This window comes from Heptranchias perlo, unplaced genomic scaffold, assembly GCF_035084215.1.
Source record: "Heptranchias perlo isolate sHepPer1 unplaced genomic scaffold, sHepPer1.hap1 HAP1_SCAFFOLD_59, whole genome shotgun sequence".
NCBI classification, from domain to species: Eukaryota; Metazoa; Chordata; class Chondrichthyes; order Hexanchiformes; family Hexanchidae; genus Heptranchias; species Heptranchias perlo.
The window spans coordinates 5,174,018-5,246,106 of record NW_027139612.1 but is presented as its reverse complement, the minus strand read 5'-3'; the positions used below and the strand labels follow the sequence as shown (position 1 = coordinate 5,246,106).

At 44.4% G+C, this 72,089-nt stretch overlaps 1 protein-coding gene and 1 long non-coding RNA gene across 2 annotated transcripts; both read left to right on the top strand.

The window, feature by feature from the left end:
• The first annotated feature begins 45,202 nt into the window (after positions 1–45,202).
• LOC137316367 (uncharacterized) lies at positions 45,203–52,431 on the top strand. The gene is made up of 3 exons (XR_010961539.1): positions 45,203–45,274; positions 47,105–47,275; positions 52,342–52,431. It is a non-coding gene; the product is annotated as an uncharacterized lncRNA (long non-coding RNA).
• A 4,212-nt stretch (positions 52,432–56,643) lies between these two features.
• Positions 56,644–69,218, top strand: LOC137316366 (NACHT, LRR and PYD domains-containing protein 3-like; the record flags this gene model as incomplete). The annotated part of the gene is made up of 9 exons (XM_067980437.1): positions 56,644–56,802; positions 57,119–57,290; positions 57,396–57,461; positions 62,634–64,371; positions 65,927–66,013; positions 66,178–66,348; positions 66,509–66,679; positions 66,825–66,992; positions 67,164–69,218. Coding segments are annotated over 9 exons (2,820 nt in total), but the record flags the coding sequence as incomplete, so codon positions are not given.
• Between the last annotated feature and the right edge of the window lie 2,871 nt (positions 69,219–72,089).

Sequence of the window (72,089 nt, the reverse complement as noted above, 5' to 3'; positions counted from 1 at the left end):
ACTGTGAATCACTGGGTCACTGTTGATTAATGGGGCACGAACACTGGGTGCACTCGATGATCACTTGTTCACAGCGGGAACACTGTGGGATATTTACTTACCCAGTTGGGCCGAAAGGCACCTTTTTCCCTGCAGTTCATTCGATGTAATTCTATGCATATAAAAATAGATATAATGCCGTTGTTGTTGTAGTAAAACAGGGAATCCCGGAGAGAATTCTTTACCCAGATGGGCCGAATGACCTCATTCTGTGCCGTGCTGTATTCTACGCAGTATATGTCTAAACATAAATATATTATATATAAAAGAAGATGTTGTAAAATCGAAATAGCTGTTGGGCCGAATGGCCTCTGTGATATATGCGCTGTACTGTACATTCAAAGTAAAAGATATAAATATATTATATTATAAAACATATTCAAGACTTTGTTGTTGTTGTCAAATGAGGAATTCAAGGGAAAATCTTTACCCAGATGGGCCGAGTGGCCTGTTTCTGTGACGTGGTGCATTCTATGTAATATTTATGTAAAGATATATTACATTGTATTATACATACAAGAAGTAGTTGTTGTAAAATAGAAATAGCAGTCGGGTCGAATGGCCTCTCTACTGTGCTGTGCATTCGATGTTAAATATATATAAATATATTATTAGATTATATATTGTATCATATCTTCCACTCCAGAAGTTGTTGTTGACAAATAAGAAATTCAGAGGAATTTCTTTACCCAGATGGGCTGAATGGCCTGTTTCTGTGCCGTGCTGTATTCTATGTAAAATATATATAAAGATATGCACGGGGTTAAATTCGATAACGCCCGAATCCGGGGGCGGGAACGATTAGCCCCCACGTGATTAACCTGCACCCGGTCGTTGAGATGCGGACAGTCCATGAGATTGGTGCTGCCTGGTGATTGATCTGATTCCTGCGAGCAGTCAGGCCTGGCTGCGCTGTTGAGCGGCTTCTCACCAGCAGGGGGTCCCCGATATTGCGTGAGTGGTTTGCAACTCTGAAAGGCAGGCTGGTCCTCTTAAAGGCAGGCTGCAATTCACAAAGTCAAACATTTGATTCAGATACAAACCTCCGGGGTCATTTCTTCTCGTACACTTTTGATTGGCAGCTTCTTTTGAATTAAACAGGCCGTTGCTTAAAATGACTGGCTCCCAGTCACTGTTTTGAAGGCATTTATCAACCTGTCTTTTTCAAACTGGTGAGTCTGTTTGGAATCTCTGAGAATGTTAATCAAGTCGACAGCTTCCATAGTTTGTGAGAAAAAGACAACAAAGAACCAGGATGTTCGAAAGTTCGGTCACAGTTTCGTATAGTATTTGTGAATTATTTATTATTTTCTTTTCCAATAAGGATCTGGTTGAGCTTTACAGTAAAACTGTTGTCTTACTGCTACTATTCTGTTTGTTCTCTTACTGTTTCATCAATTTGTTGGGCAGTTAAAGTCTAAAACAAGGTCTAGTGTAGTGTGAATTTGTCACCCTCTGAAGAGCAGGCACTATTAGGCACTGGATAGAACGAGTGGGCTGAGATAATCTGAAGGGGTTTCACTGTTCATTACCTGGAGCCCTTCAAATGTTACATTGATATCAGGACAATCGGAAACACTGAGACATTGGGAGTGAAGCCTCACCTAACAGAGGAGCTGCTTTTTCAAGCTTAGAAATACAGCTGATTTTAAATCAGCAAAATTTCACTTCATTAAATTTGGCAAAAAAGCAACTATCTCTGAACTGTCGCCACTATATGAAAAACACAGACATTTTACTGATCGGGGAATAATGATCTTGTTCAAAAAGTACAAAATGAAAATCAGTTGTAATCTTTTTAAAATAACGATCTGATATAAAGCATTCTCCAACCAAACAAAAGCACCAAGCATTCACAGGACATTGAGAGATTATGTGAGTGGGTAAAACTGTGGCAAATGGAGTTCAATGTGGGGAAATGTGAGGTCATCCACTTCGGATCTAAGAAAGACAGATCAGAGAGATTTCTAAATGGTGAGGAGCTCGGAACTGTGGAGGAGCAGAGAGATTTAGAGTCCAAGTACATAAATCACTAAAAGCTAGTGGACAGTTACAAAAATAATTAAAAAGTCTAATAGAATGTCGGCCTTTATTTCAAGAGGGCTGGAACATAAAGGGGTGTGACTTATGTTCCAGCTGTACAGAGCTCTGGTTAGAGCCCAACTGGAGGACTGCATTCAGTTCTGGGCACTGCACCTCAGGAAGGATATATTGCCCTTGGAGGGGGTGCAGCGCAGATTCACCAGAATTATAGCGGGGCTAAAAAGTTTATATTATGAGGACAGGCCGCATAGACAAGGCTTGTATTCCCCTGAAAATGGAAGAATAAGGATGATCTAATTGAGGTGTTTAAGATGATTGAAGGAGTTGATAGGGTGGATAGAGAGAAACTACTTCCTCTTGTGGGGGAGTCCAGAACATGGGGGCATAACCTTAAAATTAGAGCTGGACCGTTCAGGGTTGATGTCAGGAAGCACTTCTTCACACAATGGATAGTGGAAATCTGGAACTCTCTCCCAAAAGTCTGTTGAGGTTTTAAAATATGAAATTTTAAAACGGAGATTGATAGATTTTTGTTAGGCAAGGGTATTAAGGATTCTGGAACCAAGGCGGTAGATGAAAGTAAGACACAGATCAGCTATGATCTAATTCAATGGCGGAACAGGCTCAAGGAGCTGAATGGTCCACTCCTGTTCTTATATAACAGGCTCGTGGGGCTGAATGACCTCCTCCTGTTCGTGTGTAACATGCCCGAGGGGCTAAATGGCCTCGTCCTGTCTCAGTGTCATCGGCTTGAGGGACTGCATGACCTCCAGTTCCTGTATAACAGGCTCCAAGGGCTAAAAAGCCTCATCCTGTTCTTATCTAACAGGCTCGAGGGGTTGATTGACCTCCTCCTGTTACTGTATAACAGGTTCAAAGGGCTCAATGGCCTCCTGCTGTTCCTGTCGAATAGTCTTGAGGTGCTTGCTGCCATTTTGTCCGAGATGGCTGCCGTACTTGCCGCAATGCTGGCCGTGTCTAATACTCTCGAATCACTTTGGGTTGACTTGGTTTACTCTGGGATCCCCGGGTGCACTCTGGTATCACTCTAGGGTGACTGGGTGCATTCTGGGATCACTGGGTGCTCTCTGGAATCACTCTGTGGGGAGACGAGGTGCACCCTACGATCCCTGCGTGCACTCTGAGATCTCTCTGAGGTGACTGGCTGCACTCTGGGATCTCTGTGTGCACTCTGGGATCACTGGGTGCGACTTTGCTTTAACTCTGGGGTCACATGGATATTGTGAGGTCACTGTGGGCTAACTGGGGACACTCCGTGCCGTACTCGCCTCCATTTTGTCCAATATGGCCTCCACACATGCCGCCATTTTGTCCAAGATGGCAGCTCCACTTGCCGCCATTTTGTCTGAGATGGCCGCCGTACTTGCCGCCACGCTGGCCGTGTGTAAATACTCTGGGAAAACAATGGGGTGACTGGGTGCACTCTCGGATCAGTGGGTGAACTCTGGGATCCCAGTGTGCACTCAGGAATCACTCTTGTAATTGTCGTCGCTTTATCCAAGATGGCCGAACTACTTGCCGCCATCTTGTCGAAGATGTTCACCGTACTTGCTGGCCCTCGTGTAAATACACATATACATATCATATATTATATATATATATTATAAATACAAATTGTTTTTGTTGTACAATAGTTGTTGTGATGATTTAAATATAAAGACAGCCACTTGGGATCTCTCTGGTGTGAGTGGATGCACTCCGGTATTAATTTGGGGTCACTGGTACATTCTGGGGTCACTGTGGGATCACTGGGGAAACTTTGCACGGTACTTGCTGGCATTTGGTCCAAGATGGCCGCCGTACTTGTGGCCATTTTGACCAAGATGCCCACCATTTTGTCCAAGATGCCGCCGTGCTGGCCGTGTGTAAATATATATGTATATAGTATATATATGTATTATAAATACAAATTGTTGTTGTTGCAGTAGTAGTAGTGGTGTTGGGCTAAATATAAAGACTGCCACTCTGGGATCGCTGGGTGCATTCAGGGATCACTCTGGGGTGACTGGGTGCACTTCGGGATCCATGGGTGCTCATTGGCATCACTCTTGGGTGACTGGGTGCACTCCGAGATCACTGGATGCACTCTGGGATTAATTTTTGTTGACTTGGTGCACCCTGGTTTCACTCGTTTCACTCAGGAATCACTCTGGTGTTACTGGGTGCACTCTGGGGTCACTGTGTGATCACTCAGCAATCTCTGCGCAGTACTTGCCTCTGTTTTGTTCAAGATGGCCGTCGTACTTGTCGCCATTTTGTCCAAAATGCCAACATGCTGGCCGTTTGCAAATAGACATATACAGTATATATATTATAAATACAAGTTGTTGTTGTAGTAGTAGTTGTTGTGGTGGTGGTCTAAATATAAAGACTGCCACTCTGCGATCACTCTGAGGTGACTGCATGCAATCTGGGGTCACTGTGAGGTCACTGGGATATTCTGGGGTCACTGTGGTATCACTGGGGACACGCTGTGCGGTACTTTCCGCCATTTCGTCCAAGATGGCTGCTGTACTTGCCACCATTTTGTCCAATATGGCCGCCGAACTTACCGCCATTTGTCCCAGATGTCGCCTTGCTGGACGTCTGCAGTAGTTGTTCTGGTCGTGTACTAAATATAAAAGCTGCCACTCTGTGATCACATTGGCGTGCCCATTGCCTCCTCCGGCAAAGGGAACTGACCGAGTCCTCCTCCAAAGGCTGCACCCAAACAGGGCCCAGGTGAGTTCAGTCTGTTTGTTGCCCTGGGGTTTAATTTCCTCTCTGGGCCCTGGTTTTGGGGCCTCGGTTTAACATGTTCCTCTTCGATTGTGACCGTTGTGATTTAACCAGGTTAAATCCTGGGGTTAAAGTAGCCCGGCCTGCAATGTTATACAAACACGTTAACCCAATGTGAGACAAACAGGGGCCGAGAGGAGATTAACGTCTGAAACGTAAACCCCTGTACGGGCTTCGAGAGTTTGTTATAATTTCAAAATGATGCTTGTGTTTCGGGGAGATGGGACAACTTTGAGGGGACAGAGGGGCCATTTGAGGGGTTTTGATGGAGTAAATAAGCAGAAATTGTTTCCAGTGACAGGGGGTCGGTAATCAGAGGACACAGATTCAAAATAATTGTCAAAAGAGCCAGAGGTGACATGAGGAAGGATTATATTTTATGCAGCGAGTTGTAATGATCTGCAATTCACTGCCTGAAAGGGAGGTGGAAGCAGATTCAATAGTAACTTTCAAAAGGGAATTAGATAATTCCTGGAAAAGGAAAAATGTGTTGGCCACGGGGAAAGATCAGGGTAATGGGATTATCTGGTTAGCTTTTTCTTTAAAGAACCGACACCGGCACGATGGGCCGAATGGATTCCTTTTGTGATGTATCATTTTGTGATTTTGCTGCGGGTTCACGTCGGCCATTTTGCGGCAGGTGCATGGCGGCCATTTTGTGGGGTCTTTTGCTCACAGTCCGACTCACCATTTTGTGTAAACTTCATATCGAGTCTCCCAAGTAAGGCTCCTCCCCGCTCCACGCACCCACCCACACACGCAGGGTTCACTAGACCAAACAGTCACGTCTGCGGTGCCGTTTGGAGGAGGAGGGATGTAATTTCAAGGATCCTTTAGTCAATATTTTAAAACACTCACACCATTTAAAATAATAACGAGCCCAGGCCTGAGCTGAAGTAAGCGGTGGAGTTTTATTGACACAGCACACAGACAACAACTTACATTTATATTGCACCTTTATTGTAGTAAAACGTCACAGGGCGCTTCACAGAAGCGAATCATGTGACACCGAGCAACACAAGGAGGTAATCGGACAAGTGACCAAAAGCTTGGGGAAAGAGGTAGTTTTTAACAAGCGTCTTAAAGGCGGAGAGGTTCAGGGAGGGAATTCCAGAGATTGGGGCCTAGACAGCTAAAGGCACGGCCACCAATGATGGAGCAATGGCAATGGGGGATGTGCAAGAGGCCAGCATTGGAGGAACGCAGAGATTTTGGAGGGTTGCAGGGACACTTGTTACAGATACCGACTCCTCACTGGGAGCGATACACACTGTACAGAGGGACAGTTTTTACCCTGGGCATTTCCTGTCTGTACATTGACCCAGTGTCCCACTGCAGCCCAGACTGAGCCCCACCCTGGGCCCTTCCTGTCTGTACATTGACCCAGTGTCCCACTGCAGCTCAGACTGAGCGCCACCCTGGGCCCTTCCTGTCTGGACAGTGACCCAGTGTCCCACTGCAGCCCAGACTGAGCCCCACCCTGGGCCCTTCCTGTCTGTACATTGACCCAGTGTCCCACTGCAGCCCAGACTGAGTCCCACCCTGGGCCCTTCCTGTCTGTACATTGACCCAGTGTCCCACTGCAGCCCAGACTGAGCCCCACCCTGGGCCCTTCCTGTCTGTACATTGACCCAGTGTCCCACTGCAGCCCAGACTGAGCTCCACTCTGGGCCCTTCCTGTCTGTACATTGACCCAGTGTCCCACTGCAGCCCAGACTGAGCCCCACCCTGGGCCCTTCCTGTCTGTACATTGACCCAGTGCCCCATTGGGGACCATCCAGCCCCGGATATCCTGCAGAATCAGCGCTGTGGGACCGGGTGACTGAGTCTCGTGACCCTGTCGCTGGGCCTCTGACGTCACAATGGGAGACGACGCTCGCTCAGCTCGAGCTGGAAACCGTTAAAGGGCCGTTAGGATTTAAACCTGGAGCGCGGCCAGTTAAAGGAGAGGGACAGAGAATCGGCCAAAAATGTTCACATAATGAGACCAGGAATGGTTATGAATTGAAATGTTCATATCATGAGACCAGGAATGGTTATAAATTGAAATGTTCATATAATGAGACCAGGAATGGTTATGAATTGAAATGTTCATATAATGAGACCAGGAATGGTTATAAATTGAAATGTTCATATCATGAGACCAGGAATGGTCATAAATTGAAATGTTCTTTAATGAGACCAGGAATGGTTATAAATTGAAATGTTCATATAATGAGACCAGGAATGGTTATGAATTGAAATGTTCATATCCTGAGACCAGGAATGGTTATAAATTGAAATGTTCATATAATGAGACCAGGAATGGTTATAAATTGAAATGTTCATATAATGAGACCAGGAATGGTTATAAATTGAAATGTTCATATAATGAGACCAGGAATGGTTATAAATTGAAATGTTCATATAATGAGACCAGGAATGGTTATAAATTGAAATGTTCATATCATGAGACCAGGAATGGTCATAAATTGAAATGTTCACACTCCCACACTCAGTCCGGGTCTGGATTGCCGCAGTGACTCCAGGTGTCTCTTTCGGTTTGAACTGAACTGATTCTCCCACAGCCTGAAACAGATTAAAGATTAAACAGGAAAAAAACAGATTGAACAACAGTGTAAATAACAGGGAGACTGGGGTTAATATTTCAATAATAATTACAGACAAATATTACCAATAAAAGGGACTGAATCCCATTGATATTTTATTTATTACATTAAACATTAACACAAACACTCACCCGATCCGCTCCAGACTCCTGCGGGTCAGTATGAGGGAGCGTGAGAGCGGGGACAGATCGGTCTGTGAAGGAGTTTGATCCCAGGGACAGATCCGTCAGTGAGCGGTTTGGACTGAGAGCGGAGACGAGATCCTCAGCACAAGAATCTGTGAGACCGACACCATCCAGACTGGGGATCAGAGAGACAGAAATAACAGGAATCAGAGTAAATCCCCAGTGTTTATTAATAACACTATTACTGATACTAATAATAATGTACAGTGTTTATTAATAACACTATTACTGATACTAATAATAATGTACAATGTTTATTAATATCCCCACCATCACGGAAGCCAGTTTTCGGCCAATTCGATTCACTCCACGTGATATCAAGAAACAGCTGAGTGCACTGGATACAGCAAAGGCTGTGGGCCCCGACAACATCCCAGCTGTCGTGCTGAAGACTTGTGCTCCAGAACCAGCTGCGCCTCTAGCCAAGCTGTTCCAGTGCAGCGACAACACTGGCATCCACCCGACAATGTGGAAAATTGCCCAGGTATGTCCTGTCCACAAAAGCAGGACAAATCCAATCCGCCCCATCAGTCTACTCTCAATCATCAGCAAAGTGATGGAAGGTGTCGTCGACAGTGCTATCAAGCGGCACTTACTCACCAATAACCTGCTCACCGATGCTCAGTTTGGGTTCCGCCAGGACCACTCGGCTCCAGAGCTCATTACAGCCTTGGTCCAAACATGGACAAAAGAGCTGAATTCCAGAAGTGAGGTGAGAGTGACTGCCCTTTACATCAAGGCAGCATTTGACCGAGTGTGGCACCAAGGAGCCCTAGTAAAATTGAAGTCAATGGGAATCAGGGGGAAAACTCTCCAGTGGCTGGAGTCATACCTGGCACAAAGGAAGATGGTAGTGGTTGTTGGAGGCCAATCATCTCAGCCCCAGGGCATTGCTGCAGTAGTTCCTCAGGGCAGTGTCCTTGGCCCAACCATCTTCAGCTGCTTCATCAATGACCTTCCCTCCATCACAAGGTCAGAAATGGGGATGTTCGCTGATGACTGCACAGTGTTCAGTTCCATTCGCAACCCCTCAGATAATGAAGCATTCCGAGCCTGCATGCAGCAAGACCTGGACAACATCCAGGCTTGGGCTCAGAAGTGGTAAGTAACATTCGCGCCAGATAAGTGCCAGGCAATGACCATCTCCAACAAGAGAGAGTCGAACCACCTCCCCTTGACATTCAACGGCATTACCATCGCCGAATCCACCACCATCAACATCCTGGGGGTCACCATTGACCAGAAACATAACTGGACCAGCCACATAAATACTGTGGCTACGAGAGCAGGTCAGAGGCTGGGTATTCTGCGGCGAGTGACTCACCTCCTGACTCCCCAAAGCCTTTCCACTATCGACAAGGCACAAGTCAGGAGTGTGATGGAATACTCTCCACTTGCCTGGATGAGTGCAGCTCCAACAACACTCAAGAAGCTCGACACCATCCAAGATAAAGCAGCCCGCTTGATTGGCACCCCATCCACCACCCTAAACATTCACTCCCTTCACCACCGGCGCACTGTGGCTGCAGTGTGCACCATCCACAGGATGCACTGCAGCAACTCGCCAAGGCTTCTTCGACAGCACCTCCCAAATCCGCGACCTCTACCACCTGGAAGGACAAGGGCAGCAGGCGCATGGGAACAACACCACCTGCACGTTCCCCTCCAAGTCACACACCATCCCGACTTGGAAATATATCGCCGTTCCTTCATTGTCGCTGGGTCAAAATCCTGAAGCTCCCTTCCTAACAGCATTGTGGGAGAACCGTCACCACACGGACTGCAGCGGTTCAAGAAGGCGGCTCACCACCACCTTCTCGAGGGCAATTAGGGATGGGCAATAAATGCCGGCCTTGCCAGCGACGCCCACATCCCGTGAACGAATTTTAAAAAATACTAATAATAATGTACAGTGTTTAATAATAACACTTTTAATGATACTAATAATGTACACTGTTTTTAATAACACTTATTGATACTAATAATAATGTATACTGTTTTTAATAACACTAATTGATACTAATAATAATATACAGTGTTTAATAATAACACTATTTATGATATTAATAATAATGTACAGTGTTTATTAATAACACTATTACTGATACTAATAATAATGTACAGTGCGTATTAATAACACTAGTACCCATATTTATAATAAAGTACACTGTTTATTAAGAACACTGTTACTGATGCTAATAAAAATGTACAATGTTTATTAATAACACTATTACTGATACTGATAATAATGTACAGTGTTTAATAATAACACTATTACTGATACTAATAATGTACACTGTTTTTTAAAAACACTTATTGATGCTAACAATAATGAACAGTGTATATTAAGAACACTATTACTGATATTAATTATAATATACAGTCTTTATTAATAACGCTATTATTGACAATATTAATAATGTCGATTATTAGTAGCACTATTAGTGATACTGATATTAATGCACAGAGTTCATTGATAACACTCTTACTGATACTAATAATAATGTACACCGTTTAATCAGACTATTACTGATACTAATAATTATATTCACTGTTTATTAATAACACTATTACTGATATTAATAATAATGTACAGTGTTTATTACTGACACTATAACTGATACTAATAATAATGTCGATTATTAGTAGCACGATTACTGATCCTAATAATTATGTACAGTGTTTATTAATAACACTGTTACGGATACTAACAATAACGTAGTTTATTAGTAGCACTATTACTGATACTAGTAATAATGAATATAATTTGTTAATAACACCATTACTGATACTAATAATAATGTACAGTGCTTATTAATTACACTATTACTGATACTAATAAGAATGTGCAATGCTTATTCATAACGCTATTACTGATACTAATAATAATGTACACTGTTTAATATCACTATTTCTGATCTAATAACAATATACAGTGTTTATTAATAACACTATTACTGATATTAATAATAATGTACAGTGTTTATTAATAACACTATTACTGATATTAATAATAATGTACACTGTTTATTAATAACACTGTTACTGATATTAATAATAATATACAGTGTCAGATATCCAGTTATTATAAACACAATCTCAAACAGTCTGATACTTACCCCAGTTTCTGTACTTTACAATCCGGGTTCCTCAGAGCCGCGGACAATAGTTTCACTCCTGAATCTCCCGGTTTATTAATACCGAGGTTCAGATCCGTCAGTGACCGGTTTGTACTGAGAGTGGAGGAGAGATCCTTGGCGCAAGAATCTGTAAGACCGACATCCCATTTGTTGGGGATCAGAGAAAGCGAAATAGCAGGAATCAATGTAAATCCCCAGTGTTTATTAATAACACTATCACTGATACTAATCATAATGTACAGTGTTTATTAATAACACTATTACTGATATTAATAATAATGTACAGTGTTTATTAATAACACCATTACGGATGCTAATAATAATGTACAGTGCTTATTAATTACACTATTACTGATACTAATAATAGTGAACAGAATTTATTAATAACACTATTACTGATACTGATAATAATGTGCAATGCTTATTAATAACACTCTTACTGATACTAATAATAATGTACTGTGTTCGTCATCCCTTTATTACAAACACAATCTCACACAGTCTGACACTTACTGCAGATTCTGTATTTTACAGTTCGGGTTCCTCAGAGTCGCAGACAATAGTTTCACTCCTGAATCTCCCAGTTTATTAATACCCAGGTTCAGATCCGTCAGTGACCGGTTTGTACTGAAAGCGGAGGAGAGATCCTTGGTGCAAGAATCTGTAAGACGGACATCCCATTTGTTGGGGATCAGAGAGAGCGGAATAACAGGAATCAATGTAAATCCCCAGTGTTTATTAATAACACTATTACTGATACCATTAATAATGTAGAGTGCTTATCAATAACACTATTACTGATACTAATAATAATGTACAGTGTTTATTAATAACACTATTACTGACACTTTTATCCCCATCACCCTGAAAACTAATTCTCTTCCAATGCATGTCCCATTACCTTTTGAAAGTTCCTTTCAGCAAGCGCGTTCCAGATCTTCAAAAATATCTGTGTGAAAGGATTTCTCCTCATTTCCCCTCCAGTTCGTTTGAAATTATTTTAAATCGATGACCTCTGGTCACTGACCAAGTTGCCAAAGGAAACAGTTTCTCACTATTTGCTCTGTCAACACCCCTCGTAATTTTGAACACCTCAATTAGATCTGCCCATAACCTTCTCTGCTCGAAAGAGAACAATCCCAGCTTCTCCAAACTCGCCACATAACTGAAGTCCACCACCCCTGATATCATCCTGGTAAATCTCCTCTGCACCCTCTTCAAGGCCTTGACATCCTTCCTCAAGTGTGGTGCCCAGAATTGTACACAATACTCCAGCTGGGGCCGAACCAATGATTTGTAAAGGTTTAGCATGGCTTCCTTGTCTTTGTATTCAATGTCCCTATTTACGAAGCCAATTATCCCAGGCGCTTTCTTAACCGCATTACCAACTTGCCCTGTCACCTTCAAAGATTTGTGAATATGCGCCCCCAGGTCCCTCTGTTCTTCCACCTCCCTCAAAATACCATTTGGATTATACTGTCTCTCCATGTTGTTCCACCCAAAGTGCATCACTTCATACTTATCCGTGTAAAATTGCATCTGTCTTGTGTCTGCCCATTTCAACAATCTGTCTATGTCCTCCTGAAGTCTGCTTCTGACGTGTAACACGCTCGAGGGTTTGAATGACCTCGTCTTATTTAAAATCATTTCCTCGAGGGGCTGAATTGCCTCCTCCTGTTCCGACGTAACAGGCTCCAGAGGCAGAATGGCCTCCTCCTGTTTCTGTGCAACAGGTTCCAGGGGAGGAATGGCCTCCAACTGTTACCATGTAACAGGCACGTGGGGCTGAATGGCCTCCTCCTGTTCCTGTGTAACAGACTCCAGGGGCTGAATGACCTCCTCCTGTTCCTGTGTAACAGACTCCAGGGGCTGAATGGTCTCCTCCTGTTCCTGTGTAACAGACTCCAGGGGATGAATGGCCTCCTCCTGTTCCTAAGTAAAACTTTCCAGGGGCTGACTGGCCTCCTCCTGTTCCTGTATAACAGACTCGAGGGGCCGAATGATCTCCTTATGTTCCTATGTAACAGGCTCGAGGGGCTGAATGGCCTCCTCCTGTTCCAATGTCACAGTCTCCAGGGGATGAATGGCCTCCTCCTGTTCCTATGTAACAGACTCCAGGGGATGAATGATGAGCTTCTGTTCTTGAGTTAAAGGTTCAAGATACTGAATGGTCCCCTGCTGTTACAGTGTGACAGGCTCGACGCACTGAATGGCCTTTTTCTGTTCCTGTGTTACAGGCCCGATGGTCTTAATGGCCTCCTCCTGTTTCTACAAATCATAATACAGTCGCTGAATGGCCTTCTCCTCTTCCTGTATAACATGCTCGAGGGGCTGAAAGGCCACTTCCTGTTCTGTGTCAGCAGCTCGAGGGGCTGAATGGCCTCCTCCTACTCCTCTGTAACATACTCGAGGGGCTGAATGGCCTCCTCCTGTTCCTGTGTAACAGACTCGATGGACTAAATGGCCTCCTCCTGTTCCTGTGTAACAGGCTCGAGGGGTTGAACGGCTACTCCTGCTCCTGTGTAATGGGCTTGAGGGGCTGAATGGTCTCCTGCTGTTACTGCGTAACATGTTCGAGAGGCTGAACGGCCTCCTCCTGTTCCTCTGTAAACAACCTCCTTGTTTTTATACTCTCTGCCTCTATAATTTTAAACCGGTTTCTCAACCTGTTCTGCAACCTTCACAGATTTGTGTACATACACCCCCAGGTCTACCTGTTCCTGCACCCCCTTTAGAATTGTACCATTTAGTTTACATTGCCCCTCCTCATTCTTCCTGCCAAAATGTATCACTTCTCTGCGTTAAATTTCATGTTCCATGTGTCCGCCCATTTCACCAGCCTGTCTATGTCCTCTTGAAGTCTATTACTATCCTCCTCACTGTTTACTATACTTGTAAGCTTTGTGTGATCTGCAAATTTGGAAATTATTCCCCATTATAATTTCTCCCGTCTCAGCCTCTAAGGGACCAACGTTTACCTTCGCTAATCTCTTCCTTTCTCCAGTCTTGCAGAAGCTTTTACAATCTGTTTTTTATATTTCCTGCAAGTTTACTTGCATATTCAATTTTCTCCCTCGTTATCAATTTCTTGGTCATACTTTGCTGATTTCCAAATCTCTCCCAATCCACAGGCTTACTACTCTTTTTGGCAACATTGTATGTCTCTTCTTTAAACTGTACTTCTCCAGTTAGCCAAGGTTGAATATTTTTTTCCCATCTAGTTGTTATTCTTCAAGGGAATGTATATTCATTGGGAATTATGAATTATTTCTTGTAATGTTGGCCATTGATTATCTACTGTCATATCTTTTAATCTAATTTCCCCATCTACCTTAGCCAACTCGCCCCTCGTAACAAAGTAATTGGGTTTGATTAAATTTGAGACCCAAGTTTTGGATATAACTACATCACTCTCAAACTCAATATGAAATCCCATCATATTATGATCACTGTGTCCCAGAGGATCCTTAACTCTGAGATTACTAATTAACCCTGACATTACACAATATTAGATCGAAAATAACCTGTTCCCTAGTCGGTTCCTCGACATATTGTTCTAAAGAACTATCTCGAATGCATTCCATGAAATCGTCCTCCAAACTACTTTTGACAATTTGGTTTGCCCATTCCATATGAAGATTAAATTGCCTCACGATTACTGCATTGCCTTTGTTACATTCCCCTCGAATTTCCTGATTTAAACTTTCAAATCCGACAACAACTGTTAGGAGCACTATAAACTACTCCCACCGCACGGGTATGATGCAGAGTAAATCTCTCTCTACACCATCCCATCAAGGCAGGTACAGTACGTGTGAGATACAGAATAAAGCTCCCTCTGCACTGGCCCATCAAACACTCCCAGGGCAGGTACAGTGCGTCTGAGATACAGAATAAAGTTCCCTCTATACTGTCCCATCAAACACTCCCAGGGCAGGTGCAACATGGGTTACATGCAGAGAAAAGCTCCCAATACAACTGTCCCGTCAAACACTCCAAGGGCAGATACAGCACGGGTTAGATACAGACTAAAGCTCCCTCTACATTGTCCCATCAAACACACCCAGGGCAGATACAGCATGGGTTAAATGCAGAGTAAAGCTCCCTCCACATTGTCCCATCAAACACTTCCTGGGCAGGTGCATAAGAACGTAAGTGATAGGGGCAGGAGTAGGCCATACGGTCCCTCGAGCCTGTTCCCCATTCAATAAGATCAGGGCTGAACTTCTACCTCTGCTCCACTTTCCCGCCCGATCCCCATATCCCTTGATTCCCTCAGTGGCCAAAAATCTATCAATCTCAGCCTTGAATATGTTCGACGACTGAGCATTTCAATTAACCAGTAAACACTATCATTTCACGATATTAGATCTAAAATAATCAGTTCCCTTTTCGGTTCCTCGACAAATTGTTCGAGAAAACTGTCTCGAATGTATTCCATGAACTCGTCCTCCAAACTACTTTTGCCAATTTGGTTTGCCCATTCTATATGAAGATTAAAGTCCCCCCCACGATTATTGCATTACCCTTATTGCATGCTCCTCAAATTTCCTGATTTATACTCTGTCCAACACGATAACAACTGTTAAGGGCACGATAAACTATTCCTACAACATAGGTTAGATGCAGAGTAAAGCTCCCTCGACACTGTCCTGTCAAACACTCCCAGGGCAGTTACAGCACGGGTTAGATACAGAGTAAAGCTTCCTCCACACTGTCTTGTCAAACAGTCCCAGACCAGTTACAGCACGGGTTAGATACAGAGTAAAGGTCCCTCTACACTGTCCTGTCAAACACACCGAGGGCAGTTACAGCACCGGTTCGATACAAACTAAAGCTCGTACATGAAACACAGAAAGTTGGCATGCAAGCAATTAGGAAGGCAAATGCAATGTTGGCCTTTATTGCAAGACGGTTGGAGTATAAGACTAAAGAAGTATTTCTGAAATTATACAGGGCTTTGGTGAGAACTCACCTGGAGTACTGCGTACACTTTTGTCCCCCTTATCTAAGGAAGGATGTACTTGCCTTGGAGGCACTGCACCGAAGGTTAACTGGATCAATTCCTGGGATGAGAGGGTTGTCCATTCTAAACAGAGAGCGATAGATTTCTGGATATTAAAGGCAACAAGGGATTTGGGAATAATGCATAAAATGGCGTTGAGGTGGAAGATCAGTGGAATTCAGTTGAATGATGGAGCAGGCTCGGGGTGCCGGATGGCCGACTCCTGCTCCTATGTCTTATGTTCTCATGTCCTATGAGGAGTGATTGAGTAGAATGGGCCTATACTCTCTGGAGTTTAGAAGAATGAGAGGTGATCTCATTGAAACATACAAGATTCTGAGGGGGCTTGACAGGGTAAATGTTGAGAGGCTGTTTCCCCCTGGCTGGATAGTCGAGAACAAGGGGGCATAGTCTCAGGATACGGGGTCGGCAATTTAGGCCTGAGATGAGGAGGAATTTCTTCACTAAGAGGGTCGAGAATATTTGGAATTATCTACCTCATTGGGCTGTGGATGCTGAGTCATTGACTATATTCAAGGCTGAGATCGATAGATTTTTGCACTCGAGGGGAATCAAGGGAAATGGGGATTGGGCGGGTAAGTGGAGTTGAGATTGAAGATCAGCCATGATCATATTGAATGGCGGAGCAGGCTTGAGGGCCAACTGCTGCTGCAATTTCTTATGCACTTATGAGCAGAAGCCGGCCATTAATCCCCTCGAGCTTTTGACATCGGAACAGGAGGAGGTCATTCAACTCTCGAACTTGTTACACAGGAAAAGAAGGCCATTCAGCCCTTGGAGCCTATTACACAGGTACAGGAGGATGCCATTAGCCCATCGAGGCTGTTACGCAGGAACAGAAAGCCAATAAGCCACTCAAGCCTGTTACATTTTAACAGGAGGCCATTCAGCCCCTCGTGGCTGTTACACAGGAACAGGAGGAGGCCATTCAGCCCCTCGTGGCTGTTACACAGGAATAGGAGGAGGCCATTCAGCCCCTCGTGGCTGTTACACAGGAACAGGAGGAGGCCATTCAGCCTCTCGAGCCTGTTACACAGGAAAAGGAGGAGGCCATTTAGCCGCAAGGGCCTGTTACACAGGAACAGGAGGAGGTCATTTAGCCCCTCGTGCCTGTTATACAGGTACCGAAGGCCATTCAGCCCCTCGAGCCGATTACACTGGAAATGGACGAGGCCATTCAGTCCCTTGAGCCTGTTATGTAGGATCAGGAGGAGGCAATTGAGCCCCTCAAGGCTGTTACACAGGAGCAGGAGGAGGCCATTCAGCCCCTCGAGTCCGTTATACAGGAACTGAAGGCCAATCAGCCCCTCATGCATATTACACTGGAAAAGGACGAGGCCATTCAGCCCCTTGAGTCTGTTATGTCGGATCAGGAGGAGGCCATTGAGCCCCACAAGGCTGTTACACAGGAACTGGAGGAGGCCTTTCAGCCCCTCAACGCTAATACTTCGGAACAGTTGGAGACCATTTAGCCCCTAGTGCGTGTTACACTCAACAAGAGGAGGCCATTCAACCCCTCAAGGCAGTTATACAGGAACAGGAGGAGACCATTCAGCCCCGAGGGCATGTTACACAGGAGCAGGACGAGGCCATTCAACGCCTCTAACCTGTTATGTAGGATCAGGAGGAGGCCATTCAGCCCCTCGTGCCTGTTACATAGGAACAGGAGGAGGCCGTTCAGCCCCACGAGCCTGTTACACAGGAACTGGTGGAGGCCATTCAGACCCTAGGGCCTGTTACATAGGAACAGAAGGATGCCATTCAGCCCCTCGAGCCTGTCACGTAGGTACAGGAAGGCCATTCAGTCCCGAAGGCCTGTTACACAGGAAGAGGAGGAGGCCGATCAGCCCCTCAAGGCTGTTACACAGGAACAGGAGGAGAACATTCAGCCCCTAGGGCCTGTTACAAAGGAACAGGATGAGGCCGTTCAGCCCCTAGGGTCTGTTACACTGGAACAGGAGGAGGCCATTCAGCCCCTCAAGGCTGTTTCACAGGAACAGGATGAGGCCAATCAGCCCCTCAAGCCTGTAAGATCGGAAGAGGAGAAGGCCATACAGCCCGTCAAGCCTGTTATACTGGAACTGAAGGCCATTCAGCCCGTCAAGCCTATTACACTGGAAAAGGACGAGGCCCATTCAGCCTCTCGAGCATGTTAAGCAGAAACAGGAGGAGGCCATTCAGCCCCTCAAGGCTGTTCCGCAGGAAGAGTAGGCCAATCAGCCCTTGAAACCTATTACATTGGAACAGGAGGAGGCCATTCAGCACCTCAAGCTTGTGACATAGGAACAGGAGGAGGCCATTCAGCCCCTCGAGCCTGTTACACAGGAAAAGGAGGAGGCCATTCAGCCCCTCGAGTCCGTTATACAGTAGCAGGATGAGGCCAATCAGCCCCTTAAGCCTGCTAGATCGGAACAGGGAGAGGCCATTCAGCCCCTCGAGCCTGTTATACAGGAAATGAAGGCCATTCAGCCCCACGAGCCTGTTATACAGGAAATGAAGGTCATTCAACCCCTCGAGCCTATCATGTAGAATCAGGAGGAGGCCATTGAGCCCCTCAAGGCTTTATCACAGGTACCGGAGGAGACCATTCTGCCTCTCCAGGCTGTTACACAGGAACATGAGGCCCATCAGTCCCTCAAGCCTATTACATAGGAACAGGAGGAGGCCATTCAACCCCACAAGGCTGTTACGCAGGAGGAGGAGGGGGCCAGTCAACCTCTCAAAACTGTTGCATAGGAATAGGAAGATACCATTCAGCCCCTCAAGCCTGTTACATAGGAAGAGGTGGAGGCCATTCAGCCCCTGGGGTCTGTTATGTAGGATCAGCAGGAGGTCACTGAGCCCCTCAATGCTTTTACACAGGAACAGGAGGAGGCCATTCAGCCCCTCGAGTCTGTTACACAGGGACAGAAGGAGGCCATTCAGCCCCTCAAGGCTGTTAAACAGGAACAGGTGAAGAGCATTCAGCCCATAGGGTCTGTTACACATGAACAGGAGGACGCCATTCAGCCCATCAAGGCTGTTTCACATGAACAGGAGAAGACCATCCAGCCCCTAAAGACTTCTTCATAGGAACAAGAGGAGGCCATTCAGCCCCTCGAGCCTGTTATACAGGAACTTAAGGCCATTCTGCCCCTCGAGCATATTGCACTTCAAAAGGACAAGACCATTCAGCCGCACGAGCCTGTCATGTAGGATCAGGAGGAGGACATTGAGCCCCTCAAAGCTTTAACACAGGTACTGGAGGAGGCCATTCTCCCTCTCAAGGCTGTGACACAGGAACAGGAGGTCAATCAGTCCCTCAAGCCTGTTACATAGGTAAAGGGGGAGGCCATTCGACCCCTTAAGGCTGTTACAAATGAACAGGAGGAGGCCATTCATCCCCTCACGGCTGTTTCACAGGAACAGGAGGAGGCCATTCATCCCCTTCAGGCTGTTAAACAGGAACTGGAGGAGGCCATTCAGCCCATCAAGGCTTTTTCATAGGAGAAGCGGGAGACCCTTCAGCCCCTCGAGCCTGTTACACAGGAACTGGAGGAGGCCATTCAACCCATCGACCCTGTCGCATAGGAGCAGGAGGAGGCCATTCAGCCGATCGAACCTGTCGCGTAGGAACAGGAGGAGGCCATTTAGCCCCTCAAGCCTGTTACATCGGAACAGGAGAAGGCCATTCAGCCCCTCGAGCCTATTACACTGGAGAACTGCGAGGCCCATTCAACCTCTCGATCCTGTTGTGTAGGATCAGGAGGAGGCGAATTAGCCCCTCGAGCCTGTCGCATAAGAACAGGGAGAGGCCATTCAGCACATTGGGCCTGTTACACTGGAGCAGGCTGAGCCCAATCAGCCACTCAGCTTGTTCGCTCGCAACAGGAGGCCATTCAGCCCCTCGAGCCTGTTATACCGGAACCGAAGGCCATTCAGCCCCTCGAGCCAAATGCACTGGAAAGTCGAGTCCATTCAGCCCCTCGAGCCGGTTAAGCAGGAACATGAGAAGACCTTTCAGCCCCTCAACACTTTTACACAGGAACAGGAGGAGGCCATAGTGACTCAGTGATCTCAGTGAACCCTCAATGCTCCACAGAGAACTCGCAGCGACCCACTGATCCCACAATGTCCCAGTGATCGCACAATAACCCAGTGATCGCACAGTTTCCCAGTGATCCCACAGTATCCCACAATGACCCAGTGATACCATTGTGCCCCAGTGATCCCAATGCAGTGATCCCGCTGTGTCCCACAGTGATTCCTCAAAAACACAGTCATCCCACGGTGACCCAATGATCTGACTGTGAACCTACAGTGATCCCAGTGATCCCACAGTGTCCCACAATGATCCCACAATGACCCAGTGACACCACAGTGACCCAATGATCCCACAGCGACCCAGTGATCACAGTGACCAAGTGATCCCTCAATACCCCACAGAGATCGCACAGTGACCACACTGTGCTCCCAGTGATCCCACAGTAACCCAGACACAACTCACGTGAGCCCCATTGGGTGCAGCCTGCGGTGAAGGCCTCGGTCAGTCCCCTCTGGAGAGAAAGCTTCTTCTCCAAGGATTCCTCTTCCTCCCAAAATTTCTCTTTCGACATCTTCATGTTACGGCATTTCCACAAAAATAATCCACTAGAGAGAGAGAAATAAGGAATTGATTAAAAACAAAGCAAGAGATGAAAAAAGCACAGCAAGAGCCCAGAGCTCCCTCACACTCACACTCACTCACATTCATTCCGTTCCACAGGCAATCTCTCAGTCAACACCATTGATAAAATCCCCAGTTACAAATCTGAGACTCTAAAGAAAATAGAGGAAAGTTGGGAGAGAGAGAGAGAGAGAGAGACTCGGGACAGACTGAAGAGCGCATGTTGTTTCACTCTTTCTCTAATACAAGTTTTCAGGGTTTTCTCTCCTGCTTTGCCACTCACTCATTCCCTCTAAAAGGTGCCGGTCTGACTCTCTGTCCTGGTCAATATTTGCTGCAGGGTCCAAACTACCCCGAGTTCGTTTTCTCTTCTGTTCCTGGAACAGGGAACAAAAAGGTGAACGAACTTTCCCTTTGCTCTTTTCTCTTGTTTTAATTAGCAGTGGATAAAAAGCCTGTAGTTTGTGGTCAACTCACAGTTTGTGACTTTTTCAATTAGCCAAAGTGTTCAAATGAATTCATATCATTTAAAACAGCTGAAGCAAAGAACTTTAAAAAAACCAAATAGACAGCAAGATCCCTCACTCAGTTACAGGGACAATCTCTCAGCAACATTCATTTACAGAGAAACAAAGCCCAGTTTATAAAGTAGATAAATGTAAAGATTGAGAGACAATCTTTCTCGACATAACAACTTGTATTTATATATTACAGCAATTACTACAACAACAACTTGGATATATAAATATATATATTTACACATTACCACTACTACATGGCCCAGATAAAGGTTGTGGGGAGAGAGCTGAGAGGGAAATGAGATCACCCATTCAAAGAGTCAGCGCAGGCACGGTGGGCCGAATGGCCTTCTCCTGTGTTGAACCCACGATGATACCATGAACAACAACTTCAAAGTCTGGGACAGGAAACAAGATAGCCGCCTCTACGGCAGACATCATACTGAGGGGCAAGCTGGATATCATACTTGGAGCCAAGGTGGCCATCTTATTGGGGTCAAGGTAACCATGTTAAACAAAATGGCTGCCCTGAAGCTTAAACAAAATGGCTGCCCTGAACCGAAAACGAAATGGCCTCCAGTCAGGCAGCCATCTTAATGACGGGTAGGGCGGCCATCTGAGTGAGAGACAAGGAGGGCATCGTCAGCAAAATGGCGGCCATGAAGTTCATTCAAAATGGCTGCATTGTACCGGAAGTAAAATGGGCAGCAGTCAGGGTGAGGGGCAAGGTCGAGCTTGTTGTGTTGAGAGAGACGGAGGGGGTTCATTTGCTATTGCTGTTATATCACTGTTGCACTATAGTTAAAGATACAAACTGTGTGAAACTCGCATTGGCTGGTGTTTAACACAAAGACAGCGGTGCAGTGAGGGAATTAAACACCAAAAAGTGAATTTCAGCAAAAATTGGATTCGCATTTGGTTATTTGGACGTAATGCTTTGGAGAAGGAGAGACCAGACATTTGGAGGGAAGGTCCAATTAGCCATTTTGTGTCGAAAATGTAATTCGAGCTTCTATTGAATAAATCAGAGTAAAATTGGACTCAATCTGAATGTGGTTCTGATCTGGGATTTGGTTAATTTCTCCTTTGTTCATATTTTTCTTTAATCTGAAACAATAACAGTATTTGTAACAGTAACAGATCAGGAGAGTGCTGCAGGACCCTGTCCAGTTTAGTAACACAGCAGAAGGGGTAAGAGTACATTGTGATTTATTACAGAATCCAGCAGCTCACTGGGAAAGTTACACACGGTACAGATGGAGGAGCAGAAAGGTGCAAAGTGATTTTACACTTTAATTTGGGGCAATGACATTTTATCTCCACGAAATTTAATTTTACATTTAACTTAATGAGCTCTTTTTCTTAAAGAAACTTCAGGCACAAACCATGGCTTCATAAAGAAAACAATCATTTATTATTATTAACACACTGGAAAAATTGGCATTAAAATTTAAACAGCACCTTGGGTTTATATCTGATTTAGAATTGCTTTAGCACCAATAAAACAACACATTCTGAATTCCTAAAATGCATAACCGTTTGGAAATCAAATGTCTATCTTAGAATAAGCCCATAATGAAAGTTATATCCTCATGGTTGGCTCAAGCCTGCCAGGAAGATTCCAGGTATTTTGATGGATACAGGTGTAATGTAGCGAGGCTTTCTCTTGTATCCAGGTCATCCGCTTCACAGGCAATCTGTAAACCTGCATCATGGCATCAAGCTGGGAGGCAGCGAGTAGTCAGGAAAATTCCAGGTGAGGTGGTGCTGCCAGGAAGCGAAAGGTGAGTTTGGAACAGTTATGGTGGATCTGTGTCTCTCTTCACTCAACTTCTGCCCAGCTTTTAAAACAGATTTTTAACACAGAATCACATCTCTGGGACGGTGACTTATCAAGAATAGGTTCATAAAAATACAACCCACGATTGATTGACACTTCACTTGTTTTCTCCCAGTGTCCACAACGTAACCGAGTTAAGTCGGCAGATGTTCAAACCAGCTCTCGCCCTCCTGGAATCGTTCTTATTGCTATGGTGATCTATCCTCTGCTGTGTGATCTTTTACAATACGTCATTAACAATCCTTTTTACACACCTTCCACCTTTTAAGAGTCCTTTTCCGAATGAAAAGCTGAAGCCGATTTATTCTCAGGCTTTCGTTTATCAGATGATTTTATACTACACAGAGCAGCTGGGAAACTCCTCCAGTAAGTAATGGTCATGGCCAGGTACACAAGACTGAGTGACTTTATTGTGCAGCCTCCAAGCATCACCTTTACAAATGTCAAAATTAAATCCACGAGAGTGTTACCCCAGAACAAACATGAACTGTCTGGCCTGCTTCATCTACTGCTGTTCTGCTGGTCAGCACTCTCACACACTCCAGGCTGATTACACAGTTTGTTTGGTTATTTAATGCTTTCTGTGTTCTATTCTCACTCCTGTCTCTACCCTCCGATCTCTTTATGTGTTTGTCCGTCTTTCAATGTATCTGTTCTCTGTTTATGTCGTTTGTCTCTGTTTATTTTCTGCCTGTTTTTCTATCTTATTATTTCCACTTCCACTTCCATCACTTTGTAACTTTTTGTCAGTCTCTCTCTGTCCTTCCATCCATGTCTGCTTGCTCTCTCTCATTGTATAGATGATTTCTTTCACTCTTTATTTTTCTCTCCTTTCTTACAAACTATCTTTATATCTCTCCTTTTCCGAGTAGCTCTGTCTTTCTCCCTCTTTGTGTGTGTCTCTCTCTGTGTCTCACTCTCTCTCTTTCACACACACACCCTCGCTTTTATGTGAATCTGTCTGAAATTTTTCTGCGCTTTTTTAATCATGATATTTCTTTTGTCCCTGTGTTCTCTCCCCATCTGTCTAAATCTCTCGCTTTTTCCCCGTTCTCTCTGTTTCTCTCTCCCGCTGTTTGTGTGTGTCTCTCTCCCTCCCCTGTCTCGCTCTCCCTCTCTTCCTCTCCCCCATCTCTGTCTCTTTCTCCCTCTTTCTCAAACTCTCTGTCATTTTTTTTCTCTCCCTCTCTCTCCCTCGCTCTCTCCTTTTCCATTTATGAGGACTGCATCCATTCTGATCAGGCCCACAGCAGCTAGTTTTATTACCAACTTTTCAAAATTTGCCCGGTGGCCAATTGGTTGAAGTCCAGCTGAGCTCTTTAGAGCCGCCATTTCGAGCAACAATTCATGTGTCGTCTGCAGAGTAAATCCTGCCTCAACAGGAAAGATTGTCAATAAAATATATCAGAATCAGGTTTAAGATCATTTCGTGATTCTGTGCTGCTAATATAAAATGTACTTTCCATCCCCCGGGAAGTGTAGGGGATGGAGTATGAAATGGGATTTAGTTCTAGTGCTTGAAACCCTTCAGCTCTTTCTATGATTTCACTAATTTAACAATTAGATTGAGTGGGTATTTCGCAACGTTCTTCAGCTCCTCTCTGAATTTCGTCTGGGTCAGGACGTAAATACACGTGTTTGTGCAGGAACTGAGAAGCTGCAGCATCTTTGATGTGTGTTCTGTGATATAACCAGGGTCAGTGTGGGAGTAATAATACCGAATGTCTGCAATTCGCACATAAATGTAAAAGACAACCCATGTCAGCCACAACAGTATAAAACTGCCCGATATACTGAAGAGTAAAATGATGGATTTCTTTCGGTTCTTCATCTCTGGATCACTCTGATTCTCTCCATTGCTGCGGACGCGGAGCCCCCTGCGGACTCGACTGGACACCAAAAATAAGCCTGACAGTCAGAACATTCAGCAGCAAAATCAGACAGAACGGGACACAAGGGGTTAAAATGAGGTGAAACATGTCAAATGCTGCCCATGCGGGGGAAGTACGGAAGATCAATTTAGTCCCACAAAAGAAGGAAACATTATCAATTATTAATTGGTTTTCAAGTGTAAAGTACCAGGGGACATTCACCAAACAGCCCAGCACACTCACTGTTCCCAGAACCACAGCCGCCGTTCTCTCGGTGCAATATTTAGTTTTCAGCTTCTCACAACAAATGGCCACAAATCGATCAAAGGTGAAAGCGACTGTGAACCAGACAGAAACATTCGCAGCTGCAAATCCCAAGAATATAATAAAACTGCACACGGGAGTAATGTTCAGGAATGAAATTGGGAGATACATCAAAGGAATCTCTCTCAGTATCGGATCAGCGATAACGACCATGAGATCGGCCACTGCCATTCCCACCAGGTATCGACTGATACATTTGGAGAGACCGCACTTTCCTCGGGACAGGATCACAATCGCCACCAAGTTAACTGTAAGAGAGAGAAAAGGAAGCAGAGAAATTACTGATCAGTCCTGGAGCCAAAGCAGCAGTTTGAGAGGATCTGAGGTGAAATTTCCAGCTTTGTTGCTGCATCGAAGGATGGAAAGTGATTGATTGACCTGGGCAGCGCTTTCGGGCAGAGAGATGTTTTTAAACACAATGATCAATAATGAATCGGGGGATGGATACAGAAAGTGAATAAAATGAGCACCGGATCCACTGGAAGGGCTGAGTGAGGGCACAGTGCCGGTGGGGAAGGGAGAATGGGTTTTACACAATGGGAATACAGCGGATTAAAGCAGGAGTTAGGTTCCAGACTGACGGGAAAGAGAGGGAAGGGTCGGAACGTGAGGGGACAGGAGGAGGTGCAGCTGGTTTGTTGCTCTGGGTTAAGAGAGCCGACAGGGGCTGGCACTAAACGGGAAAGGCAGCTGGAGACCGAGCCAGTGAGTGAGATTGGGAGGGAGATAAGGAAGAGGACATGTAGGAGCTGGAGGGGAGTCAGGAGCAGATGGTTTGGGAAAGTGGACAAACTGAAGGAACGGATGAGGAGACAGAGGATTCAATGCAATGGGAGGAGAGGCTGGGATTCACAGGGAGAGACTGCAGCAGAGTGTTAGAGGAAATCTAATCTATAGGTCCCACTAACACAATCCAACTAATACATTCAACAGTTCATTTCTGTGGTTATAGGTGTCAGGGAACCAGAGTTGTGTTTAAAATATGTTCAATAAATTTACTTTGTGCATTCAATTAAAATTAAATTGATATGTATTAATTAAATCAACCTCGTTGTTCATTGAATTCACCCCAACTTTAACGTACAGTATCCGAATAATTCATTACGATCAAGAAATTATTGATTCTCTTCTTGAAGTAACTTTTAATCATGTTTAGTTATCCGTTGGAAAACAAGGAACATTCACAAAATCAGACTGAGGGCCTGACAGGGATATAAACACAAGGAGCGAGTCCCACAATAAAAACTCACCCAATCTGACCATATCATAAGTCACATTTTCTATATTTAATTGTACTGGAAGTTTCAGCAGTTCATTCCGATTAATTATTCACACCACAGCCTCTCGCTTTCCCTCTCAGTCGCCCTCTCCATCACTCAATCTACTCTCTTTCTCAAGTCCATTTTTATATGCGATTAAATCCCATCAGCTTGTGCCTGCATTCTGTTCACCAGCCCCGTGTTCCACCGATCCTATTCTCAGTGTCAGTTTGTTAAATAGTGAAGCCTCTGTGGAATAGTTTAATGTTTCTACAGATCATCCGATTCTCCACTTGTTCACCTACACTGTTCACTTCATCTACAAATCATGTAATAAACAGAATCAATTTCCTCTCCCAGATAGCTCTCACAATAATTAAGATTCCTTCTGCTGTAATTATAAAGTAAAGTGATAGATGGCGGGATTGTTCAATTAACAAAACGCCAAAATCACACTTATATTCTACGGATACATAGAAGGGCTCCTGATTCCAACAGGGACAGTGCGAACTGATACAAGATCGCATCAAATCATTTCATTTTACAATGAACTCCAGTGACAGTCAGTGAATTCATCCACAGTGAAGCAGAGAAGGAGATGTGAAAGAGTCAGCAGCAAACTCAGTTCAGTAGCCAGACATCTGAAGCGGCGTCAGATACACACATAATGAAATAATATTTCATAACAGTGATCACCAATAAATACATTGAAACCCCAGTTAAACTGAAGCATGTTATTGGGGAGGGAGGACACTGCACTGCCTCCTTGTAACACTGAGACCGTGAGCTGTCTCATTATCAATCACTGAAAACACATTGATGAAAACATGTACCAGAACAGGTTCGTTGCACACGATGGAAATATTAACAGCTCCTGATGGTCTGCTAACAGCTCTCAGTCCTGACAGCGTCTGATTCCAATACATTCATTACAGGGAATAATCCAGTAATAATGCCAGGTTTGTATATACAAAGGTCACTACAGATACAATATAACTCCTACAAGTCCAAGTGTTTCGAAGTTAAGGACATAGCATTGTTCAACAATATATTAATACAGAGAATAATCCAGTAACAATGCCAGTGTTGGATAGACAAAGTTCATTACGGATATAATGCAGCTCCTATGAGACCGAAAGAGCAGAGACTTAACACTTTCCATCATTCAACCAATAGAACAGAACAGGTCACTGTGTAAAATATGTGGGTAGAAAATGTAATTTGCCAATTACAGCATTAGACTTAACACTGATTTAAACCATTAACAGCTGGGATAATGGCTTAACTGGAACTCCAACGGCTGCAAGAACAGGATAAGACATGCGTTGTATCTGAATTATTACTGGATATCCCATTTCTGTGAGAAGCACCGACTTCTGTTGGCCTGGAAACCACGGCTCCGGCAGGAACTCTGAGCTGATCGATTCCAACAAGCCCTGATTTATACAGGGGCTAAGTCTCCACTGACACGGTTTTACTCCTGATCATTGCTATTAGTTACAGTCAGTTTAACAAACACATTACATCAGCAGCTTTGACTCCGATGTAAATAATGTGGTGAATAAAACAAAAAGATCTCAAAGTCCAGCTGATTATCTTGATCACACCTCTCTCAGGATTAAAGGTTAAATCTGTTCTCATACCGGACTCATCCAACAATAACGAGCGGCTCCATTTACAGTTTTTATATAAATGTATTGACCATGATCACTCCTGGTGATTCATTTATAAATGTTCCAGATTCTCCGCAGTGCAGCCTGAATCCAGGGACACAAGCAGACCCGTTTCACTCTGTTCCTGCAGTTTCCCAGTTAAAATATGAATTGTGAGTCTCTGACACGAGGACAGTTCAAGGGCAGGTTGGGGATTGCAGCCTGGAAATGACTGTGGGTGATATTAGGGGACGGACACTGAACGTGTCCCATTGACATTCCTCTCTCCGCTATTTTAATGAAGATGTTTACCCGTTTATTCTACATTGGTTAACAGCTCCAGTAAAATTGGTCCCGTGTAACACCGAGCTGAGCTCTTGGCCCGATTTGACCTCCTTCACAAATGCCCCGTTATTCCCTCACCCGCCTCCATTCCTTCCTCAGCCCATTGACCACTGAAACCATCATCAATGCCTCTGTCCCCTCCAGACTCCATTGCTCCAATGCGCTTCTGGCCGGCCACCCAACCTCTACCTTCCATCAACGTGAACTCGTCCAAAATTGTGTTGTCCACGACTACCAGCACCAGGTCTTGCTCGGCCTCACTGACCCTCACTGGCTCCCAGTTCCATGTCCCTTAAATTTAAAATTCTCATTCTTGGATTTAAATCCCTCCATGGCCCACCCCTTCCCGTCTCCATACCTTCAGACAGCCCACCATCACCTCCTCATTCATCGGACACTGGCCTCTGTTGGTGGGAGTACCCTCACTTGGTTCCACTCACCTATCTGATCAGAGCCAGGTGAAGCGTCTCTTCCCACCCTATCACCGTTATCTCTGATGTCTCTGAATGTTCAATCCTTGGCTCCCTCCTCTTCCTCATCTACATTCTGCCCTTTGGTGACACAATCCACCCCTGTTTTTTTTTGATTGGTGAGTCGTTCACCAATCACCCAATCCCTTACTGAACTGCATTGGATTCTAGTCTCAAAACCCAGTATTTTATTTCTTCCTTTCTTACACTTAAAATCCATTTGGCCTCACCCCTCCCTGACACTGCAGTGCAGTACTGAGGGAGGGCAGTGTTGTTGAAGTGTCAGTATTGAGGCAGCACAGTACTGTCGGAGGGTAACTACTGAGGGATCGCAGTACTGTCGGAGGGTCAATACTGAGGGAGCGCAGTGCTGTCGGAGGGTCAGTATTGAGGCAGCACAGCAATGAAGGAGGCGCCGACTTTTGTCGGACACATTAAAGCGAGGGCTAATCTGCCCTCTCAGGTGGGTGTAAAAGAACCTCTGGCAATATTCAAAATAGTCCAGGGGAGTTCTCCCCGGTGTCCTGGCCAATAACTTTCCCTCAACCAACATTACTAAAACTGATTTTCTGGTCATTTATCTCAGTGAAATGTGTGGGATCTTGCTGTGTGCAAATTGGCAGTCGCGTTTCCTACATTACCACAGTGACTACACTTCACAATGTACTTCATTGACTGTTTTGTGAAGTCCTGAGGTCTTGAAAGGCGCTATATCAAGGCAAGTTCTTTCCTTCTTTCAGACCTTTCATGAAACCCATCTCTTGCTCCAAGCTTTTGTCATCCCTCCTAATATCTCCATCTTTTGGGCCTTCTTTCGGGCACTATCGGGTCCTGCTCTCCTCTGCCAAAACTGCTCAATATTCCAGGATCATCCTGGAATGTAAAGATAACCGCCGGCTTCTCTTCACCACTACAAAACATCTTCTTAAACCCCTCACCCCTGCCCCCTCCAACCTCACCTTCAACGTAAAGTGTGAGAAGCTCATGGAATTCTTTGTCACTAAGGTTGAGACCATCTGTTCAGCTGCCTCCCTTACCCTAACCCACCAAGCCAAACTTCTCCAATGGCTCCCCCTGCCCTATCCCTGAACTCGCATCTTTGTCTTGTTTCTCTCCTGTTTCCCCTCATACCCTCTCCTAGCTCATCTTGACCATGAGACCCACCTCTTGCTCACTCGATCTATTCCCACTAAACTGCTGACCACCCAACTTCCCTTCTTGGGCCCCATGTTTGCTGATATTATGAACGGTTCCCTCTCTTCAGCTACTGTCACCCTTCACTTCAAATCCGCCATCATCACCCCCCTCCTCAAAAAACCCAAACTGTACCCACTGTCCTTGCAAATTAACGCCCCATCTCCAACCTCCCCATTCTCTCCAAATTCCTTGAACGTATTCTCACCTCTCAAATCCGTGCCCATCTTTCTCTCAACTCCATATTTGAATCCCTCCCATCAGGTTTCCGCCCCTACCATAGTACTGAAACGAACCTCATAAAAGTCACAAATGACATCCTATGACGGTGATGATGGTAAAATATCCCTCCGCATCCTTCTCGACCTGTCTGCAGCTTTTGACACGGTTGACCACACCATCCTCCTCCAACGCCTCTCCTGCATCGTCCAGCTGGGTGGGACGGCGCTCGCCTGGTTTCATTCTTATCTATCCTGTCGTAGCCAAAGAATCACCTGCAATGATTTCTTTTCCCGCTTTCGCACTGTTCCCTCAGAAGTTCCCCAAGGATCTATCCTTAACCCCCTCCTATTCCTCATCTACATGCTGCCCCGCGGCGACATCAACCGAAAACACAACGTCAGATTCCACACATGCACTGACGACACCCAGCTTAACCTCACAACCACCTCCCTCGACCCTTCCACTGTCTCTCATTTGTCACATTGCTTGTCCGACATCCAGTACTGGATGAGCAAAAATTTCCTCCAACTAAATATTGGGAAGGCTGAAGCCATTGTCTTTGGTCCCCGCTGCAAACTCCATTCACGAACCACCGACTCCATCACTCTCCCTGGCAACTGTCTGAGGATGAACCAGACTGCTCACAACCTTGTCGACCTGAGGTGAGTTTATGACCACATTTCTGCTCCATCACCAAGCCCGCCTGCTTCCACCTCCATAACATCGCCCGTCTCCGCTCCTGCCTCAGCTCATCAGCTCCTTAAACACTCATCCATGATCGTGTTACCTCTAGCTTTGACGATTCCAATGCTCCCCTGGCCGGTCTCCCATCTTCCACCCTTCATATACGTGACCTAATCCAAAACGGTGCTGCCCGTATCCTAACTCACAACAAGTCCCGTTCACCCAGCAGCCCGTGCTCGCTGACCTACATTGGCTCCCGCTTGGCGAACGCCTCGATTTTAAAATTCAAATCATTTTTTCAAATCCCTCCATGGCCTCGCCCCTCCCTATCTCTGTAACCTCCTCCAGCCCTACAGCCCTCCGAGATCTCGGCGCTTCTCAATTTTTAGCCTCTTTTGCATCCCCTATTTCAATCACTCCACCATTGGCGTGCGTGCCTTTAGCTGCCTTGGCCCCAAGCTCTGGAATTCCCTCCCTAAACTTCTCCACCTCTCTACTCTGTCTCCTCCTTTAAGACGCTCCTTAGAATCTACCTCTTGGAAAAAGCTTTTGGTCACCTGTCCTAATATCTCCTTATGTGGCTCGGTGTCAAATATTGTTTGATAATCGCTCCTATGAAGCACCTTGGGACGTTTTACTCCGTTAAACGCGCGATATAAATGCAACTTGTTGTTGTTGTTGAACATGGTTGATCTGTATCTTAACTCTATCTCCCTGCCTTGGTTCCAGAACCTTTAATACCTTTGCCTAACAAAAATCTATCAGTCTCTGTGTTGAAATTATCAATTAGCCCCCAGACTCAGCAGATTTTTAGGGCGGAGAGGGTTCCAGATTCCCACTACCCTTTGTGTGAAGAAGTGCTTCCTGACATCACCCCTGACCGCTTTAGCACTAATTTTCAGGTCATGGCCCCGTGTTCTGGATCTCCATCTACCCCAATCAAATCCTTTAATCATCTTAAACACCTCAATTAGATCACCCCTTAATCTTCTATACTCAATTGAATACAACACCAGTCTATGCAATCTGTCCTTATAATTTAAACCTTTTAGTCCCGGTATCATTCTGGTGAATCTGTGCTGCACCCCCTCCAAGACCAATATATCCTTCCTGAGGTGCGGTGCCCAGAACTGATCACAATACTCCAGATGGTGTTTAACCAGAGCTCTGTACAGTTGTAACATAACTTCTACCTCTTTACATTCCAGCCACTGAGATAAAGGCCAAAATTCCGTTCGGCTTTTAAATTATTTTTTTGTACCTGTCCACTCGCTTTCAGTGATTTCTGTACTTGGACCTAAATCTCCCTGCTCATCCACAGTTCCGAGCTTCTCACCATTTAAAACATTCTCTGATCTATCTTTCTTAGGTCCAAAGGGGATGACCTCACACTTTCCCACATTGAACTCTATTTGTCATAGTTTTGCCCACTCACTTAATCGATCTACGTCCCTTTGCAACTTTCTGCTCCCATCTATATTATTTACTGTGCCACCTAACTTCGTGTCATCGCAAACTTAGATATACAGCTATTCCTTCATCCAAGTCATTTATAAATATAGTGAAAAGCCGTGGCCCCAGTGCAGATCACTGGGGGTCACCACTAGTCACATCGTGCCAATTTGAGAACATATCCATTTTTCCTATTCTCTGTGTCCTACCGACTAATCAATTCCCCAATTCAATCCAATTGGTTGCCTGTCATTCCATGTGCTCTCATTTTTGTTAACAATCCCTTATGTGGCACCTTGTCGAATGTTGTCAGCATGATCTGTAAAAATTCCGACCAAACTCCCGTCTGCTGGGGGAGTGAGGCCTCCACATTGAGCAGCCTCCCACCTCGCTTTGACTCTGAAAACACTCCAAGACAGGCAAACCCAGCAATTGATTTGTGGGCTCCTTCAAATATGTGGCCCCATGAACGGGCACTCCAAGATCATGCGGGGAGCTATAACCATTTATGTGAGGCTGAATCTGATAAATCTACAGCAGTGACTATTTTACATAATGTGATCTGCAAGTTTGGTTTAGTGAGAGCGCATTTCGTTCAACGAGAAAGGGTGAGAGTGATGTCATTGGAAATTGCGTCACTAACAGAGCCGTAGCTTTTTAACATGAGATGAGAGTGATGTCATCGAGTGGCCCGGCGTATGTGGACGTCACGTGTTGAACGGAAACCGGAAGTCCCCACACTGTCACTAATCATTCCCATCAAACTAAAGAACAAAAGAACGTGAGGAATAGGAGCTGGAGTAGTCCATATGGCCCCTCGAGCCTGCTCCGCCATTCAACAAAATTATGACTGATCTTCAATCTCAACTCCACTTTCCCACCCGATCCCCTTATCGCGTGAATCCCCTAGAGTCCAAAAATCTATCGATCTCAGTCTTGAATATACTCAACGACTCAGCATCCACAGCCCTCTGGGGTAGAGAATTCCAAGGATTCACAACTCTCTGAGTGAAGAAATTCCTCCTCATCACAGTTCAAAATGGCCAGCCCCTTATCCGGAGACTATGCCCACTAGTTCTAGACTCTCCAGCCAGGGGAAACAGCCTCTCAGCATCTACCCTGACAAGCACCCTCAGAATCTTATATGTTTCAATGAGGTCAACTTTCACTTTCAAAAGTCCAGCGAGTAAAGGCCGAATCTACTCAATCTCTCCTCATAGGACAACCCTCTCATCACAGGAATCAATCCAGTGAACCTTTGTTGCACCCCCTCTAAGGTAAATATATCCTTCCTTAGATAAGTGGACCAAAACTGTACACAGTACTCAAAGTGTGGTCTCACAAAGCCCTGTACAATTACAGCAAGAGATCCTTACTCTTGTATTCTCACAACCTTGCAATATAGGCCAACATGCAATTTGCCTTTCTAATTGCCTGCTGTACCTGCATGTTAACTTTCTGTGTTTCATGCACAAGGACACCCAAATCCTTTTGAACAACAACGTTGAATAGTTTCTCACCATTCGAAAGATATTCTGTTTTTCTATTCATCCTACCAAAGTGAATAACCTCACATTTCCCCACATTATACTCCATCTGCCACATTCTTGCCCATTCATCTAACCTGTCTATATCTCTTTGCAGTCTCTTTGCATCCTCCTCACAGCTTACTTTTCCCCCTAGCTTTGTATCGTCAGCAAATTAGGATACATTACACTCGGTCTCTTCATCTAAGTCATTGATATAGATTGTAATTAGCTGAGGTCCAAGCACCGATCCTTGCAGCACCCCACTAGTTACAGCCTGCCTGAAAATGACCGTTCATCCCTACTTTCTGCTTTCTGTCCGTTAACACATCCTCTATCCATGCAAATGTACTATCCCCAATCACATAAGCCCTTATCTTGTGTAACAACTTTTAGTGCGGCACCTTATCGAATGCCTTGTGAAAACCCAAATACACTACTTCCACTGGATCCCCTTCATTTTACGCTCAAAAATTTCTGATGGATTTGTCAAACACGGTTTCGTTTTCATAAAACGATTTGACTTTGCCTAATCATATTATGGTTTTCCATGTGTCTAAGTGAGGAAAGCGTCATCCGTGTCGTAGGAGGAGAGGAGGGGAAAGTGATCCCGGTCTAAGGGGGAGAGGAGGAGACCGTGATCCAGAACGTGATCAGATGTAAGTTACTGGGCCATCACATCTAAAAGAAACAAACTGTTTACCTTCACATTAATGGATGGTGACGAATAATCTATTTGCCTTCCTTGTTTGGGGCAGTTTCCAGCCAATACCATTGCTCTGCAATCCTCACAAATCCCAATTGTCAACTGTTTGCCATCATCCAGCACAAGAGCATCCCCCACTAGAGGTGCATACAGGAACAAGGGGGAGAGGAGGAGCAAGTGATCCAGGATGCAAGGTGTTCAGGAAATACAGAGAGCGAAACAAAGGAGAGGGGCGGCAGTATTGATTAAGGAGAATATTGCAATGCTGGAGACAGAGGACTTCCTGGAGAGTCAAGGACATATTCTATTTGGTTAGAGTTAAGAAATAAAAGAGGTGCCATTAAACTACTTGCTGTATTCTATAGGCCACCAACTAGTGGGAAGGGTATAGAGGAGCAAATCTGCAGGGAAATTACAGAGAGGTGCAAAAGCCCTAGAGTAGTGACTTCAACTATCCCAATATAGACTGGGATAATAATAATAATATAAGGGACACAGAGGGGGACGAATTTTTGTAATGTGTTCAGGATACCTTTAGTAACCAGTACGTTCACCCCCACCCCCCAAAGAAGAAAGAGGCATTGCTGGACTTGGTTCTTGGGAATGAGGCGGGCCAAGTGGAGCATGTGTCAGTGGAGGATCATTGAGGGAGAAGCGATCATAGTATCATAAGGCTTAGAATAGCAATGGAAAAGGACACGGGCCACTCCTAAGTAAAAGTACTCAATTGGAGAAGGGCCAATTTCAATGGGATGAGAACAGATCTGGCCCAGATAAATTGGAATCAAAGATTGGCAGGCAAAGCTGTGATTGAACAGTGGGCAGGCATTATGGAGGTGTTGGTTCGGGTATTGTCTAGATACATTCCCACGAGGCAGAAAGGTAGGGCAACTGAAGCCAGAGCTCCCTGGATGAAAAAAGATATAGAGAGTAAGATGAAACGGTGACAGGGCGTATGTCAGATGTCAGGTTAGTAACACAAGTGAGAACCAGGCAGAATATAGAAAGTTCAGAGGGGATGTGAAAAAGGAAATAAGAGAGGCAAAGATAGAGTTGGATAATCGACTGGCAGCCAACATAAAAGGGAATCCAAAAGTCTTCTACAGGCATGTAAAGATTAAACGGGTAGTAAGAGGAGGGGTGGGACCGGTTCGGGACCATAAAGGAGATCTACTGATGGAGGCAGAAGGGATGGCCGAGATACTAAATAAATACTTTGCACCTGTCTTTACCAAGGAAGAAGATGCTGCCACAGTCTCAGTAAAGGAAGAAATAGTTGAGATACCGGATGGGCTAAGAATTAATAAAGATGAAATACTTGAAAGGCCAGCTGTACTTAAAGTAGATAAGTCACCCGGTCCGCATGGGATGCATCCGACGTTGCTGAGGGAAGTAAGGGTGGAAATTGCTTAGGTACTGGCCATAATCTTCCAAACATCCATAGATACGGGGGTGGTGCCTAAGGGCTGGAGAATTGCAAATGATACATCCTTGTTCAATAAAGGGTGCAAGGATAAACCCAACAACATAGACCAGTCAGTTTCACCTCAGAGGTTGGGGAAATTTTTAGAATCGATAGTCCGGGACAGAATTAATAGTCACTTGGACGAGTGTGGATTGATTCGGGAAAACCAGCACGGGTTTGTTAAAGGCTAATTGTGTTTAACTAACCTGATAGAGTTTTCTGATGAGGAAACAGAGAGGGTAGATGAGGGCAATGCAGTTGATGTGGTGTATATGGAATTTCAAAGGGCGGCTGATAACGTGCCGCATGGTCGGCTTATCATCAAGATTACGGCCCATGGAATAAAGGGGGCAATAGCAACATGGATACAGAATTGGCTAAGGGACAGGAAACAGAGAGTCGTGGTGAATGGTTGCTTTTTGGACTGGAGGGAGGTGCACAGTCGTGTTCCCCAGGGGTCAGTGCTGGGACCACCGCTTTTCTTGATATATATTTGTGAATTGGACTTGGTTGTACAGAGCACAATTTCGAAATTTAAAGATGAAACAAAACTTGGAAGGGTAGTAAAAAGTGAGGAGGATATAGACAGGCCGGTGGCATGGGCGGTCACGTGGCAGATGAAATGTAACGACACTGTTGCATCACTGGAACACTGCGGGATTAGTGGGGCAATGTGGCCGTTTTGTTTAAGATGGCCGCAATTTTTTTTCAGGTTCATGGCGTTAGAGGAGAAACTTCTTCACCCATTCTATGTAGTGTATAAATATATAATATATACACGTTATTTTATATACATAAGTTGTTGTTGTATATAAAGACTGTCTCACAATCTTTTACATGGGTGCAGTTTGGACACTGAGATTACTGGGTGCACTGTGGAATCACTGGGTGCACTGTGGAATCACGGGGTGCACTGTGGATCATTGGGACACTGTGGACCATTGTTGTACTACCACTGGATGTATTGTTGGATCACTGGGTCACTCTGCGATCACTGTGGGATCACTGGATGCACTGTGGATAACTGGGACACTGTGATTCACAGGGACACTCTGGGACCACTGGGTGCACTGTGCATCACTGGGTGTACCGTGCAACACTGGGTGCACTGTGCATCACTGGGGCACTATCACTGGGTGCACTGTTAGATCACTGGGTCACTCTGCGAACACTGTGGGATCACTGGATGCACTGTGGATCAATGTGACACTATAGGATCACTGGGTAACTCTGCAATCACTGTGGGACCACTGGGTGCACTGAGGATCACTGGGACACTGCGGATCATTGGTGCACTATCACTAGGTGCACTGTTGGATCACTGGGAGACTGAAATCACTGGGTGCACTGTGGAAACACTGGGTGCACTGTAGGACCACTGGGTCACTCTGCGATCACTGTGGGATCAGAGTGTGCACCGTGGATCACTAGGACACTGTGAATGAATGCTACACTCTCACTGGGTGCACTTTGGGATCACTGGGTCTCTCTGCGATCAATGTGGGATCACTGGGTGCACTGTGGATCACTGGGTGCACTGTGCATCAATGTGGCACTATCACTCGGTGCACTGTGGATCAATGGGACACTGTGGGAACACTGTGAGATATTTATTTACCCAGTTGGGCCGAAAGGCCCCTGTTTCTCTTCTGTACAATCGAAGTTATTCTATAGAGTATACAAATATATATAATATTGTTATTGTTGTCAAACAGGGAATCCCGGAGAGACTCCTTTACCCAGATGGGCAGAATGGCCTCTGTCTGTGCCGTGCCGTATTCTATGCAATAATTATATAAAGATATATTATATTGTGTTATACATACAAGAAGTAGTTGTTGTAAAATAGAAATAGCAGTTGGGCAGATTGGCCTCGGTACTGTGCTGTACTGTACATTCGATGTTAAATATATATAAATATATCATTAGATTATATATTGCATTATATTTTCTACTGCAGAAGTTGTTGTTTTCAAATAAGAAATTCAGGGGAACTTCTTCACCCAGATGGGCTGAATTGCATGTTTCTGTGTCGTGCTGTATTCCATGTAATATATATATATATATAGTTAAGTGGACTGGGTTAAATTCGATAACCCCCGAATCCGGGCGCGGGGGTCGATTAACCCCCACGTGATTAACCTGCACCCGGTCGTTGAGATGCGGACAGCCCGTGAGATTGGTGCTGCCTGGTGATTCACCTGATTCCTGCGAGCAGTCAGGCATGGCTGCGCTGTTGAGCGGCTTCTCACCAGCAGGGGGCCACGATATTGCGTGAGTGGTAAGCACCTCTGAAAGGCAGGCTGCACCTCTTAAAGGCAGCCTGCACATCTTAAAGGCAGGCTGCACCTCACAAAGTCAAACATTTGATTCAGATACAGACCTCTGGGGTCATTTCTTCTCGTACAGTTTTGATTGGTAGCTTCTTTTGAACAAAACAGGCCATTGCTTAAAATGACAGGCTCCCAGTTACTGTTTTGAAGGCATTCATCAGCCTGTCTTTTTCAAACTGATGAGTCTGTTTGGAATCTCTGAGAATGTTAATCAAGTCGACAGTTTCCATAGTTTGTGAGAAAAAGACAACAAAGAACAAGGATGTTCGAAAGTTCGGTCACAGTTTCGTATAGTATTTGTGAATTATTTATTATTTTCTTTTCCAATCAGGATTTGGTTGAGCTTTAGAGTAAAACTGTTGTCTTACTGCCACTATTCTGTTTGTTCTCATACTGTTTCATCAATATCTATGGCAGTTAATGTGTAAAATAATGTCGAGTGTAGTGTGAATCTGTCACCCTCTGAACAGCAGGCATTATTCGGCACTGGATTGAACGACTGGGCTGAGATAATCTGAAGGGGTTTCACTATTCATTACCTGGAGCCCTTCACATGTTACATTGATATCAGGACAAGCGGAAACACTGCGACATTGAGAGTAAAGCCTCACCTAACAGAGGAGCTGCTTTTTCAAGCTTGGAAATACAGCTGGTATTAAATCAGCAAACTTTCACTTCATTAAAGTCGGCAAAAATGCAATAATCCCTGGATTGTCGCCACTATCTGAAAAACACGGACATTTTACTGATCGGAAAATAATGATCGTGTTCAAAAAATACAAAATATAAATCAATTCTAATATTTTTAAAATAACATTCTGACATAAAGCATTCTCCAACCAAACAAAAGCTCCAAGCATTCCCAGGACATTGAGAGATTATGTGAATGGATAAAACTGTTGCAAATGGAGTTCAATGTGGGGAAATGTGAGGTCATCCACTTCGGATCTAAGAAAGATAGATCAGAGAGTTTTCTAAATGGTGAGGAGCTCAGAACTGTGGAGGAGCAGAGAGATTTAGGGGTCCAAGTACAGAAATCAGTTAACGCTAGTGGACAGTTACAAAAATAATTTAAAAGGCTAATAGAATGTCGGCCTTTATTTCAAGAGGGCTGGAAAGAGGTGGAAGTTATGTTACAGCTGTACAGAGCTCCGGTTAGAGCCCATCTGGAGGACTGCATTCAGTTCTGTGCACTGCCCCTCAGGAAGGATGTATTGCCCTTGGAAGAGCTGCAGTGCAGATTCACCAGAATTATATCCGGGCTCGAAGGGTTAAATTATGAGGACAGGTTGCTTAGACAAGGCTTGTATTCCCCTGAATATAGGAGATTAAGGGGTGATCTAATTGAGGTGTTTATGATGTTTACAGGAGTTGATAGGGTAGATAGAGAGAAACTACTTCCTCTGGTTGGAGAATCCGGAACAAGGTGCCATCACATTAAAATTAGAGTTTGGCCGTTCAGGGGTGATGTCAGGAAGCACTTCTTACACAAAGGGTAGTGGAAATCTGGAACTCTCTCCCACAGAAGTCTATTGAGGCGGGTGGTCAATCTGAAATTTCAAAACGGAGATTGATCGATTTTGTTAGGCAAGGGTATTAAGGATTAAGGAACCAAGGTAGATAGATGGAGTTAAGATACAGATCAGCCATGATCTAATTGAATGGCGGAACAGGCGCGAGGAGCTTAATTGCCACCTCTTGTTCCCATGTAACATGCTCGAGGGTCCGAATGGCCTCCTCCAGTTGCTGTACAACAGGTTCGAGGTGCTGAACAACCTCCTCCTGTTCGTACTTAAGTGGCTCGAGGGGCTGCATGGCCTCCAGTTCCTCTATAACATGCTCGAAGGGCTGAATGACCTCCTCCTTTTCCAGTGTAACAGGCTAGAAGGGCTTAATGGACTCGTCCTATTCCAGTTTAATAGGCTCGAGGTGCTGAATAGCCTTCAGTTCCCATATAACATGCTCAAGGTGATGAATGGACTCCAGTTCCTTTATAACAGGCTCGAAGGGCTGAATGGCTTGCTCCTGTTCCTGTCAAACAGCCTTGAGCGACTGCCGCTATTTTGTCCAAGATGGCCGCCACACTTGCGGCCACTTTGTCCAAGAAGGCGACCGTACTTGCCGCCATGCTGGCCGTGTGTAAATACACATACATGTATCAAATATACCGATATATGATATATATATATATATATATATATATATAAAATAATTACAGGTTGTTGTTGTTGTTGTTGTTGTTGTTTGAGTAATTGTTGTGGTGGCGGTCTAAATATGAAGACTACCACTCTACGATCACTCTTGGGTGATTGGGTCCAGTCTGGGATCACTGGGTGCAATCTGGGGTGCCTGGGTGCACTCAGGGATCCCTGGCAGCACTCTGGGATCACTCTGGGGTGACTGGGTGCACTCTGGGATCACTGGGTGCACTCTGGTTAACTGGTGGGATCACTGGGTCAATCTGAGGTCACTATGGTATCACTGGGGACACTCTGCGCAGAATTTGCCACTATTTTGACCAAGATAGCTGACATTTCATCCAAGATGGCCGCCCTCCTTGCCGCCATTTGTCCAAGATGGCCGCCGTACTTGCCGTCATTTTATCCAAGATGGATACTCAACTAATGCAAGTTGTTGTTGCAGAAGTAGTTGTTGTGGTGGTGGTCTAAATGTACAGACTGCCACTTTGGGATCCCTCTGGGGAGACCGATGCCTCCCCCAGAGGGGACCGACCGAGGCCTCCTCTCCCAGAGGAGACCGACCGAGGTCACCTCCTCCAGAGGGGACGGAGAGAGGTCTTCTCAACAGGTTGCACCCAAACAGGACCCACGAGAGTTCGGTCTGTTTATTGCCCTGGGGTTTAATTTCCTCTCTGGGCCCTGATTTTGGGGCCTCGGTTTAAAATGTTCCTGTTCGATTGTGACCGTTGTGATTTAACCAGGTTAAAGCCTGGGGTTAAAGTAGCCCGGCCTGCAATGTTATGCAAACACATTAACCCAGTGTGAGGCAAATAGGGGCCGAGAGGAGATTAACTTCGGAAACATGAACCCCTGTACGGGCTTCGAGGGTTTGTTATAATTTCAAAATGATGCTTGTGTTTCGGGGAGATTGGACAACTTTGAAGGGACAGAGCGGCCATTTGAGGTGGTTTTGATGGAGTAAATAAGGAGAAACTGTTTCCAGTGACAGGGGGTCGGTAACCAGAGGACACAGATTCAAAATAATTGTCAAAAGAGCCAGAGGTGACATGAGGAAGGATTAATTTTATGCAGCGATTTGTTATGATCTGCAATTCACACACACACACACACACACACAGTTCACTAAACCAAACAGTCACGTCTGCGATGCCGCTTGCAGGAGAAAGGATGGAATTTCCAGGATCCTTTCTTCAATATTTTAAAACACTAACACCATTTTTAAAAAAATAACGAGACCAGGCCTGAGCCGAAGGAAGAGGTGGAGTTTTATTAACACAGCACACAGACAACTTACATTTATATTGCACCTTAAAAGCAGTAAAACGTCACAGGGCGCTTCACAGGAGCGATTCATGTGACACCGAGCCTCACAAGGAGGTATTAGGACAAGTGAACAAAAGCTTGGGCAAAGAGGTAGGTTTTAAGGAGCATCTTAAAAAAGGGGAGAGAGGCGGAGAGGTTTAGGGAGGAATTCCCGAACCTTGGGCTCAGGCAGCTGAAGGTGCGGCCGCCAGTGGTGGAGCAATGGCAGTGAGGATGTGCAAGAGGCCAGAATTGGAGGAGCGCGGAGATTTTGTATTGTTACAAGGTGCTTTGTTACAGAGTCTGGCTCCTCACTTGGACGGACACACACTGTACAGAGGGACACTTCCTGTCCTGGGCACTTCCTGTCTGTACATTGACCCAGTGTCCCACTGCAGCCCAGACTGAGCCCCACCCTGGGCCCTTACTGTCTGTACATTAACCCAGTGTCCCACTGCAGCCCAGACTGAGCCCCACCCTGGGCCCTTCTTGTCTGCACATTGACCCGCTGTCACACTGCAGCCCAGACTGAGCCCCACCCGAGGCCCTTCCTGCCTGTGCATTGACCCAGTGCCCCATTGGTGACGATCCAGCCCAGTAATTGTGATATTGAAATGTTCACACTTCCACACTCAGTTTGGGTCTGGATTCCCTCAGTGACTACAGGTGTCTCTTTCCGTTTGAACTGAACAGATTCCCCCACAGCCTGGAACAGATTAAAGATTCAACGGGAAATAAACAGATTGAACAACAGTTGAATAACAGAAAGACTGGGGTTTATATTTCAATAATAATTGCAGTCAAATATGACCAATAAAAGGGACTGACTCCCATTGATATGTTATTTGTTAGATTAAACATTATCAAAAATTCTCACCATATTGCTGCAGGTCAGTAGAGGCAGCAGAGAGCGGGAAACTTCGGTCTGTGAAGGAATTTTATCCCAGGGACAGACCCGTCAGTAATAGGTTTGTACTGAGAGCGGAGGCGAGATCTTCGGTACAAGAATCTGTGAGACCGACACCATCCAGGCTGGGGATCAGAGAGAGAGAAATAACAGGAATCAGGGTTAATGTCCAGTGTTTATTAATAACATTGTTACTGATACTAATAATAATGTACAGTGTTTATTAATAACACTGTTACTGATACTAATAATAATAGACAATGTTTATTAATAACACTATTACTGATAATAATAATGTACAGTGTTTATTAATAACACTATTACTGATACTAACAATAATCGACAATGTTTATTAATAACACTATTACTGATACTAATAATAATGTACAGTGTTTATTAATAACACTATCACTGATACTAATAATAATGTTCAGTGTTTATTAATAACACTATTACTGATACTAATAATAATATACAATGTTTATTAATAACACTATTAACGATACTAATAATGTACAGTGTTTATTAATAACACTATTACTGATACTAATAATAATGTACAGTGTTTATTAATAACACTATTACTGATACTAATAATAATGTACAGTGTTTATTAATAGCACTATTACTGATACTAATAATGTACAGTGTTTATTAATAACACTATTACTGATACTAATAATAATAGACAATGTTTATTAATAACACTATTACTGATAATAATAATGTACAGTGTTTATTAATAACACTATTACTGATACTAACAATAATAGACAATGTTTATTAATAACACTATTACTGATACTAATAATAATGTACAGAGTTTATTAATAACACTATTACTGATACTAATAATAATGTACAGTGTTTATTAATAACACTATCACTGATACTAATAATAATGTTCAGTGTTTATTAATAACACTATTACTGATACTAATAATAATAGACAATGTTTATTAATAACACTATTAATGATACTAATAATGTACAGTGTTTATTAATAACACTATTACTGATACTAATAATAATGTACAGTGTTTATTAATAACACTATTACTGATACTAATAATAATGTACAGTGTTTATTAATAGCACTATTACTGATACTAATAATGTACAGTGTTTATTAATAACACTATTACTGATACTAATAATAATAGACAATGTTTATTAATAACACTATTACTGATACTAATAATAATGTACAGTGTTTATTAATAACACTATTACTGATACTAATAATAATGTACAGTGTTTATTAATAACACTTTTACTGATACTAATAATAATGTTCAGTGTTTATTAATAACACTATTCCTGATACTAATAATAATGTACAATGTTAGATATCCAGTTATTATAAACACAATCTCACACTGTCTGATACTTACCCCAGTTTCTGTATTTTACAGTCCGGTTTCCTCAGAGCCGCAGACTGCAGTTCTACTCATGAATCTTCCAGTTTATTATTACCCAGGTTCAGAACCGTCAGTGACCGGTTTGTACTGAGAGCGGAGACGAGATCCTTGGTACAAGAATCTATGAGATCGTTATCACATAACCTGGAGATCAGAGAGTGAGGAGAGGGACAGAGTCGAGCAGAGATAACAGGAATCAATGTAAATTCCCAGTATTTATTTGTATTATTGTTACTTATACTGACATTAATATACAGTGTTCGGCATCCAGTTATTATAAACACAATCTCACACAGTCTGATACTTACCCCAGTTCCTGTATTTTACAGTTCGGGTTCCTCAGAGCCGCAGACAGTCGTTTCACTCCTGAATCTCCCAGTTTATTTCTCTCCAGTCAAAACACAAGCAGACAGACAGTGAGAGACAAACTGAATCCAATCCCCGATCTGACACATTTTTCCCTCTGACATTATAGCAAACAGTGAAAAATCTTCAGGAAATTAATAACCAGATTTCCCTGTCACTGACAATGAATCTCAGCTCTATAATCACTACAGATACTGTCATTAATATAATTTCTATATTCAATACAGATACTCTCCGTAATATCAGCTCTGTAATCAGTACAGATGCTGTCAGTAATATAATTTCGATAATCAATACAGATACTGTCAGTTATATCAGTACAGATATTTTCATTAATATCAGCTTTTTCTGATTCACAGCGGCCATTCTGGGATTTGAACTCACGGTCTTGGGGATCCGAGTGCAGTTTAAAACAAATAACTCTGTTCACAGTTGAAGTGGCAGCAAATTGCCAAACTGGTTCGATTAGATTTCACCAGAAAGGCCGCTCCCTGTTCTGAAACAAACGAGGAATGTTTGAGTTGAAATCCATCCTGAGGTTTGACAGCAGCTTGCACACATCGGGTGGAGTTTAGAATCTCACATCACAAGGTTCAGATCAAATCACAATTAGTGACTTGCTAAAATAAAACAAGGAGCTTCCACCTGATTGGTTGTCATGGAATTAAAAGGATATAATTTGTAAAATCGACACGGACATTGAGAGAGAGAAAATCCTTGCGGGATTTAGGTAAGTTATTGTCGCTTCTCAGCTTCATTTTGTTATTTTATTATCGTTTTCTCCCCTTCCTCTTTCATTCTAAACCCGATTTCCCGCGGTCAGATATGTTTCCCGGCGTTCGGAGCTCTGTATTCCTCGCGGGTGTATCAGTTCACTAAGTGTTCGCTCGGAAGGCGGGATATTTTACAACGGGGATTTCAGGGCTGAACCCTCTCCTGGTCTCCACCGGTCTCCCCACAGACACAATATTATAAGAGCGGTTACGGGACAGAAAGCAGGAACATGGACACTGGGAATTTACCATCCGCCCCATTTTAGAATTTGCAGTTCAGTAAATAGATGTTGAACCTGGGTCCGTCTAACTCCGTACGGATTTTTACTGTAACACTGGCTCTTTTTACTCACTGAACCGTTTGGTGCCCGGTGCACTTTTATTTAACTGATCAAAGGCGGGACCAGCTGTTCAGACCGAACACACAATTCAGCTCAGTGAAGGGTTCACACATTCGCACTGGCCGATTATCGATCTCTGCCTGGCAGTTGGAAAATCAGCCTCTGATAACCTGAGGCCGGACTGAACGCGATCCACTCACAGGATAGGAGCAATTTCGGAGATAAAACTTGCCCACGATTAATTGCAATAATGAATTAGTGTTTAATGCGATAATGTCAGTAAAAAACGAATGCGCATTATGTGGGAAAATAGAGCAGGGACTTCTGCTTTTACCGAAATAAGTTCATGTTAATGAGGAAGTTATTTGCCAAACTGCCGAAACTGAAACAGAGAGAGGCCGCTCCCTTCAACGAGAAACAAACTTCAGGAATGTTTCAGATGGAAACCGGTTCAGGGCTGAAACGATCTTTCACACAGATAGGAGACTCCTGATCGTTAATCTTGGTAATTGGTGTAGTTACTTTTTATATCAACAGGTAGAAGGGTTAATCACTAATCTTTCTAAAAAAGTAACTACACAAATTATCAACAGGTAATAGGGTCCATCACGAAACTTTATATAAAAAGTAACTACATGAATTACCAACAGGCAGAAGGGTGCATCACTAATCTTTACATAAACATCAACTATACAAATTACCAACAGATAGGAGGGTTCCTCACCAATCTTCACATAAAAAGTAACGACACAAAGTACCAACAGGTAAGAGGGTCCATCACGAATATTTACGTAAAAGGTAACTACGCAAATTACCAACAGGAAGGAGGGTCCATCACTAATCATTATATAAAAAATAACTACACAAATTACCAACAGGTAGGAGGGTCCATCACTAATCATTATATAAAAAATAACTGCACAAATTACCAACAGGAAGGAGGGTCCATCACTAATCATTATATAAAAAATAACTACACAAATTACCAACAGGTAGGAGGGTCCATCACTAACCTTTATAATAAAAGTAACTATACAAATTAACACCAGGTAGGAGGGTCCATCAGTTATCTTCATCTATAGAGTTACGACACAAACTCCCAACAGGTCGGAGGGTCCATCTGTAATCTTTATACAAAAAGTAACGACACAAATTACCAACAGGTAGGAGGGTCCATCACTAATCTTTATATAAAAAGTAACTACACAAATTACCAACAGGTAGGGGAGGGTCCATCACTAATATTTATATAAAAAGTAACGACACAAATTACCAACAGGTAGGAGGGTCCATCTGTAATCTTTATATAAAAGGTATCTACACAAATTACCAACATGTAGGAAGGTCCATCACTAATCTGCTGATATTCTACCCCTCCAGCGTTAATAAACTAACACCAAATGGGTAATGTACACTGCCTGTTTCTCCTTGACTTTCTCTTCACAGATCGAAACCCCACAATTTCCGAGACCCTTCAATTTCCGCCGATTGCCGACTGTTAAATATCAAGATGTCCACCCAGGATAGAATAGAAGAGAACAGGCAATTGATGAATATGTGGAGGGAGGCAGCTTTGTGTTAACAAACAAGAAACCTTTCAGTGATCAAGGATATCGGGTAAATTGAAACAACACAATGATTTTGATTTATTTTAACATTATTGCTGAACGATGTTCGATATCGTAATTTCTTTTTGTGAACGAGATCATGTGGTAAAATGAAATCAACAGGACGATCATGAAATATATTTTTATTCAGTGCAAAATTTAGAAATCAATTATTTATTCCCCAATGACCTCACTCAAAAAAGATGGGAAAGTGACGATGAACTAAAGTTCCTGTTGCTTTCAGTGCAGTTTGCGTAGATTAAACTCTTGACGTTCACACAGCGCCATGTTGTAAAAAATACAACAATGAGCACCCTGGAGAATTACTGATGTTTATACCCTCGTGGGTGCGGATCATGTGTCACGGGCGAGGAGTATCACAATTTTAAATGGTAAGGAAGTGTTTACTACATTTAGCAACGCAACATTTCAGTGTCGGACCGGGTCATCGGGGTGTCGCTGTGAGTCTGGGTCAGTGGGGTGTTGTTGTCGGACCAGATCAGAGGGGTGTAGGATTGGGTCACTGGGGTGTCGGTGTGGGACTGCATCTGTGGTTTGTTTCCTTCGGGAGATGGCAGGCTAAAGAATCAGCTACATTTCAACGATTTATATTTTGTTCATCATTAGAAAGAGAAAATTAATTTGTACTTTACACAGTCAGTATTTTCATCATCTGTTCTCCTTAAGAAGGCTTTAAACTAAAAAGGGGGGAGGGGTCAGGTGAGGAGAAATTTAGAAATCTTAATGAGAAGAGGTACAATTCTCATCAGTGTTAATGTTAGAACAGTGATGAATCTCCTCACCTCCTACTGTGTTCATTAGTGTTAACATTATTACAGTGGTAAATCTCCTCACATCCGACAGTGTTCATTAGTGTTAATATTAGAACAGTGGTAAATCACCTCACCCCATGCAGTGCTCATTACTGTTAATATTAGCACAGTGGTAAATCTCCTCACCTCCGACGGTGCGCATAATTGTTAATATTAGAACAGTGGAAAATCTCCTCACATCCTACAGTGCTCATTGCTGTAAATAATAGAACAGTGGTAAATCTCCAAAGCTCCTGCAGTGCTCATCAGTGTTAATAACAGAACATTGGTAAATCTCCAAAGCTTCTACAGTGCTCATCAGTGTTAATATTAGAACAGTGGTAAATCTCCTCATCTCTGACGGTGCACATTACTGTGAACATTAGAACAGTGGTAAATCTCCTCACCTCCTACAGTGCTTGAACTTGTTAATATCAGAACCGTGGTAAATCTCCTCACCTCCTACAGTGCTGGAAACTGTTAATATTAAAACAGTGGTAAATGTCCTCACCTCCTACATGCTCATAAGTGTTAATATTTGTACAGTGGTAAATCTCCTCACCTCCGACAGTGCTCATTAGTGTTAACATTAGAACAGTGATAAATCTCCTCACCACCTACAGTAGTCAGGAGTGTTAATATTAGAACAGTGGTAAATCTCCTCACCTCCTACAGTGCTCATTAGTGTTAATATTAGAACAGTGGTAAATCTCCTCACCTCCTACAGTGTTCATTAGAGTCAATATTAGAACAGTGGTAAATCTCCTCACCTCCTACAGTGTTCATTAGTATTAATATTAGAACAGTGGTAAATCTCCTCACCACCTACAGTGCCCATTAGAGTTAATATTAAAACAGTCGTAAATCTCCTCACCACCTACAGTGCTCATCAGTGTTAAGACTTTACCGTGGGAAGTCTCCTCACCACCAACAGTGCTCATTAGTGTTATTATTAGAACAGTGGTAAATCTCCCGACTTGCTAAAGTGCACATGAGTGTTAATATTGGAACAGTGGTAAATCTCCTCACCTCCAACAGTGCTCATCAGTGTTAACATTCGTGCAGTGGTAAATCTCCTCACCTCCTACACTGCCCATTAGTGTTAATATTAGAACAGTGGTAAATCTCCTCACCTCCTACAGTGCTCATTAATGTTAATATTAGAACAGTGGTAAATCTCCTCACCTCCTACAGTGCTCATTAGTGTTAATATTAGAGCAGTGGTAAATCTCCTCACCTCCTACAGTGCTCATTAGTGTTAATATTACAACAGCGGTAAATCTCCTCAACTCCTACAGTGCTCATTAGTGTTAATATTAGAACATTGGTAAATGTCCTCAACTTCGACAGAGCTCATCAGTGTTAATATTGGAACAGTGGTAAGTCACCTCACCTCCGACAGTGCTCATTACTGTAAATATTAGAACAGCGGGACATCTCCTCACCTCCTGCAGTGCTCCTAACTGTTAATATTAGAACAGTGGGAAATCTGCTCCCCTCCAACAGTGCTCTTTGGTGTTAATATTAGAACAGTGGTAAATCTCCTCACCTCCTACAGTGCTCATTAGTGTTAATATTAGAACAGAGGTAAATCTCCTCACCTCCTACAGTGTTCATTAGTGTTAATATTGGAACAGTGGTAAATCTCCTCACCTCCAACAGTGCTCATTGGTGTTAACATTCGTGCAGTGGTAAATCTACTTACCTCCTACAATGCTCATTAATGTAAATATCAGACCAGTGGTAAATGTCCTCACCTTCCACAGAGCTCATTAGTGATAGTATTAGAGCAGTGGTAACTCTCCTCACCTCCTACAGTGCTCATTAGTGTTAATATTAGAACAGTGGTAAATCTCCTCACCTCCTACAGTGCTCATTAATGTTAATATTAGAACAGTGGTAAATCTCCTCACCTCCTACAGTGCTCATTAGTGTTAATATTAGAACAGTGGTAAATCTCCTCACCTCCTACAGTGCTCATTACTGTTAATATTCGAACAGTGTTAAATCTCCTCACCTCCAACAGTGCTCATTCGTGTTAACATTCGTGCAGTGGTAAATCTACTCACCTTCTACAGAGCTCATTAGTGTCAATATTAGAACAGTGGTAAACCTCCTCAAATCCTGCAGTGCTCATTTTTGATAGTATTGGAACAGTGGTAAATCTCCTCACCTCCTACAGTGCTCATTAGTGTTAATATTAGAACAGTGGGAAATCTCCTCACCTCCTACAGTGCTCATTAGTGTTAATATTAGAACAGTGGGAAATGTCCTCACCTTCTACAGAGCTCATTAGTGTTAATATTAGAACAGAAGTAAGTCACCTCACCTCTGACAGTGCTCATTACTGTTAATATTAGAACAGTGTTAAATCCTCTCACCTCCTACGGAGCTCATTCGTGTTAATATTAGAACAGCGGGAAATCTCATCAGCTCCTACAGTGCTCCTAAGTGTGAATATTAGAACAGTGGGAAATCTCCTCACCTCCTACAGTGTTCATTCGTGTTAATATTAGAACAGTGGTAAATCACCTCACCTCCTACAGTGTTCATTAGTGTTAATATTAGAACAGTGGTAAATCTCCTCACCTCCTACAGTGCTCATTAGTGTTAATATTAGTCATGATGTGCTCATTACTGTTTATATTAGAACAGTGTTAAATCCTCTCACCTCCTACGGAGCTCATTCGTGTTAATATTAGAACAGCGGGAAATCTCCTCAGCTCCTACAGTGCTCCTAAGTGTGAATATTAGAACAGTGGGAAATCTCCTCACCTCCTACAGTGTTCATTAATGTTAATATTAGAACAGTGGTAAATCACCTCACCTCCTACAGTGTTCATTCGTGTTAATATTAGAACAGTGGTAAATCCCCTCACCACCCACAGTGCTCATTAATGTTCATATTAGAACCGTGGAAAATCTCCTCACCTCCGACATTGCTCATAAGTGTTAATATTATAGCAGTGGGATATCTCCTCACCACCGACAGTGCTCATTAGTGTCAATATAAAAACAGTGGTAAATCTCCTCACCTCCTACAGTGGTCATTAATGTTAATATTAGAATAGTGGTAAATCCCCTCACCGCCTACAGTGGTCATTAGTGTTAATATTAGAACAGTGGTAAATCTCCTCACCCCCTACGGTGCTCATTAGCGTTAATATTAGAACAATTGGTAAATCCCCTCACCTCCCACAGTGGTCATTAGTGTTAAAATTGGAACAGTATTAAATCTCCTTACCTCCTTCAATTTTCATTAGTGTAAATATTAGTGCAGTGGTAAATCTCCTCACCTCCTACAGTGCTCATTAGTGTTAATATTAGAACAGTGGTACATCTTCTCACCTCCTACAGTGCTCATTAATGTTAATATTAGAACAGTGGTAAATCTCCTCACCTCCTACAGTGTTCATTAGCGTTAATATTAGAACAATTGGTAAATCCGCTCACCTCCTACAATGCTCATTAGTGTTAATATTGGAACAGTGGTAAATCTCCTCACCTCCTGCAGTGCTCATTACTGTCAATATTGGAACAGTAGTAAATCTCCTCACCTAATGTGCTCATTAATGTTAACATCACAACAGTTGTAAACCTCGTCACCTCGTAAAGTGTTCATTAGTCAGGTGCTGACACCATGAGATATTTGGTAAATATATTCTAATTGAAGCACCAACCAGGACACATCACCATGAATACTAGGACACTGCCACTGCCCATCGTTACAAGAGGAATCACACTCAGCTGTATATCGTGTGTGTGGATATTTATCGTACAGCTAAAGTATCTGAATTTAATCACGAATCTCAACAAATCGAAAATATTGAACACAAATCTGTGAATAAAAATAATCCAATAGCCCCAGACTGTATAATATCGTGCAAAGGTTCATTTAATTCATCAATGATCACCCTGCTCCATATTTACTTCCAGAATATTCACTACCTCTGGAAAATGGCTGTTTCGGGCCTGCCCTGTGTGAGTTGATCTTACCAATGGGCCCTTCCATTGCAGAGTCTCGGCCGACGGGAAATGGGTTGTGGAGATCAGCGGGAGTCATTGGGTTTCACTGGGCAGCTGTCCGTGTCACACATGATGTGGAGAGTTGATCATAACACTCGGGAAATGCTCGATCCCAGAGCTAACAACTGTTGTACTGATGGGAGAGGAGGGACTTGGTATCATGTTTAACAAGGGGACGCTCTCCTGCTCATTTTAATATTTCTGCCTAACCCTCTTATTAATATTATATTTATTGCAGAGCATCAGAATCTGGGAACGTCTGTCACCACCATGGCTGAAGGTTCAAACAGGGGAGAAGATCCAACATCTTCAACAAGAATGAGATTGGACACAGGTAGGTTCACAAAATTGTTTACAATATCACTTGTGTCCTGAGGTGGAACGAAGGAATAGAGAACGATAGTAGTGGGAGATTCCATAGTCAGGGGAATAGAGAGACTCTTCTGCAGCCCTGAGCAGGTCCCGAATGGTAAGTTACCTCCCTGGTGTCAAAGGGATGACCATCCTGGAACATGTGGGACCATCTCTGGGAAGGAAAGGAGAGCAGAGAATAGCCATGATCGGGACCAATAAAACGGCTGGAAGTACATATATAGAGGGAATATTAAGACTGAGGTAGTAGATTAAAAAAAACAAGGTAGTGATCTACGGATTATTTTACGCTGGGCCATTTAAGGAGTGAAATATGAGGCAGGTATATTTGTGGCTGCAGGGCTGGAGCAGGAGGGAAGGGTTCACGGTCTTGGGGACTGGAGTGAGTTCAGGGAGAAGGGAAGGGACGGTCACGATCTGAACCGACCAACAATGGTTTTACAGACTGGGTGAATGGAGCAGTGGGGAGGGTTTCAGCTGATATGTCTGGAGGGTGGGAAATATCCGGACCTGAGACAAAAGAGTGGAATTAATAAAACTGTTCTAGCAGGAGCAGAAGTTTTATGAAATAGTGAAAACTTATTATCAGGTAAAAAGGAAGGTGGTTTTGAAATATTAAAAGGTAAAGGCACTTGATATTAAAAAAAACGAAGAAGCGAAAACGGAACAACATTCTAAAAGATCGGAGTTATGGTTGAGTTTGATGTCTGTGAATCTACAAATCATTCCAAACACATTTGGAAAGTCAGAATCGTAAGAGATGTGATCCATTATATGTAAGACAGGGCCTGACTTCACACAGGGCTCAGAGCGAAATGTTCTTGGTTATAACATTTTGAGGGGAGAGAAAAATAGTTCTGGACGCCAGTATCAAGAAAGGTTCTATGACAGAGCTGGAACAATAACAACTTGCATTTTGTAGAACCTTTAATGTAGTGAAATGACCCAGGGCGCTTCACAGGAGCGGTGATCAAACAAAATTTGACACCGAGACAAATAAGGAGATAATGGTATGGGTGACCAAAAGCTTGGGCAAAGAGGTTGGTTTCAAGGAAAGTCTTAAAAGAGAACAGAGAGGGAGAGAGAAGGATAGGTTTACAACGTAAGGATCTTCCAGGGAGCGAAGTTAAGATAGAATCCATATGAACGCAGTTAAGCAATAGGAAGGGAAATAGCACAATTCCCTGTGGGTTTTGCAAATCAGCAATCAGTGGAGGTGAGATAGAGGGGGAACTGGGGAAACTAGTTGTGGATGAAGTTTTCGGGAGATACAAAATAATTTATTTAGTTTCTAAAAATGATGGTGGAAGTGAAAATGTTGGTGTACTGGAGGAGGATGTGGGACCAAAGTTAGAGATATGTGTAGAGAAGGATAGCTATGGAGAACGATAGGTCTGGCCCAAAAGTTAAAATTCTAAATTGGGGAAAGGCCAATTTTGAAGGTATTAGACAGGAACTTTCAGAAGTTGCTTGGGAGAGTCTGTTGACAGGCAAAGGGACGTCTGGTAAGTGGGAGGCTTTCAAAAGTGTGTTCACCAGGGTTCAGGGTAAGCACATTCCTTATAAAGTGAAGGGCAAGGCTGGTAGAAGTTGGGAACCTTGGATGACTCGGGACATTGAGGGCCTAGTCAAAAAGAAGAAGGAGGCATGTGACATGCATAGACTGCTGGGATCAAGTGGATCCCTTGAAGAGTGTAGAGATTGCCAGAGTAGAGTTAAGAGAGAAATCAGGAGGGCAAAAAGGGGACATGAGATTGCTTTGGCAGATAAGGCAAAGGAGAATCCAAAGAGCTTCTACAAGTACATAAAGGGCAAAAAAGTAACTAGGGAGAGAGTAGGGCCTATTAAGGATCAACAAGGTCATCTATATGCGGAGCCACAAGAGATGGGTGAGATCCTAAACGAATATTTCACATCGGTATTTACGTTTGAGAAAGGCATGGATGTTAGGGAACTTGGGGAAATAAATAGTGATGTCTTGAGGAGTGTACATATTACAGAGAGGGAGGTGCTGGAAGTCTTAACGCGCATCAAGGTAGATAAATCTCCGGGACCTGATGAAATGTATCCCAGGACGTTATGGGAGGTTGGGGAGGAAATTGCGGGTCCCCTAGCAGAGATATTTGAATCATTGACAGCTACAGGTGAGGTGCCTGAAGATTGGAGGGCAGCAAATGTTGTGCCTTTGTTTAAGAAGGGCGGCAGGGAAAAGCCTGGGAACTACAGACCGGTGAGCCTGACATCTGTAGTGGGTACGTTGTTGGAGGGTATTCTGAGAGACAGGATCTACAGGCATTTGGAGAGGCAGGGACTGATTAGGAACAGTCAGCATGGTTTTGTGAGAGCAAAATCATGTCTCACGAATTTGATTGAGTTTTTTGAAGGGGTAACCAAGAAGATAGATGAGGGCTGTGCATTACACGTGGTCTACATGGACTTTAGCAAAGCCTTTGACAAGATACCGCATGGTAGGTTGTTACATAAGGTTTAATCTCACGGGATCCAAGGTGAGGTAGCCAATTGGATACAAAATTGGCTTGACGACAGAAGACAGAGTGTGGTTGTAGAGGGTTGTTTTTCAGACTGGAGGCCTGTGACCAGCGGTGTGCCTCAGGGATCGGTGCTGGGTCAGCTGTTATTTGTTATTTATATTAATGATTTGGATGAGAATTTAGGAGGCATGGTTAGTAAGTTTGCAGATAACACCAAGATTGGTGGCATTGTAGACAGTGAAGGAGGTTATCTAGGATTGCAACGGGATCTTGATAAATTGGGCCAGTGGGCCGATAAATGGCAGATGGAGTTTAATTTAAATAAATGTGAGGTGATGCATTTTGGTAGATCGAATCGGACCAGGACCTACTCCATTAATGGTAGGGCGTTGGAGAGAGTTATAGAACAATTAGATCTAAGATACAGGTTCATAGCTCCTTGAAAGTGGAGTGATAGGTTGATAGGGTGGTGAAGAAGGCATTCGGCATGCTTGGTTTCATTGGTCAGAACACTGAATACAGGAGTTGGGATGTCTTGTTGAAATTGTACAAGACATTAGTAAGGCCGCACTTGGAGTACTGTGTACAGTTCTGGTCACCCTACTATGGAAAGGATATTATTAAACTAGAGAGAGTGCAGAAAAGATTTACGAGGATGCTACCGGGACTTGATGGTTTGACTTATAGGGAAAGGTAAGATAGACTGGGACTTTTTTCCCTGGAGAGTAGGAGGTTAAGGGGTGATCTTATAGAAGTACATAAAATAATGAGGGGCATTGATAAGGTAGACAGTCAAAATCTTTTCCCAAAGGTAGGGTAGTCTATAACGAGGGGGCATGGAATTAAGGTGAGAGGGGAGAGATACAAAAGGGTCCAGAGGGGCAATTTTTTCACTCAAAGGGTGGTGAGTGTCTGGAACGAGCTGTCAGAGGCAGTAGTAGAGGCGGGTAGAATTTTGACTTTTAAAAAGCATTTGGACAGTTACATGGGTAAGATGGGCATAGAGGGATATGGGCCAAGTGCAGGCAATTGGACTAGCTCAGTGGTATAAACTGGGCGACATGGACATGTTGGGCCGAAGGGCCTGTTTCCATGTTGTAAACTTCTATGATTCTATAATTCTATAAGGATTTGGATGTGAGAAACATCGCCGAGGTGGGAAAATCACTGGGCCCAGAGATAACACACCCGAGGCTGTAAAAGGAAGTCAGAAAGGTGATTGAAGGGACTCTGATCAGAATTTCTCAATCCTCGTTTGATATAAAAAAATCCAAGTGGACTGAAGGAGCCCAAGTAATGTCTCTGTTGAAATAGGGAGAGAGGATCGACGGGTAACTGGCGACCAATTAGTCTCCATCAGTAGAGGGCAAACTCCTCGAATCTTTAATTCCACGTCGAATTACTGAACATTTAGAGATACAGGGGATGATCAGGGGAGGCTGGAACTGATACGCTGTGGACAAGTCGTATTTGACAAATCTGATAGAGCTTTGTTGAGAGGTGACTATATAGATCGATGGGAAGTGGCACACGCAGTGTTTATGGTTTTTCAGAAGGTGTTTGACAATGTGGCTCACAGGAGGCTTCAGCCGTTTGGTATAAGAGGAAATGAAGCCGCCCGGATAGAAAGTCGATAATGTGTTTAGTTTTCTCCATTTTTGTTCACAGATCCGAACACTGCAATCACTGAGTTCCTGACAAAGTGCGACGATTACCAACTGTTCCAATTGACGAAATTCTACCGGGACAGATTAGAACAGGCGATTGAAGAAGTGGTGGACGGAGTCAGCTCGTTGTTAACGTACGGGAGGCATTTCAGTGGACAGGAACATCGGGTAAGTGGGAGGGACACAGAATGAGTTTGGATTATTTAAACATCACTGAACGAGCAGGGTGTCAAATCTCAGAATCATAGAATGTTACAAAATAGAAACAGGTCAAATAATAAAGAAATGGATAAAACTAAAATTACAGTGAATCTGAAACAATGTTACGAAGAGGTGAAAATACCCAGTGGATCGGACAGTGTCTGTACAAAGGACAGGGGAACGGTTCAGGTATAACTCTTGTGTGGACTGAAAACAAAAGGGAATCATTTTTATTGGGAGTGGGAAAAGGAGAGACCAATATATTTATTATTATTCTTTACAGAAAGTCGTTGATCTCGTGGAGAAGGGAAACAGGGCGGACAGTTCCGACCTTCTCCTAAATCTGGTGATGGAGAAAGGCTCTCGGGCCCGAAGGGTGATGTGGGAATCCTTTGTGAAAATGCACCATGCGGTACCAAAGTTGGACAAAATACTGAAAGAGATGCAGGAACTTGGTACAGTAAAATCACACACTGAATTCAATTTCAGATTGAAACACTGCAGAATTTACTATAATATTACACAGATCTGATTTCACGAAAGCTCATTGATTTAAACAGGTCCTGATCCATTTGATTATATGAACATCGGACGAGGTTTATCTGAAATACCCAGTCACCTGAAAGGTAAGTGATGAAATGGAGATTTTAAACCGTTTATTTCACTTCTGAGAATCAGAATGTTTGACTGTAATTGTTTGTTTAGAGATTGTCAGAACCTGGCAATCAGAAGTTCAAAGGGTGGAGGGAACAGAAATGAACCTCGTTTGGATTCGACATCAATACTCAACTATTCTGCGTAGATTCAAGTTACAATTGATAAGATTTTTGACACATCCTGTAAATATGCGGAGATTGCATTTTTTCACTTAATCAAGCTGCTGATTGCGATCACTTGTTAAATCCCCATACACACCTGGCAGGCTCCTGATACACTGAATCCCCATACACACCTGGCAGGATCCTGATACATTGTGAATCCCCATACACACCTGGCAGAATCCTGATATGTTGCAAATCCCCATACACACTTGGCAGGATCCTGATATACTCTAAATCCCCATACACACCTGGCAGGATCCTGATACACTGTAAATCCCCATACACACCTGGTAGGATGAAGATACACTGTCAAACCCCATACACACCTGACAGCATCCTGATACACTGTGTGTCCTAATACAAACTTGGCAGGATCCTGATATACTGTGAATCCCCACACACACCAGGCCGGACGCTGGAACACTGTGAATCCCCATACAAACCTGGCAGTATCCTGATACACTTTGAATTCCCATACACACCTGGCAGGATCCTGATACACTGTGAATCCCGATACACAACCGGCAAGATCCTTGTCTACTTTCAATCCCAATAAACAGCTGGCAGGATCCTGCAACACTGTAAATCCACGTGCACACCTGATCACCTGGCAGGATCCGAATACCCTCTGAAACCCGATACAGACCTGACAGCATCCTGATGCACTGTGTATCCCGGTACTCATCTCGCAGGTTCCTCATACACTGTGATACCCCCTATACCACCTGGCAGGATCCTGATGCACCGTGAATTCCCATACACACCTGGCAGGATCCCGGTACACTTTGAATCCCTATGCACACCTGACAGCATCCTGATACACTGTGTATCCCCATACACAACTCGCACGAACCTGATACACTCCATATCCCCTGACACATCTCGCAGGATCCCAATAAACTGTGAAACCCCATACACCATCAGGTAGAATCCTGATACACTGTGAATCCCCATCAACATCAGGCAGGATCCTTAAAGACTGTGATTCCCCGTACACACCTGGCGGGATCCTTGTTCAATGCGAAACCACATAAACACTTGGCAGATCCCGATACACTGTGAATCTCCATACACACCTGGCAGCATCCTGATACGCTTTGAATCCCCATTCATACCGGGCAGGATGTTGATCCACCGTGAATATCCGAACACATCTGGCAGTGTCCCGATACACTGCGTCCCCAGACACATCTGGCAGGATCCGAATAAACTCTGAATCCCCATACACACCTGACCATATCCTGATCCACTGTTTATCCCCGTAAACATCTCGCGGAAATCTGATACACTGTGATACCCCATGCACCACCAGACAGGGTCCTGATACACTGTGAATCCCCATACACACCTGGCAGGATCCTGATACATTGTCAAACCCTATACACGCCTAGCAGGATCCTGATACACTGTGAATCCCCTCACACACCCGACAGGATGCTTATGCACCGTGAATCATCATACACAACTGACAGCACCCTGTTACACTGTTTACCCCCATACACATCTCGAAGGATCCCAACAAACTGAGAAACCCCATACACCACCAGGCAGGTTCATGATACACTGTGATCCACATGGACACCTGGCAGGATCCTGATACACTGTGAATCCCCATACACACCTGGCAGGATCCTGGTACACCGTGAATTCCCATACACACCTGGCAAGGTCCTGGTCTACCTTAAAACCCCATATACACCTCGCAGGATGCTGATGCACTGTGAATCCTCATACACACCTGGCAGGATCGTAATGCACTGTGAATCCTCATACACAAATGGCAGGATCTTGTTACACTGTGAAAACCCTTACACACCTGGCCGGATAGTGATAGCCTGTGAATCCCCATACACATCTGGCAGGATCCTGATACTCTGTGAATCCTCATAGACAAGTAGCAGGATCCCGATACACTGTGAAAAACGATACACACCTGGCAGTATACTGAAACACTGTCAATCCCCATACACACCTTGCAGGATCCTGATACATTGTGAATCCCCATACACACCTGGCAGTATCCTGATACACTGTGAATCCCTATACACACCTGGCAGGATCCTGATACACTGTTAATCCCCATACACACCTGGCAGTAACCTGATAAACTGTGAATCCCCATACACACCTGGCAGGATCCTGATACACTGTGAATCCCCATACACACCTGGCAGGATCCTGATACACTGTGAATCCCCATACACACCTGGCAGGATCCTGATACACTGTGATTCCTCGTACACAACTGGTAGGATCCTGATACACTGTGAATTCCCTACACACCTGGCAGTATCCTGATACACTGTGGATTGCCATACACACCTGGCAGGATTCTGATTCACTGTGAATCCCCACACACACCTTGCAGGATCCTGATAAACTGTGAAGCCCCTTGCACACCTGGCAGGATCCTGATAAACTGTGAATCCCCATACACACCTGGCAGGATCCTGATACACTGTGAATCCTCGTACACAACTGGCAGGATCCTGATACACTGTGAATTGCCATGTGCACTAAGCACGATCCTGATATACGGTGAATCCCCGCACACAACTCCAATATGCCCCACGGATGCTTTGGGCTCAGAATTAATGAGGAGTGCTCTTAGCCAGAAGTCACAGTTTAACTGCGCCCCCAAAAATCTGCTCTCAATCACCTGTTGGGAACGAGGTGAGAAATGCGAAAGGTTAAAAATGTTATAATTTCACAGACGTCAAAGTGTTCGATCTGATCTGAGATGATGTGCGGATTTTCACACGAAGGATCATTAATCCGTTGAGAAATGTGAGGGAAAGACAATGTTCAAGGTGATTCGGAAGTTATCGGCTCGCTTCCTAATGGCAGTGAAAGAGAGAACTTATTCCACTCAAAAAATTGTCCTTTAACTGAGAGGTGTTTTAGACCCAATCTAATTTCCCAAAACTGCATTGTATGAAGTTCAAACCAAAATGAAACAACGGAATATAATTACTGGGAAAACATTTGAAAAGAAATGTGAATGTTGTCTGCTCTAACATTACACTGAGTGATGTGGGCAGTATGTGTATTATTAATTCTAATCGGTGATATGACAGGACTGTTATAAAAGCACATTCAATGTAGGTGCAAACGGCTGAAAAAATGTTCGCAATTTCTGAAACACAATATAACAGGAGAATGATTAGAGACAGGAAAAAGCCATTTGGCCCAAATAAGCCTGTCCCTTTCAGAGAGATGACCCCAACGACCCCTCCTCTCAGTGTATCCACAAAATCACGTTCAATTATCTCTTGACCCCACTGACTCTGCCCCTTTTGTGTCCTTGCCAGGATCTCTGGCCCTTTGGATTAGACAATTACCCTGACTTCCCTTCTCTGTTATTAATTATTTTGTTGATTGTGAGCCTGTTTCCTGTTTCTGTTGAGTATATTCAAGAATCAGATCGATAGATTTTTGGACACGAAGGGAATCAATGGCTATGTGGACAGGGTGGGCAAGTGGATTTGAGGGAGATCAGCCATGACCTTAATGAATGGCGGCGGAGGCTCGAGGGGCCGTATGGCCTGCTCCTGCTTCTATTTCTTATGTTCTTATATTCTTACGAATGTTGGGAATTCCATTGAAACATTTCAATCCCGAATTCGCTTGCCCAAACAAAATACACCAAACCCTCTCGTTATTCCATGGACCGAAAGTCCGAATACCTTCCATCATCATTCTGATTCTCCTCTGTACCTTCAGAATGGCAGTAATCGTTACCTGTGAACAGGTGACTATAGAAATGTACGTAATACCCCAGATAACCTGCACCAGTCCTGAAACAATAGCAGTTTAAATTCTGTCATCGTCTTATTCCTCTCTGTGCCTTCACGCTTGCAATAATATTCTTCCATTGACTGGAAGTGCCCACAATACCCCAGGTAACCTGTCCAGGACCTGATATACTAACAGTGGAACTTCTGTCTATTCACAATCTGTCCCTCTCCTAGTACACACAATACCACAGATAACCTGACCAAAACATGATGTTATAACAGTAGAACTTCTGTCCATTCACAGTCTGTCCCTCTCCCAGTGCCCACAATATCCATGATAACCTGCCCGAGGTCTGATAAAATAACAGTGGAACTTCTGTCCATTCACAGTCTGTCCCTCTCCCAGTGCCCACAATATCCCAGTTAACCTGCCCAGGGTCTGATACAATAACAGTGGAACTTCTGTCCATTCACAGTCTGCCCCTCTCCCAGTACACAAAATATCCCAGTTAACCTGCCCAGGGTCTGATACAATAACAGTGGAACTTATGTCCATTCACAGTCTGCCCCTCTCCCAGTGCCCACAATATCCCAGATAACCTGCACAAGGTCTGATACAATAACAGTGGAACTTCTGTCCATTCACAGTCTGTCCCTCTCCCAGTGCCCACAATATCCCAGATAACATGCCCGAGGTCTGATACAATAACAGTGGAACTTATGTCCATTCACTGACTGTCCCTCTCCCAGTGCCCACAATATCCCAGATAACCTGCCCGAGGTCTGATAGAATAACAGTGGAACTTCTGTTCATTCACAGTCTGCCCCTCTCCTAATGCACACAATAACCTATTTCCCATTTCCACAGAGGGTCAGCGCCACTGACGGTTTCATAAATTATTCCACTAGAACCTCAAGTTTTGTATACCAGAATCACGTTTGGATTTGTAACGAGGGCAGGGCTGATAGTATTAAGCATCAGAGGGAAAATATCAAGTTCATAGAAGTCTCCATGCTCAGTCAATATTAGTATCAAGTGAGGATTTGAAACTTTTCTCCACCATTATTCACTTTCAAGCGAGGTTTTCAGTAACTGAGTTTAATTTCCTGCTCGCACCTCCATTGAAGCTGTGAATTAAATCTCGGAACATTTTACTGAATCGCAAAGTGAGATTGAGAATTTGCTTTTATTTCAATACAACTAACATTGAGAACCATTCTGTGTCTGTTCTAATTGAAGATGCTCAACAGAAACACAAGGAAAAAATCCGGGTCCAAACTGAAACACTGAGAGTGAACACGATCCTAATAAAGGAGAAGGTTAAGATTTTCCAGCTGGTCACTCTATACACTGAGCTAACGGTCATTTCTACTGTTCGAGATCGGACACTTGTAGAACATGAACTGCTGGCAAGAGGCCGAGACCATGAAGAGTGGAGAGAGAAACATCTCCGGAGAGAACTTGAAAAAATCCGAACTGATCAATTGTTCCAGAGCAGTTTTTCTGGGAGAAAATCCAAATCTGGGAGTTCAGCAGCAGTGAGCGGAGTCGCGGGGATTGGAAAAACAATAATGGTACAAAAGATTGTTTATGACTGGGCCACTGGGAAAATATACCCACACTTTCAATTTGTTTTCAGTTTTAAATTCCGGGATTTGAACGCTATTAACTGCAGAATAAATCTGAGGAATCTGATACTGGATCTGTATCCTTACTTTGGGAATATTCTGGGAGAGCTCTGGAAGAACCCAGAGAGGTTACTGTTTATATTCGATGGTTTAGATGAATTCAAGGACAGTATCGATTTTGCTGATAATCGGAGAAATACAGAACCTCAGTACATGTGCACAGATCCTGAAGACTGGTGTGAAGTGTCTGACATTGTGTACAGTTTAATACAGCACAAGCTGCTCCCAGGATGTTCAGTGCTAGTGACCAGCCGCCCCACTGCATTACATTTATTGGAAAAGGCTGAGATCAGTGTCTGGGCTGAAATCCTGGGATTTGTTGGTGAGGAACGGAAGGAATATTTCAACAAGTATTTTGAAGATCAGGTGGTGGCAGCAGCTGTTTTCAAACATGTGGAGGAGAACGAGCTCCTGTACACCATGTGTTACAACCCTTCCTACTGCTGGATCCTCGGTCTGTCACTGGGTCCCTTCTTCACACAGAGAGACAGGAAACAGCAGCGAGTTCCCAGGACCATCACCCAACTATATTCCTACTATATTTACAACATTCTGAAAAACCATGGCCGAGAGATTGAATCCCCCCGGGATGTGTTGCTGAAGATCGGTGAGATGGCCTTCACTGGAGTCTCCGAGAAGAAGATTGTGTTTAGAAATGGAGATTTGATCAAGTACAATCTGCAAACTTCCCAGTTCCTGTCTGGGTTCATGATGGAACTTTTGGAGAGAGATGATTCTGCCCAGAGTGTGGTTTACACATTCCCGCACCTCACCATCCAGGAGTTTGTAGCTGCACTCGCACAATTCCTGACTCCAGATCCAGGGGACATCCGGAAACTCCTCAGTGAAGCCCACAGCAAGGAAGATGGGAGATTTGAGATATTTGTCCGTTTTGTTGTTGGTCTCTCCTCCTCACAGTCAGCTCGGCTCCTGGAGGAGTTTCTGGGTCCATTTCTTCATCAAACAATCTGCGGAGTGATTGACTGGGTGAAGGAGAAGGTTGAAGGAGAGATTGGAAACATAGCGAGTGAAACTGGTAAAAGGAACCTCCTGAACACATTCCACTACCTGTTTGAGTCTCAGAATCAAACACTGGCTCGGGCCACAGTGGGATCTGTGGAAACACTTACATTTAATGGATTGCGACTGACCCCGATTGACTGTGCGGTGCTGTCTCATATCATTGGACTTTGTGATGCAATAAAACACCTCGATCTGGGGAACTGCTCCATTCAGTGTGAAGGACTCCAGCGGCTGGGACCCGTGCTGCACAAATTCCAGGTGTTGAGGTAACTGTTTATTTGTCTCTAACTGTTAGGCCAATTGTAGAACAATCATGGATTGTATTGTTGCTCCGTAATGAAGGGAAACGAACAGTTCAGTTAAACCAGAGAGAAGCAGATTCAACACAAATATGACAAATGATAAGAGGATCGGTTAGTAATTCCGTGAGGACTGGAGAATCTAAAATGGATCCTTGTGAACAAGTCGTGATTTTGCAGTCTTTATCGGATCAGTAAATACAGGTCACTGAAAGAGTCTGAGAATTTAATTGCAATAAATGATATTTATTGCTGTTTTTCTCACTGCCTGAGATGCGTCCATTGAAGAGGCTCTCTCTGACTGTTACTTACCCGCAGACCGACACTAACTGTAGCAGTTTGTGTGTCGGAGCATCCCACCCTCTTACCGAGGTGTGGGGGCAAGTGACAGTCACCGGACTGTCAACGTGTATAGGAGAGGGAAGCTGAAACACCAAACTTTCATTGACAAAGAGCAAAACACAGCTTTCGGGCAGTTAACCTCCAATGGGCGAGCTGAGCTTTCCCCGCAGGACGTCGGTCCGTTATCTTAACTCATCAATGACCCAGCCTTTCACACTCTCCAATACATCCACCATCTCTTCACCCAGCTGGCAGCACTCGTGCCTCTGAGTCAGAAGCTCGTGGATTCAAGCCCCTCGCTCATTAATTCAGGCCGACACTTCAGTGGATTTGGAACTAAAATCTGCTGGTAAAAAGGTTCAAATCTACAGGGTTGTGGGATATTAGCCCAGGAGTACAGACACACACCGGCCAGCGGTGGGGCCTCACACACAGCGAGTGGCTCCTGGATTAACCAGGGGAAGTGAACCAGGAATTTCCCATAATCTGCCCCCGGTGTATGAGGCCCCGCTCGGGAAGGGAACTTCAGAAAATTCCCCATAAACTGTCTGGCCCGTTTCACCTGAAATAAATGTAGAGCCAGTTTAATGGGAATAAAGAGAGAGACTCCCCTCCCTATAAACTGTTTGTACAGGGACATTTAAAATTTGTAACTGGACAGAATAAACTCTCCTTGTTATATAAAATCATGTGGGATGGATTTTGCACCAGCAGTTCACGCCGTTTCATAACATATCTCACCCCGAAATATTATGCAGATTAGTATAATACTGCATAAAGTACAGGTAATCACCGCTTTATCATTTAATTCGGGGTAAATCGCCGCATTCCCATAAAATCTGGGATTTAAGAAACAGCAGAAATGAGTCAAGTTTCCACAAACATGACAGGAACGGTCACTGACCTCCAGGAGGGTAATTCTGATCATCAGGGAATGAGAACAGACTGAGGGACATTTAATGGCTTCACACAGACAGCACTTTATTTATTAAATACATTTCCTGACAGTCCCTGAATACATGCGGAGTTGGGCAGAGTAAGATTAATTGTCAGTGACAGGGAAATCTGGTTATTAATTTCCCGAAGATTTTTCAGTGTTTCCTGTAATATCAGTGAAAATTTGTATCAGATCGGGGATTGGATTCAGTTTGTTTCTCACTCTCTGTCTGTTTGTGTTTAGACTGGGGAGAAATAAACTGGGAGATTCAGGAGTGAAACTATTGTCAGCGGCTCTGAGGAACCCGGACTGTAAAATGCAGGAACTGGAGTAAGTATCAGACTGTGTGAGATTGTGTTAATAATAACTGGATGTCCAACACGGTACATTAATGTCAATATAAGTAATAATAATACAAATAAAAACTGGGAATTTACTCTGATTCCTGTTATCTCTGCTCGTCTCTGTCTCTCTCTCCTCACTCTGATCTCCAGGTTATGGTACAACGGTCTCACAGATTCTTGCACCGAGGATCTCTCCTCCGCTCTCAGTGCAAACGGGTCACTGACGGTTCTGGACTTGAGTAACAATAAACTGGGAGATTCAGGGGTGAAACTACTGTCTGCGGCTCTGAGGAACCCGGACTGTAAAATACAGAAACTGTGGTAAGTATCAGACTGTATGAGATTGTGTTTATAATAACTGGATGTCGAACACTGTACATTAATGTCAGTATAAATAATAATATTACAAATAAATACTGGGAATTTACTTCGACTCCTGTTATCTCTGTTCGTCTCTCTCCTCTCTCTCTCTGATCTCCAGGTTATGGGGTAACGGACTCACAGATTCTTGCACCGAGGCTCTCGCCTCCGCTCTCAGTGCAAACCGGTCACTGACTGTTCTGAATCTGAGTAATAATAAACTGGGAGATTCAGGAGTGAATCTGCTGTCTGCGGCTCTGAGGAACTCGGACTGTAAAATACAGGAAATGCGGTAAGTATCAGACTGTGTGAGATTGTGTTTATAATAACTGGATGCTGAACACGGTATATTAATGTCAGTATAAGTAATAAGAATGCAAATAAATACTGGGAATTTACCCTGATTCCTGTAATTTCCCTCTCTCTCTGATCCCCAGTCTGTATGGTAACGATCTCACAGATTCTTGTACCGAGGATCTCGTCTCCGCTCTCAGTACAAACCGGTCACTGACGGATCTGTCCCTCGGATCAAACTCCTTCACAGACCGATCTGTCCCCCCTCTCCGCTCCCTCATACTGACCCGCAGGAGTCTGGAGTGGATCGGGTGAGTTTTGTGTTAATGTTTAATGTAATGAATAAAATATCAATATGATTCAGTCCCTTTTATGGGTAATATTTGTCTGTAATTATTATTGAAATATTAACCCCAGTCTCCCTGGAATTTACACGGTTGTTCAATCTGTTTATTTCCTATTTAATCTTTAATCTGTTTCAGGCTGAGTGGGAATCGGTTCAGTCCAAATGGAAGGAATCAGCTGAAGTCGCTGCAGGGAACGAGACCCGGACTGAGTGTGGAAATGTGAACATTTGAATTTATAACCATTCCTGGTCTCATTATATGAACATTTCAATTTATAACCATCACTGGTCTCATTATATGAACATTTCAATTTTTAACCATTCTTGGTCTCATTACATGAACATTTTTGGCCGATTCTCTGTCCCTCCCCTTTAACCGGCCGCGCTCCAGGTTGAAATCCGAACGGCCCTTTAACGGTTTCCAGCTCGAGCTGAGGGAGCGTCGTCTCCGATGGTGACGTCCGAGGCCCAGCGACAGGGTCACGAGACTCAGTCACCCGGTCCCACAGCGCTGATTCTGCAGGATATCCGGGGCTGGATGGTCACCAATGGGGCACTGGGTCAATGAACAGAAAGGAAGGGCCCAGGGTGGGGCTCAGTCTGGGCTGCAGTGGGACACTGGGTCAATGTACAGACAGGAAGGGCCCAGGGTGGGGCTCAGTCTGGGCTGCAGTGGGACACTGGGTCAATGTACAGACAGGAAGAGCCCAGGGTGGGGCTCAGTCTGGGCTGCAGTGGGACACTGGGTCAATGTACAGACAGGAAGGGCCCAGGGTGGGGCTCAGTCTGGGCTGCAGTGGGACACTGGGTCAATGTACAGACAGGAAGGGCCCAGGGTGGGGCTCAGTCTGGGCTGCAGTGGGACACTGGGTCAATGTACAGACAGGAAGGGCCCAGGGTGGGGCTCAGTCTGGGCTGGAGTGGGACACTGGGTCAATGTACCGATAGGAAGGGCACAGGGTGGGGCTCAGTCTGGGCTGCAGTGGGACACTGGGTAAATGTACAGACAGGAAGGGCCCAGGGTGGGGCTCAGTCTGGGCTGCAGTGGGACACTGGATCAATGTACAGACAGGAAGGGCCCAGCGTGGGGCTCAGTCTGGGCTGCAGTGGGACACTGGGTCAATGTACAGACAGGAAGGGCCCAGGGTGGGGCTCAGTCTGGGCTGCAGTGGGACACTGGGTCAATGTACAGACAGGAAGGGCCCAGGGTGGAGCTCAGTCTGGGCTGCAGTGGGACACTGGGTCAATGTACAGACAGGAAGGGCCCAGGGTGGGGCTCAGTCTGGGCTGCACTGGGACACTGGGTCAATGTACAGACAGGAAGGGCCCAAGGTGGGGATCAGTCTGGGCTGCAGTGGGACACTGGGTCAATGTACAGAAAGGACGGGCCCAGGGTGGGGCTCAGTCTGGGCTGCAGTGGGACACTGGGTCAATGTACAGACAGGACGGGCCCAGGGTGGGTCTCAGTCTGGGCTGCAGTGGGACACTGGATCAATTACAGACAGGAAGGGCTCAGGGTGGGGCTCAGTCTGGGCTGCAGTGGGACACTGGGTCAATGTGCAGACAGGAAGGGCCCAGGGTGGGGCTCAGTCTGGGCTGCAGTGGGACACTGGGTCAATGTGCAGACAGGAAGGTCCCAGGGTGGGGCTCAGTCTGGGCTGCAGTGGGACACCGAGTCAACATTGGATCAATGTTGATCGGAACACCAGGGACTCCCCATCTCTTCTTGTGTTATTGTTGCTGCATCTGTTCCGTCCACTGAAGGTGACAGAGGGAACCCTGGTTTAACATCTCATCGGTGAAAGCAACAGTCTGTGGCAAATAAAATCATGCGGAGTGGACACCGAGCTTCCAATTCGCTATCGCTCGTTGTGCTCTGATGCCCGAGGTGAATTTATGCTCTCATCTCTTGCCTCAGCTGGCGATCGAATGGGGTTAAATTGTCTCGCCAATCTGCAGCCGTGTCAGACACTGATCTCACCTATAATGTGATAATCAGTGATCCAGCTGATGCTGAATTCCGGTGATCCTCTCAGCTGCTTTTACAATTGGTTATTAATTGTGTTAATTATCTGCCTATTAATTATTTATTATTAACATTGTTAGGTGGCTCTGTTTATATGTAATTATTATTGTTATACTCAATGGCTAAATAATGATAATTATGAATTCCAAGTTAATAAAACATTGTTGTGCATGATTTGCTGTCTGACTTCTCCTTTGAAGATTTGGTAAGAAAGCGTTAATCCATTCACTCAGTCGCTTGTGGCCATCCTAATTAATGGTCGGTGAGGTGAGCTGATCAATCTGAACTGCGAGATGTTGGACAGTTCAGGGTGCAATATATTGCATCATTCACTTCTGGACATCGGTCACAATCGAACAGGAACATGTTAAACCGAGGCCCCAAAACCAGGTCCCAGAGAGGAAATTAAACCCCAGGGCAATAAACAGGTGGGACCTGTTTGGGTGCAGCCTGTGGAGGTGGCCCCGGTCGGTCCCCTCTGGGGGAGGCCTCGGTCGGTCTTCTATGGGGGAAACCATGGTCGGTCCCCTCCTGAGGAGACATCGGTCGGTGCCCACTGCGGGAGTCCTCGATCAGTCCCCTCTTGGGGAGGTCTCGGTCGGTCCCCTCGGGCGGAGGCCTCGGTTGGCCCCCTCTGGGGAAGGATTCTGTCGGTCCCCTGTAGGGGAGGCAATAGGCACCCCAGTGGGATCCCAGATTTGCAGTCTTTATATTTAGACTGCCACCACAACAACTACTAGTGCAAAAACAAATACTTATATACATAATATATATTATTTATGTCTATTTACACACGACCAGCAAGGTGGCAGCTTGGACAACACAACGGAAAATACGGCGGCCATCCTGCACAAAATGGCGGCAACGAAGGCGGCCTTCTTGGACAAAACGACCGCAAGTGGGGTGGCCATCTTGGGCAAAATGTAGCGAGTGCGGCAGCCATCTTGGACAAAATGGCGGAAAATACCGCGCAGAATGTCCCCAGTGATACCACAGTGACCGTACAATGATCCAGTGACACCAGAGCGGACTCAATCACCCCAGTGTGATCCCAGACTGCACCCAGAGATCCCACAGTGCACCCAGTCACCCCAGAGTGATCCCGGAGTGCACTATGGACCCCAGAGTGCACCCAGTCACCCCAGAGTGATCCCAGAGTGGCAGGATTTATATTTAGACCACCACCACAACAACTACTACAATAACAACAACTTGTAGTTATAATATATAATATATATATCTGCTATGTATAAATGTATTTACACACGGCCAGCAGGGTGGCATTTTGGACAAAATGGCGGCAAGTACGGCGGCCATCTTGGACAAAATGGCGGAAATTACCACGCAGATTGTTGACAGTGATATGACAGTGACCCCAGAATGTCCCAGTGAACACACAGTGACTCCAGAGCGCACCTCGTCACCACAGAGTGATCCCAGAGTGCACCCAGTCACCCCAACCTGATCCCAGACTGCTCGCAGTATCCCAGAGTGAATCCAGTCACATCAGAGTGTTTCTGGAATTCACCCAGTCACCCGAGATTGATCGCAGAGTGCGCCCACGGATTCCAGAGCGCACTCAGTCACCCCAGAGTGATCCCAGAGTGGCAGTCTTTATATTTAGACCACAACTACACAAATTGTATTTCAAATCATATATATATATATATATATATGACATATATATATGTATTTACACACGGCCAGCAGGCGGCAAATACGTTGACAATCTTGGACAAAATGGCGGCAAGTAATGCGGCCGTCTTGGACAAAATGGCGGCCAGTACCCCTCACAGCGTCCCCAGTGATCCCACAGTGACCCGACAGTGAATCCAGAGTACACCCATTGATCCCAGAGTGCAACGATTCACACCAGAGTGATCCCAGAGTGCACCCAGGGATAACAGAATGCACCCAGTCACCTCGGAATGATCCCAGAGTAGCAGTCTTTATGTTTAGACCACCACCACAACAACTAGTACTATAAAACAACAACCTGTATTTATAACATTTATATATAAATATGTTTGTATTTACACACGGACCACATGACGGCAAGTACGGTAGGTATCTTGGACAAAATGGCGCCAAGCACCGTGGCCATCTTGGGCATAATGGCCGGAGGTATGACGGTCATCTTGGACAAAATTACGTCGAATACAGCAGCCACCTTGGATGAAATGACTGAAAGCACCTCAAGGCTGTTGGACAGGAATGGGAGGAGGCCATTCAGCCCTTTGAGCCTGTTACACAGTAACAGGATGCCAATCAGCCCCTCAAGCCTGTTAGGTCGGAACAGGATGAGGCTTTTCAGCCCTTGGAGCCTGTTATACAGGAACTGGAGGACATGCAGCCCCTCAAGCCGATGACACTGGAACAGGACGAGGACATTTCGCCCCTCAAGCCTGTTACACGCGTACAGGAGGACAATCGACCACTCAAGCCTGTCTGATTGCAACAAGAGGAGGCCAATCAAACCGTCAAGCCTGTTACTCAGGAAGAGGAGGCCAATCAGCCCAATTAGCCCTTGATGCAGGAACTGAAGGCCATTCAGCCACTCGAGCCTGTAACACTGGAAAAGGACGAGGCCATTCAGCCGCTCGAGCCTATTAGGTAGGAACAGGAGGAGGCCATTCAGCCCCTAAAGGCTGTTACATAGCAACAGGTGGAGGTCATTCAGCACCACGAGCCTGTTACATAGGAACAGGAGTGCACAATTCAGCTCCTTGAACCTGTTCCGCTATTCAAATAGATCATGACTGAACTGTATCTTAACTCCATCTACCCTCCTTGGTTCCTGAATCCATAATACCCTTGGCGAACAAAATTCTATCAGTCTCCGTTTTGAAATGTCGTATTGACCCTCCGCCTCAACAGAATTTTGTGGGAGAGAGTTCCAGATTTCCACTACCCTTAGTGTGAAGAAGTGCTTCCTGACATCACCCCTGAACGGCCGAGCTCTAATTTTAAGGTTATGCCCCCTTGTTTTGGACTTCCCCACAAGAGAAAATAGTTTCTCTCCATCGACCCTATCAA